The sequence below is a fragment of the Salmo salar genome, chromosome ssa07, assembly GCF_905237065.1.
Source record: "Salmo salar chromosome ssa07, Ssal_v3.1, whole genome shotgun sequence".
Classification (NCBI taxonomy): Eukaryota; Metazoa; Chordata; class Actinopteri; order Salmoniformes; family Salmonidae; genus Salmo; species Salmo salar.
The window spans coordinates 1,911,947-1,984,035 of record NC_059448.1 but is presented as its reverse complement, the minus strand read 5'-3'; the positions used below and the strand labels follow the sequence as shown (position 1 = coordinate 1,984,035).

Here is a 72,089-nt window from a genome sequence, read left to right as displayed (position 1 = left end):
ACCATGCTGCCATGTTCTAACCAATTGCAAAAATATCATAAGTCCTTTTTGGCACCTACCTGAAAAGTAGTGCAGGTGCGGCAAAACCTAGGTTCTGCTGTTAAGAAGGTAGAACGAGCTTTGTTGTGGACATACAGTTGAAGTCGGGAAGTTTACATACACAGCCAAATACATAAGCTCAGTTTTTCTGAATTCCTACTTTTAATCGAGGTAAAAAATTCCCATTTTAGGTCAGTTAGGATTACCACTTTATTTTAAGGAATGTGAAATGTCAGGAATAGTAGAGAGAATGATTTATTTAAGATTTTATTTCTTTCATCACATTCCAAGTGGGTCAGAGTTTTTACATACACTCAATTTGTATTTGGTAGCATTGCCTTCAAGTCATTTGCCACAACTTTGAAAGTATGCTTGGGGTCACTATCCATTGGAAGACCATTTTGCGACCAAGCTTTAACTTCTACTGATGTCTTGAGATGCTGCTTCAATATTTCCACATAATTTTCCCTCCCTCTAGCAGTGCCATCTATTTTGTGAAGTGCACCAGTCCTCCTGCAGCAAAAGCACCAACATGATGCTGCCACCCCGTGATTCACGGTTGGATGTACTATTCCTTACCAAGCCTCCCCTTTTTCCTCAATCATAACGTGGTCATTATGGCCAAACAGTTCTATTTTAGTTTCATCAGACCAAACATTTTCTCCAAAAAAGTATGATATTTTTTCCCCATGTGCAGTTGCAAACTGTAGTCTGTCTTTATGGCTGTTTTGGAGCAGTGGCTTCTTCCCCTGCTAGTGGCCTTTCAGGTTATGTCTCTGATATAGAAGTACTTTTGTACCTGTTTCATCCAGCATCTTCACAAACTTTACTCTTGTTGAGATAATTTGCACTTTTGCAGGAAGGGAGCATCATGCGTCTCCTTCCTGATGTATGGCGGCTGCGTGGTCCCATGGTGTTTATGTGCGTACTATAGTTGACACAGATAACTGGTACCTTCAGGCATTTGGAAATTGCTCCCAAGGATGAACCAGACTTGTGGAGGTCTATATTTTGTTTCTGAGGTCTTGGCTGATTTCTTTTGATTTTCCCATGATGTCAAGCAAGAGGCACTGAGTTTGAAGGTAGGCTTTGAAATACATGCACAGGTACCCCTCCAATTACTCCAAATTGATGTCAATTACCTATCAAACTTCTAAAGCCATGACATAATATTCTGGAATTTTCAAGCTGTTTTAAAGGGACAGTCAACTTAGTGTATGCAAACTTCTGACCCCCTGGAATTGTGATAAAGTAATTATAAGTAATATCTTCTGTAAACAATTGTTGGAAAAATTATTTTTGTAGCGAGGCGCGGAGAGGGACGGAAGATATACTGTTACATCATGCACAAAGCACGGATGTCCTAAGCGACTTGCCAAAACTGTAGTTTGTTAACAAGAAGTTTGTGGAGTGAGATGAAAATGAGTTTTAATACTCCTTCCTAAGTGTATGTAAACTTCAACTGTACTTCTTCCCATTTTAGCTACTGTTGTATCAATATGTTTTGACCATGAGAGTTTACAATCGGAAACTCCAAGCAGTTTAGTCACCTCAACTTTCTCAATTTTCACATTATTTTGCCAGCAGCAGACTATGATTGATAATGTCAAAGCCACTCTGAAGTCTAACAGACCCCCCCCACAATCTTTTTATCATCAATTTCTCTCAGCCAATCATCAGTCATTTAGTAGGTGCTGTTCTTGTTGAATGTCCTTCTCTATAATAATGCTGAAATACCCCTTGTCAATTTCTTGTCAATTTCTTTACAGTAAATAGCATTGTATCTGTCAAACACCATTTTTCCAAAAGTTTTCCTAAGGGTTGGTAACAGGCTGATTGAGTGACTATTTGAGCCCAGTAAAGGGTAATACTATTATGTAGCGAATACTTTGCTTCCCTCCAAGCCTGGGGGCACACACATTCTAGTAGGCTAAAATTGAAAATATTGCAAATAGGACTGGCAATATCACCGCTATTATCCTCAGTATTTTTTCCATCCAGTAGTGACGCCTCTGGTACTGAGATGCAGTGCCTTCAGACCCATAGCCACTCAGGAGAATAGTTACATTTCTTCTGGTTTTCTTCCTTAGTGCCAACTTTACTGTTTTTCCTTTGGGTGTTGTGCGCACCCTGTGCCTTTTGACCACCGATTGTTTTGGTGTGAATAAAACTTAGTTACTAACCTCATATCCTGCTCTTACTCTGCCCCATCCTCCTGCCGTTAACCTCTTACATCTAGACGTTCCCTAAGCGGCCTGCTCTAATATCCAATGATAGGCGTGGCGCGAAATAAATTCCTCAAAAATACAACGCTTTTCACATTAGCATGTGACTTTCCAGAACTAGCATACCCATACGCAAACTTCGGGAATTTGTAACAATTACTAAATTACTTCACGATAGCGTTCACAAAAAGCATAACAATTATTTTAGAATTATAGATACAGAACTCCTCTATGCATCATATGTCGATTTTAAAAATAGCGTTTTGGTGAAAGCACATTTGCAATATTCTAAGTACATAGCCCAGCCATCACGGCTACTATTTTAACACCGCATTTAGCCTTCACCAAAATCAGATTTACTATTATAAAAAGTTTGATTACCTTTTATTGTCTTCGTCAGAATGCACTCCCAAGTTTGCTACTTCAATAACAAATGTTGGTTTGGTCCAAAATAATCCATCGTTATATCAATAAGCGGCGTTTTTGATCGTGCGTCCCAACACTATCCGAAATGGTAAATCAGGTCGCGCTAGGCGCAATTAAGTGACAAAACATTTTCTAAATATTCCATTACCTACTTGAAGCATGTCAACCGCTGTTTTTAAAATCAATTTTTGTAATTTATCTGCGTAAGCGATAATATTCCGACCGGGAATCTCCTTTCGCAAACAGAGGAAAAATTCACAAGAGCCAGGCGGCCCAGGGCACGCGCCTAAGCCTACAGTCCCTTGATGAAGCCACTTGAAAAGGCGATAATGTGTTTCCAGCCTGGGGCTGGGATACACTTCAGAGTTTTCGGGCTCTGCATGGAAGGCGTAAGTGTCACGTTAGAAGCAAATCCTTTGTAAAAGATAGGGATGGCAAAGTTTCGAAATAGGTCAGACGGGCCACTTCCTGTAAAGGAATCTCGGAGTTTTACCTGCCATTTGAGTTCTATTATGCTCGACACCATTCAAACAGTTTTAGAAACTTTGGAGTGTTTCTATCCAAAGCCAATAATTATATGCATATTCTAGTTACTGGGCAGGAGTAGTAACCAGATTAAATCGGGTCGTTTTTATCCAGCCCGTGAAAATACTGCCCCCTAGCCATAACAGGTTAAGGAAACCGTAACACCCACAGTTGACAGTTCATGTCAGGCCTGAAGCAAGACAGGAAGGTTGTCCGTGAGCTCCTAGACAGGATTGTGTTGAGCACCGATCTGGGGAAGGAGTAACAAAACACTTTCTGCAGCATTGGAGGACTCAAAACACAGTGGCGTCCATCATTCTTAAATCGAAGAAGTTTGGAGACCACAAAGACTCTTCCTAGAGCTGGCCTTGGTAAACTGAGCAATCGAATTTGAAGGGACGCTTGAGTGTCAGGTGGCCAGACCGATGGTCACTCTGAGAGAGCCCAGAGTTCCTCTGTGAGATTGGAGAACCTTCCAGAATTTAAATATCTCTGCAGCACTCCAACAATCAGGCCTTTGTTGTAGAGTGGCCAACTGAAATTACGCCACAGTAGAAGGCCATAACAGCAGAGATTGCCCCAAAACGCACCTAATGGACTCCAGACCCATAAGAAACAAGATTCTCTGGTCTGATTAAACCAACATTGAACTCGTTGGCCTGAATGCCAAGCGTCGCATTTGGAGAAACCTGGCACCATCCCGATGGTGAAGCATGGTGGTGGCAGCATCCTTGATGTCAGGATGTTTTTCAGTGGAAGGGACTGAGAGACTAGTCAGGATATAGGGAAAGATGAACAGAGCAAAGTACAGAGTATCCTTGATCTCAATCACGGACTACAAAAAAAAAACCACCCCGTCGCGACCCCGATGTCTTGCTCCCAACCAACTAACAACTTCTTTGCTCGCTTTGAGGACAATACGTGCCACTACGCAGCCCCTACCCCCCGTCTCCTTCCACTACTACCCTAATAAAACATTTAAGCGATGTTAACCTCCGCAAGGCTGCAGGCCCAGGCAGCATCCCAACCGCATCCTCAAACGCATGCGCAGACCCAGCTAGCTGCGCAGACCAGCTGGCTGGTGTGTTTACGGTTTATATTCAATCAATCCTAATCCCAGTTTGCTGTTCCCACATGCTTTAAGAGAGGCCACCATTGTTCCTGTTCCCAAAGCTAAGGTAGCAGGCTAGAGTGACTACCGCCCGTAGCACTCACTTCACGTCATCATGAAGTGCTTTGAGAGACTAGTCACATATCCTCCACCCTACCTAGCATCCTAGTCTCACTCCAATTTACTTTAGCCCCAATAGGTCCACAGGCAGAGTGCAATCACAATCACAATGCACACTGCCCTAACCCCATCTGACAAGATAATACCTATGTAAGAATGCTGTTCATCACTACAGCTCATTAATAACATAGTACCCTCCAAACTTGTCATTAAGCTCGAGACCCTAGGTCTCAACCCCCCTAATGCAACTTGGGTCCTGGACTTCCTGACAGACGCACACAGGTAGTGGGGACCAACATCTCCACCCGCTGATCCTCAACACTGGGGCCCCACAGAAATGCGTTCTTAGCCCTCTCCTGTGCTTCCCTGTTCACCACTGCGTGGCCATGCATGCCTCAACTCAATCATCATGCAGACGACACTACAGTGGTAGGCTTGATTACCAACACACAACAAGGCCGGCCTACAGGGAGGAGGTGAGGCCCACCGGAGTGTGGTGTCAGGAAAATAAACTCACACTCCAATGTCCAACAAATCAAAGGAGATATCGTACTTCAAAACACGAGCAGCACCCTTATCCACATTGAAGGGACAGTAGTGGAGAGGGTGTAAAGTTTTTAACCTGTTGGGGCTGAGAGGCAATATTTTGCGGCCGGGATAACTACCCGATTTAATATGGTTACTACTCCTGCTTATTAACTAGAATATGCATGTAATTATTGGCTTTGGATAAAACACCCTAAAGAAGTTTCTAAAACCATTTTGAATGGTGTCTGTGGTATAACAGCACTCATTTGGCAGAGCCAAAACCCTGAGAAAGATTCCTTACAGGAAGTGGCCTGTCTACCATTTCTTACATAACAATAATCTCTAACAAGCAGGGAATCTCTGGCATACGTTAACACTTCTCACGGCTTCGCAGGCTCTCAGAACCCTGGAAAAAGCTGAATACGTAATTCAGGCCCTACTGGCCGGGTTTTGGCAAGTGCTCTATCAGAGAAACATTAGACTGAAGCTTGTGCATGAGATAGCATGCTTTTACTTTCCTCTCTTTGTAATAACGATTTCCAGTCGAATATTATAAAACTTTTAACGAGAAAAATGGCATAAAATTGATTTTAAACAGCGGTTTGACATAGCCGTAATGAATATTTAGAATTTCTTTGTCACGAAATGCGTCGTGCCTAACCCTTATTTACTTTGGATGTTCTTGAACTCACAACAAAACGGCGCTATTTGGATATTACAATGGATTATTTGAAGCCAAACCAACATTTATTAGTAGAAGTCCTAGAATTGCATTCTAGCGAAGACAGCAAAGAGTAATAACATTTTTCTTATAGTAAATCTGACTTTGGTCAGGGCTAAACTTGCTGAGTGTCTAAATAGCTAGCCCTGTGATGCGGGCTATCTACTTAGGAAAATATTGCAAAATGTGCTTTCACCACTATTTTGTCGGACATATCAGTGCATAGAAAGTTCTGTATCTAATTCTTAAAATAATTGTTATATTTTTGTGAGCGTTTATCGTGAGTAATTTAGTAAATTCACGGAAGTGCCCAGGTGGGAATGCTGATCACATGCTAATCACCTCTAATGTAAGCTGTTTTTGATATAAATTTTTTTGAACTTGGTTGAACAGCACATGCATGTATTTATAACAATATTTCCTAAATTTTCATCTAGTAGAAGTCCCATCATAAGACAGTACTGCATTTAGCTGTGGTTTGGGTTTATGTGACATTATTTGCCTAACCAGAAAAATGGGTGTCTGATTTTTTTCTGTTTAGTACTCTCTACATAATCTATTTTTTCTTTACGTTTATAAAGCCTTTTGAAATCGGGTGTTGTGATTAAGATTAACAAGAGTCTTGTCTTTTTAAAATGCTGTAAAATGATCATATGTTTGAGAAATTGAGTAATAGCATTTCTAAGGTATTTGAATAACGCCCACGAGATTCAACTTGGCTGTGTTGAATGAAGAGGTTAAGTTCCTCGTTACACATCACGGACAAACTGAAATGGTCACACCCACACGAGCCAAGCGTGGTGAAGAAGGCGCAGCAAGCGCTATCTTCAATCTCCAGCAGGCTGGTCGACTTGTCACCAAAACCATAGCTTTTACAGATGCACAATCAAACCTCCTGTTGGGCTGTTTTCACATGCTCTGCCTTCTCCGCCCATAACTGGAAGGCTCTCCATAGGGTAGTGAGGTCTGCACAGCATCACGGGGCAAACTACCTGCCTCAGAAACCTACACCACACGTGCGAGGCCGGGTCTCGAACCGCCCCCTCTGTCCGCTATCATCCAGAGGCGAGGTCAGTACAGGAGCATCAAGCGGGACCGAGAGACTGAAAAACAGCTTCTATCTCAAGGCCATCAGACTGTTAAACAGCCATCTACTAACATTGAGTGAAAAACACTGCCCCAGCATACTACTCAACTCTAACCACTTTAATAATGGAAAAATGTATGCTGACAAGAAGTAATATCACTAGCCCGTTAAACAATGCCATTTTATATAATGTTTACATACCCTACATTACTCATCTCATGTGTATATACTGTACTCTATACCATCTGCTGCATCTTGCCATCTTGATGTAATACATTTATCACTACCACTTTAAACAATACACTTTATATAATGTTTACATACCCCTACATTACTCATCTCATGTTATATATATCTATACCATCTACTGCATCTTGCCATCTTGATTAATAAATGTATCACTAGCCACTTTAAGCAATGCCACTTTATATAATGTTTACATACCCTACATTACTCATCTCATATGTAAATACTGTACTCTATACCATGCATCTTGCCTATGCAGATTAAGCCATCACTCATTAATACATTTTTGTACATATTCTTACCTCTATTCTTCCACTTGTGTGTATAGGTAGTTGTTTGTAAATTGTTAGGTTAGATTACTTGTTAGATTTTACTGCATGGTCGAAATAGAACACAGCATTTTAGCTTTTTCGCATTAACATCTGCTGTCATGTGTATGTGGCAAATACATTTCTTGATTTGATTTGATTTGAAATAGACAGAAGCGTGCTATATGGCAGATATGTCACATCTCTCGGCATGTCCAGCCCACTCATTGTCTCAGCCAATCATGGCTAGCAGGAAGGTTGTGGACTTTTCTGTGGCTAAACCAACTAGGCTCCCTAATTGAACAATATTATTAGTAATTACAGATGACATACAGGTCTGTTAATAAGGCACATGAAAGTTCCCATTGTTTGAGAGCATTTTGGTAGAAAAAGTTTACGTTCAAACGGCTCTCCTGTGTACTGACCCGCGACATCCCCTAGTTTCTGGAAACATGTCACATATATTAACTCCAAATGTAGTCTAACATTTGTAATATGGCATAGCTGGTATGACTCTCTTCTGACATTAGTTAACTGCCTGGTAGAGTTCGGTTATTTCCAAAAATAAGTGGAATAAAAAAAATACTTTTGGAAATTCATTTTTGGGTTGTAAGTAATAGGAATTTAAGATGAAATCATTTTTTCAACATGTTTTTCAAGAAGAGACATTAAAGGTGTAAGAGACCATGATGTTTAAGGTTCCTAATTGAAACCTTTCATGGTGCCATAAAGAACCCTTTCATAAGGTTCTATGTTCTGGAACTGGTGACAGGTTGCCCTTATCAAACGCAACCTTTTTTGCATAGGTGGAGCTCCAAACAGAGGTTTTGTTTCTGAATGTTCAGCATCAAGCTAGGTATCACAAGATAAGAAACTAATGTGAGTCTTATATTGCAAGCCCTGCCACTCAAACACAAACTCTCCTACTGAAGTTCTTTAGACTTCCAATAGTCAAGACAACGAAATGACATTTGGAAGGATGAAAAGCTTGTGAAACTACATCACGGCATATGTCCTTTTGCCAGTGCATATGAAAATTGACAGTTGGGCAGTTGATAAGATGGTATATCTTCTAATGCAGTATGCGCTAATGGCATACCATAAACATTCCATAACTTGTACAAATGTCCATCTGAACTGAATTATGAAATAATTATTCAAGTTGAGGGAACCAGTTACATCATTGGGACCACATGTTGCCAACATCACCTTGCAGTATTCTGACCCAATCACTATTGCTGTATAGTTTGTTATTGTCTCAGATTCCAGAGAGACCTGTGGCACTCTTGTTGCAAGGCTCTGTAATAATAACCACGTCCTCCTAACATTAAAGGTATCAAACGGAGATCACACACACACACACACACACGCACACACACACACACACACACACACACACACACACACACGCACACACACCACACACACACACACACACACACACACACACACACACATACACACACACACACACACACACACACACACACACAATCACACACACACACAATCACACACACACACACACACACAGACACACACACACACACATCTAGTATACTGTGATTTCATATTACATCAGCAAACTCAACCTGTGCTCTGTGAATGGCGTTCTAAACTCTAAATTCTACCAATTTAAGGTGTTGGAGACACACAAATGCTTTACTCCAGGGACCTTAGGCCCTAAAACAGCATAAACATTCAAAGTGAACCTGAAATTACAGCTCTATTGTTATTTGCATGAGTACAACTTCCATTCTGGCCTCAGCCACATACAACCCTCACCCTAGTCTTCCTGCACAGGTCAAGAATCATGGCTCTGTCACAGGTGGGATCTAACCGTGGTTTCCTGAGTAAAACCAACATCTTAACCAATAGTCCTAGAGGAAAGTCCTCTTGGACTGAGGGTGTTCTGATTTAGAAATACCTCTGTATACATTTTTAGAATTCCTCTGCTACACATTTTCCATTTAAGTCTTGATGGGCGGTGCATTAATTATTAAAAGTCTCAGCCTTTGGGGTTGGGGGGAGTTGTTTAAGATAAACAATTTTGAAGTCAGTTCCAAAAGATATTTGATTTGGCCTTTACTACTATAGCCCATAGAAACACATTGAATAACACATTCATAAATGGCAAAGACAGTCAAATAAAATCATAAGGAATACGTTTTTTGAAGTCTGTCCTATATAAGAAAGCTCGGAAATATATATAGATAATTTATTTACACTTTTATTGGGGTGACACAAAACCTCCATACTTTCATCCATTTTTAAACCGGTTACCTTTAGATGAGTCCCACGTGACACTTGTGGGGGTTGTAGTAGTAAAGCGGAAAACGCCATGGTGTTCATGAAAATCCTCCTTTTCACAACAGTTTGTAGCCAACTGGTTTTCACTGTCATTTACAGTTTTTTTATTTTGTATTTCCTTATCTATTTGTTTCCCCTAATAACTATTTTTTACTTAAAAATTGCCACTGTCGTTGCTATAGTAGCATTCAAGGTCCTGTTGTATTGGTTATACGTGACAAATGTGACCCGATTCAAGGAAACTAGGCGTATGTTGCAAGTCACGACTTCACAGGAGAGCCTTATGAGCGTACATGCAGCTTATGAAAATGCAATTTTTATAAATTTTTGCTGAAATTCCTTCTCGAACATGTGAACTTTCATGTGCCTTTATATCAAACTTATGCATCATGTATCTGAATAAAATGGATTAAATTACAAGCCTAGTTGGTTTTAACACAAAAAAGTCAACCCAACCTTCCATAAGCCATGATTGGCTGAAGGATAATGAAGTGGGCTGACATGCAGAACGAGTTTGGATTGGTCTGCAGTCTATAAAATGAGCTACTTTGTATTTTGATCTTTTATATAACTTTGTGGAGAACTGCAAATATATTGAATTTATCAGGTGCTATTATTGGTCGAACAGGAAAAAGTTGGTTGAGGACTACTTTCTAGATGACTATAGTGCCGCCTGTTAGCTCTCTCCTCTGAAAATAACACGTTTTAAAAATCAGTGAAACACTACCTACATTCAAGCTATTGCAAACTAAGCGGAAACAACACAGGAGGTCTATAAAAGGGTTGCGTCTCATACTGTTATACAGTAAAATCTAGCTATGATTCAGATATTAAACATTTCTATTTTGTCAAAGTTGTTTTCATTGCAAGCTAAAGCTTGTTATACAGCTAACAAAGCACAGGATTTGATGTTTGACTTTGCCTAACTATCAATGGGCTAACATCTTTGGTTTATGCTTGCTATGACAATTGGTTTGTATTGCTGTGTTATTATCACGACTTCTGCAGTGGGTCCTCTCCTTGTTCGGTGGCTGGCGTCGGCGTCGCGGGTCTTCTAGCCATGCGTGGAGTCATTCAAATTTTTCCTTTGTTTGTCTCGTTTTCCCACACACCTGGTTTCAATTCCTGTTTACTTGTTGTTCCCCCTCTGTTCCCCCATGTCTTTGTGGCCAGGATTATTTGTTGTAAGTGCTTGTGCCCCATGTTTGCTGGTTAGCATGAGGTTTTACCCATGTTGATTATTTTCTTGATGCCGTTGGTTTTGATATTAACCTGTTAGTGCTAGGGGCAGTATTGACACGGCTGATAAAAAACATACCCGATTTAATCTGATTACTACTCCTGCTTGTTAACTAGAATATGCATACTCAAACAGTGGCTTTGGATGAAAACACTCCAAGGTTTCTAAAACTGTTTGAATGGTGTCTGTGGATATAACAAACTCAAATTGGCAGGTCAAAACCTGAGAAGATTCTTACGGATTACCCTGTCTGACCATTTCCTTGGCCTTCTTTGCCATCTCTATCCATTTAAAGGGATCTCTGCTGTTACGTGACACTTCTACGGCTGCCATAGGCTCTCAGAAGGTGGCAAAGAAAGCTGAATCGTGGCTTTGCAGGCTCTGGCTGAAAAAGTAGCCCAGTTTGGGTAGTTGCTGGTTACAGTACTGTGAGACTCAGGCTCGTGCCCGTGTCGACCGAATGCTTTGTTTTCTTTCTTCTGTTTACCTAAGCGGAGATTCCCGGTCGGAATATTATCGGCTTTACGAGGAAAATGGCATAAAAATGGATTTTAAACAGCGGTTGAATAATGAATATTTAATTTTTTCCGCAGTGCGCCATACTCATAACCTGATTTACCATTTCGGATGTGTCACCAACATACAACAAAACATCATCAACTATTTGTATAACTTGATATCTATTTGACTAACCATTTGCATTTGTTAGTCCGTTCAACTGGGATTGCATTCTCAACAAATAATCAAACTTTTGTAACTTGTAATCTGACTTTGGTCATTTAAACTTGGTGGGAATGTCTAAATGGCTTTACTGACTGGGCTATCGAATATTGCCCAATGTGCGCCATTTCACCGAAAACGCTATTTAAACATCTTGGACCCTCCACAATTCTATATTATCTATAATTCTTAAAGTAATTGTTATACTTTTTTGCTTTGTGTAATTTAATAAATTTTTAATTAAATTCTGCTTAACCCGGAATTTTTTTGGGGGTATAGCTGTTCTGACTCGCGATCTAATTAAAAACTTTTTTGATTAAACATGTTTAACCAAAACCCGATGTATTTATTATCCTCGTTGTGTCACTCTGTTCTCAAAGGTTATTGCTTTCTGTCTGCATGTTTTAACATTTTACTGGCAAAAATGGGTGACATCTGATTCGCTGGTACTCTCTACCTAATGTGTTACTTTCGTTTAAACCTCCGTACGGATTAAATCGCACAATTTATCTAACGAGAGTCTTTTCTTTAAAACGTGCTTAAGAAGAGTCATATGTTTGAGAAATTGGTAATAGCATTTCTAAGGTATTTGGAAAATGGATTACACGGGGATTCAAACTGGCCTGTTGCCATGTAGGTGGGACAAATTGGCTAAGCCCAGAGAGCTAGCTAACTTCACTTATGTGTATGAAGTGTTGTAATATTAGTGTATCAGAATGGCATTTTGCATTGCTAGTTATAGCCTAATGTTTAGCTAGCTAACATTGAACCATTGAACCTTCACTGTTAGTGGCTACTTGACAATCGGTGCAATTGTATTGCTAAAGTTAAAGCTTGCTGTTAGCTAGCCATCATGATGGCTGGTTAGCTGTGGCAGCAACTATATTCTCTGTATGAACTGTGTGGTGATCTCAGAACTAATTTTTTGATTATACCTTTATTAACTTGGCAAAGTCAGTTAAGGATAAATTCTTATTTTCAATGACGACCTAGGAACAGTGCCTGTTCAGGGGCAAACGACAGATTTGTAACTTGTCATCTCGGGATTCGAACTTGCAATCTTTCGGTTATTCTATACCCTCTAACCACTAGGCTACCCTGCCTTTTCGCAGCACTATTGTATAATAATGCTAAAATATTTTGTGGTCTGGAATTTGTCTTGTAAATTATGTCTGAGTGTTGGATGGTCCTGGCTTATCGTCAATAAAAAATAATTGTGTCGTCTGGTTTAATATAAGAATTTGAAATTATTATACTTTTTACTCTATGACAATTTAGTACCTTCCAACACTGGATGTTATAGCATGATTGTTTAACATGTACCCATCAATTCTAAAGAAGTGTGTCTGTGTAAGTGTGTAATATTTATTAAAAAAATATCTAACACCACACTATGTTTTACCTAATTGTTCCTTGTAGGCTACTACCACTTTTAGTCTTAATCTTTACTATACTACTCACTGTTTGCACATGACCTCCGAATTGAAGAGATGGTGGGGCTGGCTTAAGAGGTTGTCAATGCTGAATTATAGACAAAAGATACACCCCAGTAGGTACCTTTCAAACCCTTTTCTCAAAAATGAGTATGCCAAGTTGACTCAACTTTCAAGGCAGAATTACTTTCCTATTCTTCCTCAATTCGCGATGTATGATATACCATTTTCTAGAGTCGCTCCTTTTATCCAATGTAAAAAAATATATTTCAAATGTTGCAATCTTAAGACCCGATTTGAGCTGGTCAATCACAAGCAATAAACGTTGATTTGATGCCATTTTAGGCGGAAATTTAAGGGTCTGATCCTTAAGAGAGGTAAATAAATATGTGAATGACCACCTTACTTAGTTATAACTTATTACATACATGTGTGAATAACAGCTTCATAACAACGCAGATGTGGGAGTAATGATACATTTATGATGAATAAACAACTTATACAATCCATTACAAATGCTTTATTACATGGTGTTATTTTGTGCTACTACCGATCTCTATATGTGACTCATTTCAGGAAACTGGGCATATGTCGATTGCGTCGATTTCCCAGAAGAGGCATTTGGACCGTAAACATTTATTTTAAATCATGCTCATTTTTTTGGGTTGCTGTCAAAATCTTCTAACATATGTGCAACTTTTGCAACTTTCATGTAACAAAAGTGTATGCTTTATCTGTAAATACGAAAGTACAAAAAATTACGAGCTTAGTTGCTTTAGTCACGGAGAATACAGGAACCTTGGCCGCTAGCCATGACTTGGCTGAGGATAATGGATTGGCTGGACATGTCGAGAGATGAGTTTGGATTGATTTTAGCGGCAGTGCATGCTTCTGACTATAACATGAGCTGCTCAGTATGTACAGATAATCCTTTCTGACCCTGCTTTTTTGAAAGATATCATGAAGAATTGCAAGTGTTACTACTGCTCACCAGTTTCTGGACGATCATGCCGACGTTGACTCTCTCTGATTCTGAAAATTAATCAGACTATGAGAAATCCATGATTTATGTAAAAACATTTTTGCCATTGAACCACGCATGTAGAGTCTTCTGATGACAATGATGGGGAAGAAACGACAATCTAACAGTGTTGTCATGGAAGAAATTGACCGAGATGCCCGGTGAAGGCACAAAAAGAGTATGATAGCTGAGGGAGATGGAGAAAAATTCTGGCTTTGATTGCAAATATGTGGAGGGAATCGGAAAAAGAGAGCAGAGAAGATGTCGTGGGCTATAAAACACCTATCTCCCGATTACAACGATAGTTTCCATGAGTGTATGCTATCTGCACTCAGTCCATGTGCTATAAATGGTTGCAAGAGTCTAGCAAGTAAAATTTACGATAGTATACATTTCTAATTTTGTCAAAAGGTAGTCACATTGCTGGCTTGCTAGATAACATTACATCCATGATCTTTGTAGTTATATTACTCGTATCTCAGAAAGTCATTTGCATTGCTAGTTATAGCCTGTTATTAGCTGAACTAATATTTTAGCAACTCGGAAATCTCTGCCTTACAACTTCAGTCAAAGAATGATAGGCCCAGGACTGATAAAGAAAACTAAAGCATCTAAGTACCAGTGACAGCCTAAGGAAGTGGTCAGATTCGCGATTAGCTCACGCTACGGAGGGAACTGTTTTTGCTAACACAGACTGGAATATGTACCGTCATTCATCCAAAGGATTGAGGGAGGGTCACCTCATCATCGGCTTATTGCATGCGATCGAAGACGTCGTCCCCACAATGACCCGTGCGTACATATCCCAACCAGAAGCCATGGGATTACAGGCAATATCCGCATCAATGCTAAAGCTAGACTGCCCTTTAAGGGCGCATGCGATCTGAGCTGGACAGGAGACTTCAGACATGGCACTAACTTATGGGCCTAGCATGGCAGGATACACTAGACCTACTTGAGGGTCAGAACATACTTGGCTTCTAGGAAGGCAGGGGACTATAAAACCCTGACCCTACCAGGAAGGAAGGAACCTCTCCCTCAAGAAAGGAAGGGAACTCTGACACCAGGAAGGAGGGGAACTCTGACCCAACAGGGAAGAGAACTTTCACCCACTACAAGGAAGGAAGGAACTCTACCTTACCAGGACGGAGGGGTATGACAAAGATCTGTTGAACAGGTAGCTGTTGTCCCATTCAGGACAGGGAGGTATTCTCTAGTGTCTTTCAGGGGAGTAGACTGGCGACATTTGGGGAGTCCCGGCTGTGATGACGCTCCAGTGGCGGAGAGAGGCTAGCCGGCGAGGCCTGGAGGTTGGTCATTATCTCTGGTTAGAAGGACAACGTGAAAAGGTTGGCTGGTATGCCCTCACCCATCTGAGCGGTCGGCTGTGAATTCCCTCCCTACACGCCTATATACTTATAACTGATTGGTCTGGTTCTGTCCTCTATGGTGCTCTGTTTAAGAACATGATGTTTAGGCCCATCACTGTGTACTCTTGGGGCACCACCACACAGACAAACACGATGTTTCCATTTGAGGATGTTTGTATGATTTGGCATGTCCGAATGACCCAGAATCATATTGTTGTGGTTCTGTAAAGGCACAAATATACACACATGTAAACAGTATTAGTTCAATCAACATGGCGAATACGTCCAACACTTACTTCCAAGCCCCATAACCTGTTGGGTCTAGGGGCAGCATTTGCACGTCTGGATAAAAAATGTACCCGATTTAATCTGGTTACTAATCCTACCCAGTAACTAGAATATGCATATACTTATTATATATGGATAGAAAACACCTAAAGTTTCTAAAACTGTTTGAATGGTGTCTGTGAGTATAACAGAACTCATTTGGCAGGGCAAAACCCTGAGACATTTTCTGACAGGAAGTGGATACCTGATGTGTTGTATTGACTTTAAACCTATCCCATTGACAACTACAGGGGCTTAGGAATATTTTGGCACTTCCTATTGCTTCCACTAGATGTCACCAGCCTTTACGAAGTGTTTTGAGTCTTCTGGAGGGAGATCTGACCGAACAAGAGCCATGGAACGATGATGTCCCATTAGACACCTGGCGCAGAGTTCATGTTGGGTACCCTCGTTCCAATACGTTATAAAGAGTATGCATTCGTCCACCTTGAATATTATTCATGTTCTGGTTAAAAAAAGGCCCTAATGATTTATGCTGTACAACGTTTGACATGTTTGAACGAACGGGAATATATTTTTTCCCTCGTTTCATGACGAAGTCCGGGCTGGCCCACACTCATGTCAACAAGACGGGAGATTTTTGGACACAAATGATGAGCTTTTTTTGAACAAAACTACATTCGTTATGGACCTGTGATACCTGGAAGTGACATCTGATGAAGAGAGAATCAAGGTGGATTATTTACATAGTATTTTCGATTTTTAGATCTCCAACATGACGTCTAGTCTGTATCGCAGCGTATTTTTTCTGGGCGCAGTGCTCAGATTATTGCAAAGTGTGATTTCCCAGTAAGGTTATTTTTAAATCTGGCAAGTTGATTGCGTTCAAGAGATGTAAATCTATAATTCTTTAAATGACAATATAATATTTTACCAATGTTTTCTAATTTTAATTTATTTAATTTGTGACGCTTGACTTGACTGCCGGTTATTGGAGGGAAAACGATTTTCCCCAACCACAATGCCATAAAAAACGCTGTTTTTGGATATAAGCATGAACTTGATAGAACTAAAAATGCATGCATTGTCTAACATAATGTCCTAGGAGTGTCATCTGGAGGAGATTGTAAAAGGTTAGTGCATCATTGTTAGCTGGTTTTATGGTTTTGGTGACCCTGTCTTTGACTTGACAAAACATTACACACAACTCTTGTAAATGTACTGTCCACATACTCTAAATTTATGCTTTCAGCCGTAAAACCTTTTTGAAAATCGTAAAACGTGGTTAGATTTTAAGGAGATGTTTATCTTTCAAATGGTGTAAAATAGTTGTATTTTGAAAATTTGAATTTTGACTTATTATTTGGATTCAAATTTGCCGCTCTTGAAATGCACCTGCTGTTGATGGAGTGCACTCACGGGTGGCACGCTAACGTCCCCACCTACAGCCCCAAGAGGTTAACCAACAATGCGGTTCAGAAATAGATTTTAAGCAGTTGCAGTTTGCCTTACCAGGTGATGATATAAGGGTTATGACTATGCAATATACATATATGTACATGAATAATTGGGAAATAGAATTACACTTACAACATGACTATGAAGGGCTATAAACACAGCATCATATATAAACATAAACTTAAAAATTCACCTCTTAGGAGAGAGAAACGAATTACTTGGATTGACAAAGGGTCAAGATTCATGGCACCCTCTCTCTCCAGCCTTGTGTCCAGAATCTGCCCAGGCTGAGATTCTTATCAGGATCTGCCCTGGCACCACGGGGTCATAAATTACTCTTGCACATCGCTAAGCTCCAAGAACCGTCTGGGGTGACTCTGTGATACTCCTGAAGCTCGCCCATGGCAGCGAGAAATAAAAACACCTTAATAAAGGCCACTATGAAAACGCTTGTGGTAGTTTGTAGCATGCAAAAATACTATGTTGACCATTACAACAAGATGGGAAAAGCAGCCAACAAGTTCTCAGCTTGTGGGAATTAAGAGAACTTTGGCAGTATGTCCAAGTTGGACGTACTGCCAAATTCTCTAAAAATGACATGCGGGAGGCAGCTTATGGTAGAGAAATTAACATTACATTCTCCAACAACACTCTGGGGTACATACTGTAACAGTTTTACTTCCGTCCTCTCCTCGCCCATACCTGGGCTCAATCCAGGGACCCTCTGCACACATCAACAATTGTCACCCACGAAGCACCTTTACCCATCGCTCCACAAAAGCCGGGTCTCAGAGAGTGACATCACCGATTTAAATGCTGTTAGCGCCCACCCCGGGCTAACTATCTAGGCATTCCTCACCGGTTTAATACATACTTGCGGAAAGCATGCCAGCATTCCAATTCTCATGCTCCCTTAAAACTTCTGAGACATCTGTTGTGTTTTTGTAAACAGTGACAACACTGCATATTTTAGGAGCGGCGATGGAAGCCACACCACAAAGTAAAAAGAGCACATAATGGCCTTCGGAGTTTGTCAGAAGGCACCTAAAGGACACTCAGACCATTCAAGAAACAAGATTCTCTGGTCTCGATGGAAATCCGATTGAACTCTTTGGCCAGAATGCCAAAACCATGCCTTTCTGGAGGGAAACCTGGCACTCCCTACAGGGAAGTATGGTGGTGCGGCATCGTGCTAAGGGGATATTAGTGGCAGGGACTGAGAGACAAGTCACGATTAAGGGAAAGATGAACGGAGCAAAGTACAGAGAGACACTTGATGAAACCTGTTTTCCAGAGAGAGCTCAGGATCTCAAACTCAGGTCGAAGGTTCACCCACCCAAGAGAACAAACGACCCTAAGCACACAGCCAAGACAATGCATGATTGGCTTCAGGACCAGTCTCTGAATGTGCTTGGAGTGGCTCCAGCCAGAGCCTGGACTGGAACCCTAATCGAACATCTGTGGAGAGACCTGAAAATAGCTGCAGCAACACTTCCGCATCCAACCTGACAGAGCTTGAGAGGATCTGCAGAGAAGAATGGGAGAAACTCCCCAACAGGTCTGCCAAGCTTAGTAGCATCATACCCTGCAATCCCGGCAAAGATTCTTCAACAAGGTACTGAGAGTGCAGGTCAAAATACTTAGGGCTCTCCAGAGGGTGGAGTGCCGGTCTGCCCAACGCGATCTCCGGGGGCACATTTCCTGCCTTCCAGACACCTGGCAGTACTTAATTGCATGTGGAATAACCAAACATCAGCGACATCAACCACCCGGAGCCACGGTCCTGTTCACCCCGCCTTACCATCCATAAGGCGGGGTCAGTACAGGTCTCAACGTAGTGACCGAGAGCCAAAAACAGCTTCTATCTCAAAGCTATCAGACGTTAGATCCAATAGCCACTCCAGGCCGAGCTACCACCGGCGGTTACTCAACCCTGCCCTTAGAGGATACGCTGCCCTATGTACATATACACGGAATTACTGGTGACTTTAAATTGAACACTAATCACTCTAATAATGTTTACATACTATTTTACCCGTATTTCATGTGTATATACTGTATTCTACTTGTTTACTTGTCACGCTTACCACGACATTGCGTTTTGTCCTAATATTTATATATTTCTTAATTGTGTGTATTATTGTGAATTGTTAAGATACTTACTGCACTATTAGATACTGTAGGAACCAAAGCATCTCGCTTCCACCCTAGTAACATCTGACAAATATGTGTATGTGACCAATAACATTTTGATTTTAATTTGATTTTTAGTATTAATAAAACAGTTCAGTTGGACATTTTAATGTCTATGGAATGTTCCTATGAAATGTCACAATTTTGATAGCATTTGCCCGTACACAGTAAGCAATTTAAACTTATGGCTTATCACACTTCCCTACTGTCCCAACTTTCCTTACACACTGCCACTCATGTGACGTGAGTCGTCATGTCCTAGGAGGTTGTGGATTTTGGGTCAAACTGAGCTTGCATCCCATGTAAAATAGCCTTTGAGTGACAAAAACATCACCCATGTTTTATTTTCCCCATTAAAATGCTCAATTGGGTAAATGTACCTTTTCTCTCACGCTCATCAAGTACTGAAGGACACTAGGTAAGGGCACAGCAACATCCAATCCTGTCATACATTACACTCATGCTTTCACAAAAATGTGTTTAACAAACCGTTTGTTTCAATTCTGCTCACTTGTGTATGTTTTGTTGGTGGTGGTGTGTGTGTGTGTGTGTGTGTGTGTGTGTGTGTGTATGTGTGTGTGTGTTTTTGTGTGTGTGTGTGTGTGTGTGTAAAGGTGTGTGTGCGTGTGTCGATGTGTGTGTATGCATGTATGCGTGCGTGCGCTGCATGCAAGGTGCGTGCGTGCGTGTCGTAACGTATTATGTGTTGCAGAGGATCCTGGGGAGGGGAGTTTCTGTCAGTAACTCAGGGATAAATAGAGAGGCAGAACTCAGAGTTTCAGACGGTGGAACTGACAGGGGTCACACACAGGACCAAGCAGGAGAAAAGGACCTCTCCATTTTTACCTTTTTATTACAAAATGGATGAAAACAAAGATGATCAGTACTGTTTTCAAGACGGAAACTCTTCTTGCAGAAAGGCTTTGCTAAGATTCTACCAACATACACACTGTACATCTTCTTCTCATTGATTTCACAGTTACAGTGTTTTTGAATCCTACTGGTGACACTCATCTCCATCTCTCGCTTCAAGCCAGCTCCACACTCCAACCAACCTGCTCCATCCTTTCTCTGGCTGCGTCAGATCTCCTGGTGGGACTGATTAGTGATGCCATAGTGACTGTGGCAGTAATGGAATCTGCTGGGGTTTTTGGAATCTTCTGTGTTTCAGATCACAGTACTTTCTTATGTACGTACTTTATCTCTGGGTAATTTGGTCTTGATATCTATTGACCCGCTATGTTGCTGTGTGTGTGACCTTAATGTACCACTCTAAAATAACAACAATACAAGAATGATGTGTTGTATATCCGTTACCTGGTGTTTGTTCTATCATATCGATGCTGCAATTATAAAAACTTTGTAAAATGTACAGGTCCAATGCGCAGGTGTTTTGACAGAATGTTTAATTGTTACAAGGGGTCAATCTGGGGGTAATATCCATTGACCGCAATTACAAATAATGGTTGTCCCGTGCTCTATTATTATAACACTCTATGTGAAAATCTTTGTGGTGTAGCCAGATCACAGCCAGAAAGGTGTTTTCTAGAGGCTGCCAGTGTGTCTGGTGTTAAAACTGTACAGGCTAATAAGTCTGAGACAAAAGCAGCAAAACTCTTTCTATTGTTGTTTTCAACTATTTAATTTGTTGGATTCCAACTCTATTTATGAACTTTTTTATTTTATTTTTTAATTGACCATTTTTTTATCATATTTCATCATTTTTCTGCCACTTGTTAATTCCTTGAATCCAATAATTTATGCTTTCTTTTATCCATGGTTCAGGAAGCAGCTAAACTTTTATTAACTTTGAAGATAAGACGTTCATAGTTCCTAAAATTTTATTCCCTCAGCTGTTGGAATGAACTAGAGAAGGCTCCTTGTTTTATAAGATACTGGAATATTATGTGATTGTGTACTCCAAATACCGGCTGTGGTTGTTCCGTGTTACTTTAATGACAAATAGTAGCCTTCTAATATAACACATTTTGAGGACGTCATGAGTCTATTCTATATGTTGTTTAAACATCTCCCTCTAGTGGCTCAATTGTGACACAACGTCTTCATCAAGTTTATTAAAGTTGAAATGTGCAACACTGCATGATATCAGATGACGTCCAGATCTAACTAAATTGTGTGTATTGTGTAAGTAGTTATTGGTAAAATGTAAGAATATGCAATTATGGGTAACACTTTAGGTATAACATTCAGTAATAAACCATCTGTAAGTGCATTTACAGTTTGCTCACCATTTAATATTAAGGCCACATTTGTGAAATGTTACTCAACTAGGTATTCTGACATTTATGAGTAACTACTACAGTGTATACATTAATTATTCAACACAACAGTTAAGAGACCCTGTAGACGCTTCAACCTCAACATACTGTTTATGGTGGAACACTAGCACTACTCTCACTGCATCAATGCTGCCAGGTCAGGGCTTCCACACCAGATACAGCTCTCTCAGAAGCTGTTTAGTGTGGGTATGAATATGGAGATTGGGCAACACACTAAATAAGTTTATAATGGATTAGTAAATAGTATTAATCATTTGATTTGTAGTGTACTCTCATATTTATTTTTGTAAGGGCAAGTTATTCACACATTTATACATTTTTTTGTAGTATGTGATATTCTGAAGATCATTCATCAGATGTCGAAATAAATATCCTTATAAACCATTTACTGATCATTAGTAAGTTGTGTTTGAAGTCCCTAATATAAAGTGAGACTATTCTCTTCTTAATACCTTTCTCGTTTTGAACAGTGACCAGTGTAATTCATCACAAAAAGATGGACATGCTATTGGTAGACATTCCAGCAGTACCTGGATGCTCTTTAAGGTCTCCCAAATGACCTACAGTCATCAATGGTTAAACAATGCACAACTTCAGCGAATATGAAAAAAGATATATTGATTATTTATTTGAAAACAGTCACACTTGTTGTAATAGTGTGCTGAAGGAAGTAACGTGTTTGTCTGCAAAATATAGCATTCTTGTTTCTAGGAAGTGACTGATTCAAAACATTAGTATCAAATCAAATCACATTTTATTGGTCAAAACATGTGTTTAGGAGATGTTAATGCGGGTGTTGCAGGGTGCTATGCATCTAGTTCTGACAGTGCAGCAAATCTAACAAAGTAATATTCTAACAATTTCGCAACAAATACCTAATACACACAAATCTAAGTAAAGGAATGGAATTAAGAATAATATGAATATATGGATGAGCAATGTCTGAGTGGCATAGACTAAGAACAGTTCATAGACTGCTTACAGGGAAAGAACCAATATATAAATACATACTTAACTGAACATTACCTTTAAAGGATTCAAACCTTTAATGCACAACAAAATCAAATCAAAATCACATTTTATAGTTCACGTACAAACATATTTAGATGTTGATTCGGGTGTAGTGAAATGCTTTTCTTCCTAGCTCCAACAGTGCAGTAGTGTCTTACAATTCACAAGAATACACACAAATCTGGGGAAGTAAAAATGGAATTAGGAAATATATAAATATTAGGACAAGTATTGTCTAAGTGGTATTGACAAAAAACAGTAGAATACGTATACATATGGGATGAGTAAACGGTATGTAAACAATATAAAAGTGACCAGTGGTCCATTATTAAAATACCATGGGGATTCCATGTCTATGTACATACTGCAGTAGCCTTTTAGGTGCAGAGTTGGAGTAACTGGAAGGAGTCGGGCTAGTGATGGGTATTTAACAGAAATCTGATGGCTTTGAGATAGAAGCTGTTTTACAGTCTCTCGGTCCCAGCTTTGATGCATCTGTACTGATCTCTCCTTCCGGATGATAGCCCGGGGTAAACAGGCCGTGTGGCTCGGGTTGTTGATGTCCTTGATGATCTTTTTGGCCTTCCTGTGACACCGGGTACTGTAGATGTCCTGGAGGGGCAGGCAGAAGTCTCGGTGATGTGTTGGTCAGAGCGCACTACCTTCTGGACATCCCTTCAAGTTTTCTGGACTCTTTACTCAGTACCTTGTTGAAGCATCTTTGCCAGCCGGAATACAGGGTATGTGGCGCTACAAGCTTAAGTCAGACCTGTATTTGGGGAGTTTCTCCCATTCTTCTCTGCAGATCCTCTCAAGCTCTGTCAGGTTGGATGGGAGCGTCGCTGCACAGCTATTTTCAGGTCTCTCCACAGACGTTCGGGTCAGGTTCTAGTCCAGTCTCTGGCTGATCCTATTCAAGCACATTCAGAGACTTTTCCCGAAGCCACTCCTGCATTGCCTTGAATATGTGCTTAGGGTCGTTGTTCTGTTGGAAGGTGAACCTTTGACCCCGTCTCCGAGATCCTGAGAGCACTGGAGCAGGTCTTTCATCAAATCATCAAATCAAATGAAATTTTATTTGCCACATACACATGGTTAGCAGATGTTAATGCGGATATAGCGAAATGCTTGTGCTTCTATTCCGACCGTGCAGTAATATCTAACAAGTAATCTAACCTAACAATTTCACAACAACTACCTTTATACACACAAAGTAAAGGAATGAGTAAGAATATGTACATAAAAATGTATGAATGAGTGATGGCAATAACGGCATGGGCAAGATGCAGTAGATGTAGTATAGAGTACAAAGTATTTACACATGAGATGAGTATTGTAGGATATGTAAACATTATATAATGTGGCATTGTTTAAAGTGGCTAGTGATACATTTATGCTCCATCTCCTGCATCTTTGCCATACCTTGATGTAACTCAAATGTATCACTAGCCACGTTATCGCAACAATGCCATATTTTATATAATAAGTTTACATCCCTACATTACTCACTCATGTGTGAGCATATGCTGTACTCTATACCATCTACTGCATCTTGCCATCTTGATGTAATAGAGTACAGTATATACACTGAGATGAGTAACGAAGGGTATATAACATGATATAAAATGGCATTGTTTAAAAGTGGCTATGAATCATTTATTACATACATTTTTCCATTATTAAAGTGGTTAGGGGTTGAGTCAGTATGTTTGCCAGCTAAGCCACTCAATGTAAGTAGTGATGGCTAAGTTTAACAGTCTGATGGCCTTGAGATAGGCTGTTTTTCAGTCTCCCTCGGTCCCAGCATTGATGCCCCTGTACTGACCTCGCCTTCTGGATGATAAAGCGGGAGTAACAGGCAGGTGGCTCGGGTGGTTGTTGTCCTTGATGATCTTTCTGGCCTTCCTGTGACGTCACGAGTGGTGTAGGTTTCCTGGAGGTGGTGGTTGCCCCGGTGATGCGTTGTGCAGACCTCACTACCCTATGGAGAGCCTTTCAGTTATGGGGCGGAGCAGTTGCCATACCAGGCGGTGAAACGTGGCTCAACAGGATGCTCTCGGAATTGTGCATCTGTAAAAGTTTGTGGAGTGTTTTTAAGTGACAAGTCCAATTCCTTCAGCCTGCTGAGATTGAACAGCATGCCATGCATAGCCTTCTTCACTCCTGCTGTCTGTGTGGGTGGGACCATTTCAGTTTGTCCGTGATGTGTACGCCCGAGGAACTTAACCTCTCTTAACCTCTACTCACAAAACACCAGTGAATCCCGTGTGCCGTTATCTCAAATACCTTAGAAATGCTATTACTTCAATTTCTCAAACATATGACTATTTTACACATTTTAAAGACAAGACTCTCGTTAATCTAACCACCTGTCCGACATTTCAAAAAGGCTTTACAACGTAAAGAAAAACATTAGATTATGTCAGAACAGAGTACAACCAGCCAGAAATAATCAGACACCCATTTTTCAGCTAGCATATAATGTCCACATAAACCCAAACCACAGCTAAATGCAGCACTAACCTTTGATGATTCTTCTCAGATGACAATCTTAGACATTATGTTTATATAATTGTACATGTCTGTTCAATCAAGATTCATATTTATATCAAAAAACAGCTTTTTACATTAGGGTGACTAGCATGTGACTAGCATTCCCACCCAACACTTCGGTGAATTTACTTCAAATTACTCCGATAAACGTTCACAAAAACATAACAATTATTTTAAGAATTATAGATACAGAACTTCTCTAAGCACTCGATATGTCCGATTTTCATAATAGCTTTTCGGGTGAAAGCACATTTTGCACATATTCTAAGTGAGATAGCGCGGCATCACAGGGGCTAGCTATTTAGACACCCAGCAAGTTTAGCCCTGACCAAAGTCAGATTTACTATAAGAAAAATGTTATTACCTTTGCTGTCTTCGTCAGGAATGCACTCCCAGGACTTCTTCAAACAAATGTTGGTTTGGTCGCAAAATAATCCATTGTAATATCCAAATAAGCCGTTTTGTTTGTGCGTTCAAGACACATCCGAAAGGGTAAATAAGGGTTCCGAGCAACCACGTTTTTCGTGACAAAGAAATTCTAAATATTCCATTACCGTACCGAAGCACATGTCAACCGCATGTTTAAAATAAATTTTTATGCCATTTTCCTCAAGTTAAAAGGCATATTCCGACCGGGAAATGGTTTTTTATTACAAAGAAGAGTGAAAGAAATAAAGCATGCTATCCCCCCATGCACGAGCCTTCAGTCTAATGGCCCTCTGATAGAAAAGCACTTGGCAAACGCCAATAGTGTGTTTCAGTTCCGAGGCCTTGAATTACGTCATTCAGCTTTTTTCCCGGGTTCTGGTGAGCCTATGGGAGCCGTAGGAAGTGTCACGTCTGCGAGATCCCCTGTTTTTGTTAGAGATTATCAAGGAGGGAAAGAAATGGTCAGACAGGCCACTTCCTTAAGGAATCTTCTCAGCTTTTGTGCCAAAATTATTCTGTTATACTCACAGACACCATTCAAACAGTTTCAGGAAACTTTAGGGTTTTTCTATCCAAAGCCAATAATTATATGCATATTCTAGTTACTTCGGGCAGGAGTATAACCAGATTAAATCGGGTACGTTTTTATCTCGGCAGTGCCCTCTCCCTACTGTCCGAATTGGATAGGAGAGGCTGCTCCCTGTGCCTGTTTCCTGAAGTCCACGATCATCTCCTTTGTTTTGTTGACATTGGAGTGTGAGGTTATTTTCCTGACACCACACTCCGTGGGCCCTCACTCCACCTCCCTGTAGGCCGTCTCGTCATTGTTGAAGTTATCAAGCCTACCACTGTAGTGTCGTCTGCAAATTCTTGATGATTCTAGTTGGAGGCGTGCAAAGGCGCCAAGCGTGCGTGGGTGAACAGGCAGTACAGGAGAGGGTTGAGAAAGCACCCTTGTGGGGCCACAGTGTTGAGGATCTGCAGGGTGGAGATGTTGTTACCTACCACACCTCACCACCTGGGGGCAGCCCGTCCGAAGTCCAGGACTTAGTTGTACAGGGCGGGGTCGAGACCCAGGGTTTTGAGCTTAATGACGAGTTTGGAGGGTACTATGGTGTTAAGTGCTGAGCTGTAGTCGATGAACAGCATTATTACATAGGTTATTCCTCTTGTCCAGATGGGTTAGGGCAGTGTGCAGTGTAATTGAGATTGCAGTCGTCTGGGACCTATTGGGCGGTAAGCAAATTGGAGTGGGTCTAGGGTGTCAGGTAGGTTGGAGAGTGATATATTCTTGACTGTCTCTCAAAGCACTTCATGGATGATGAAGTGAGTGCTACGAGGCGGTAGTCATTTAGCTCAGTTACCCTTAGCTTTCTTAAGGGCAACAGAGCCAGTGGTGGCCCTCTTGGAAGCATGTGGGAACAGCAGACTGGGATAAGGATTGATTGAATATGTCTGTAAACGCACCAGCCAGCTGGTCTGCGCAAGCTCTAGGATGCGGCTGGGGATGCCATCTCGGCCTGCAGCCTTGTATGGTTAACACGTTTAAATATTTTACTCACGTTGGCTGCAGTGAAGGAGAGAGCCCGCAGGTTTTGGTAGCGGCCGTGTCAGTGGCACTGTATTGTCCTCAAAGCGAGCAAAGTGAAGTTATTAGTCTGTCTGGGAGCAAGACATTTGGTCCACGATGGGGATGGTTTTCTTTTTGTAGTCCGTGATTGAGATCTGGGATCTCTCTGTACTTAGCTCCGTTCATCTTTCCTTTATCCTGACCTAGTCTCGCAGTCCCTTCCACTGAAAAACATCCGGCCAACATGCGCTACCACCGCCATGCTTCACCGTGGGGATGGTGCCAGGGCCCCTACTCAGATGCGACGCTTGCATTCAGGCCAAAGAGTTTAATTTTGATTTCATCACCAGAATCTTGTTTCTCATGGGTCTGATAGTCCTTTCGCAACTCCAAGGCTGTTATGTGCCTTTTACTGGTGGCGATGGTCTGGCCACTCTACAATAAGGTTACCCTATTGTTTGGAGTGCTGCAGAGATATTTGTTATTCTGGGTTCTCCCTTCTCCACAGAGGAACACTGGAGCTCTCTCAGAGTTACCATCTGGTTCTTGGTCACCTCCCTGACCAAGGCCCTTCTCCCGATTGCTCAGTTTGGCTGGGCGGCCAGCTCTAGGAAGATTCTTTGTGGTTCAAACTTCTTCCATTTAAGAATGATGGACGCCATTGTGTTCTTGGGGTCAGCCTAATGCTGCAAAATGTTTTGTTACCCTTCCCCAGATGGGTGCCTCGACACAATCCTGCTCTAGGAGCTCTACAGACAATTCCTTCCTGTCTTGGTTCAGGCTCTGACATGAACTGTCAAATGTGGGACCTTATATAGACAGGTGTGCTGACTTTCAAATCATTCACACTGGAAACAGGATGCTCCTTAGCTCAATTTGGAGTCATGCAAAGGGTCTGAATACTTATGTAAATGAGGTATTTCTGTTTTTATTTGCAAAATACAATTGCACCAGAAATTCTAAAAAAAACAGTTTATGGGGTATTGTGTGTGGACCGATGGCAGAAAAAAATATGTTAATCAATTTTAGAATAGTGCTGTAACGTAGCAAAATGTGTGGAAGTCAAGATAACATCTTTCTGAATGTGCACTGTATGTATGAAAATACCCTCAAATAAAAGGTGACATTCTATCATGTCGCCTCATATTCATTTTGATCTCATATCCAATGTGCTTTAGATAAAGACAAAAAATGTAATTGTTTTCTGGATTGGAAACAAAGGGCCAGGGATTATTTTCAGTATGTACAGTGACCAGAGGAAGTCACTATCAATCACAATCTGTGACAGAGGGATAACTTGACTTATTCTATACTGAACAAAAATATAAATGCAAGATTTTGCTGAGTTACAGTCATATAAGGGATTCAGTCAAATTTCTACTTAGCCCCTGTTAACGAGCTGTCCCCGGTCAACTGTAAGCACTGTGAAGTAGAAACATCTAGGTTGCCCGCACAAGCTCACAGAACTGGAAGGCTGAGTTCTGCAGCGACAATCCGAAAGTAAAAAATCCTCTGTCCTTGGTTTCACATCTCACTACCGAGATCCAAACTGCCTCTGGAAGCAAACATCAGCACAATATCTTGTTGGTCGGGAGCTTCATGAAATGTGTTTCCATGGCCAAGCAGCCGAACACAAGCCTAAGATCACCATGCTCAATGCCAAGTGGCGTGCTCGAGTGGTTAAAGCACACCGCCATTGGACTCTGGAGCAGTGGAAACTCGGTTCTCTGGAGTGATGAATCACGCTTTCACTATCCTGGCAGTCTGACAGACCGAATCTGGGTTACGGATGCCATTGGAACTCTACCTGCCCCAATGCATAGTGCCAATTGTAAAGTTTCCAGTAAGTTACTGAACATTTTACAGGAAATGTTTTACGTTGTGGTTCCAGTTGCACCTACAGGGACAGCACCAGTCTGCAGTTTGCCTCGTGGCACTATATATACAAGGGAATGTGAGGGCCTGTGGGACCAGGAGGAATCTTTGGTTCCCACTGGATTTTTCATTTCCAACTGAAAGAGAAGCTGCTCCACTGGCTGCAGGACGTGACACGTTGAAGAACAGATGTTTCTCTACACAGCCACAGCGGCCGACGTCGGATTGACCAAACCAGACATATTAGCTTCACACCTCCTGTTAGGAACCTAGGTTTCAATTTCAATGTTATTTGGAATGTCAAAGTCAATATAGACCTCGATCCATAAACAAACCAAATGTTGTCTGACTTTGTCCCCTCTAGCTTTCTATTTTATTGGTCAATTTTGGCCCCAAAATCAATGGGAGTGAAGGAACTCAAAAGATGCAACTAGTTTTCAAAATAGTATCTCTTAAATATCAAACATGTTCAAATATGGATTGTGTAAGGCCCATGTAGCTCAATAATACTTTGTCTCAAATTGTAATTCAAGAAAACATTAAAAAAACATATTCCTCTATCATTCCCCCGCTTCAGCCTAAAGGGGCAATCTGCAGTTCAAACAGCAACAAAGTGGCCACCCCACCACCTTTTAGGTAAACATTTTAGGGATGGACTGGAAGAAATGTAACTCGTTCCTTCCTGAGTGGCGCAGTGGTCTAAGGCACTGCATCTCAGTACTAGAGTAAAGCGTCACTACTGGATGGAAAAATACTGAGGATAATACGCGAGTCGATATTTCCACTCCTATTTGCAATATTTTCCATTTAAGCCTACTCGAAGTCATGTGTGCCCCCAGGCTTGGAGGGAAGCATAAGTCATTCCGCTTACCTAAGAATAGTAAAGCCCCCTTTACTAGCTCAAATAGCCGACCAATCAGCCTGTTACCAACCCTTAGTAAACCTTTGGAAAAAAATTGTGTTTTTGGACCAAATACAATGCTATTTTACAGTAAAGAAATTGACAAGAAACTTTCAGCATGCTTATAGAGAAGGACTATCTCAACAAGCAAAGCACCTACTCAAATGACTGATGATTGGCTGAGAGAAATTGATGATAAAAAGATAGTGGGGTCTGTCTTGTTAGACTTCAGAGTGGCTTTTGACATTACTCGGTCACAGTAGTCTGCTGCTGCCCAACGTTATGTGTTGGCGGCTTCACACCCCCTGCTATATTGTGGTTTAAGCGTTATCTGCCTAACAGAACACAGAGGGTGTTCCTTGGTGAAGCCTCTCCAACACAATTCAGATAGTCCAGGAATTCCCCAAGGCAGCTGTCTAGGCCCATTACTTTTCAATCTTTACTAATGAGCCACTGGCTTTGAGAAAAGCCCAGAATGTCTATGTGCTATGCGGATGACTCAACACTACATGTCAGCTACTGCAGTGGACTTAAATGTGACTGCAAACACTTAAGATAGAGTTGTGGTCGAGTTTTCGGAAGTGGGTGGCAAGGAATAAGTTAGTCCTAAATATTTCGTGCGAAAAGCATTGTATTTGGGACAACATCTTCACTAAACCCTAAACCTCAACTAAATCTTGTAATAAATAATGTGAAAATGAAAGTTGAGTAGGACTAAACTGTTGGAGTTACCTTGAATTTAAACTGTCATGGTCAAAACATATTTATACAACAGTAGCTAAGATGGGAAGAAAGTACAGTTAGAAGTCGGAAGTTTACACACTTAGGTTGGGAGTCATTAAAACTAGCGTTTTTAACCAATCCACAAACTTCTTGTTAACAAACTATAGTTTTGGCAAAGTCCCAAGTTAGGACATCTATTTTCTTGTGCATGACACAAGTAATTTTTCCAACAATTGTTTCACAGACACATTATTTCACTTATAATTCACTGTATCCACAATTCCAGTAGGTCAGAAGTTTTACATACACTAAGTTGACTGTGCTATTGGGAACGCTTGGAAAATTCCAGAAAATTATGTCATGGCTTTAGAAGCTTCTGATAGGCTAATTGACATCATTTTTGTCAATTGGAGGTGTACCTGTGCATGTATTTCGTGCCCCTACTTCAAACTCAGTTTTTCTTACACGACATCATGGGAAAATCAAAAGATATCATCCAAGACCTCAGAAAAAAGAAAAATTGGTGACCTCCACAAGTCTGGTTCACTCCTTGAGAGCAATTTCCAAACCCTAAGCAGTACCATGTTCATCTGTGTCAAACTATAGTAGACAAGCATAAACGCCATGGGACCACTTTGGAGCCATCATATCGCTCTAGAAGGAGACAGCGTTCTGTCTCCTTCTTGCAAAAAGTGCAAAATCAATCTCAGAACAAGAGCAAAAGACCTTGTGAAGATGCTGGAGGAAACTGTAACGGTTTGTCTTCGTAAATGGACCAAGGCGCAGCAGGTATGTGAATACTCATGGTTATTTATTACCAAAAAGAGTAAAGCATCCACTTGAAAAAACAATGAGGTGACAACAGTAACAGTTTTACAGGCTATAAACGCAGTGTGAAAACAACCACCCACAAACCCCAGTGACAAACATACTCCTACATATATGACTCCCAATCAGCAACAACGATCCCCAGCTGTTTCCTGATCAGGAGTCACAAGACACAGGAACATTCAAACACACACACAAGAGACTGCCACGTCCTCCCCAAACTACTACACACAGCTCCAGTCTGACTGGTCAATATGTGACGTGACAGGAACAGGTACAAAAGTATCTGTATCCACAGACATAACCTGAAAGGCCACTCAGCAGGGAAGAAGCCACTGCTCCAAAACCGCCAAGAAAAAGCCAGACTACGGTTTTACAACATGGGGACAAAAATCGTACATTTTTGAGAAATGTCCTCTGGTCTGATGAAACAAAATAGAACTGTTTTGCCGCAATTGTTGTTATTTAGAGGGGGGGAGACTTTCGAATGCCGAAAAACACCATCCCAACCGTGGAAGCTGCCAGGGGTGGCAGCTTCATGTTGTGGGGGTCTTTGCTGCAGGAGGGACTGGTGCACTTCACAAAAAGATGGCATCATAGCGAAGGATGGGAAATTGTGTAGGATATCTTGAAGCAACATCTCAAGACATCAGTCAGGAAGTTAAAGCTTGGTCGCAAATGGGTCTTCCAAATGGACAATGACCCCAAGCTACTTCAAAGTTGTGGCAAAATGGCTTGGGCACAACAAGGTCAAGGTATTGGAGATAGCCATCACAAAGTCCCTGCCCTCAATCCTATCGAAAATTTGTGCTTGGGAACTGAAAAATTGTTAGCGAACAAGGAGGCCTAAGCAAACCTGTCTTAGTTACACCAGCTCTGTTCGGAGGAATGGGCCAAAATGCACCCAACTTATTGTGGGAAGCTTTTGGAACAGCTACCCAAACTTATTTAACCCATAAACAATTTAGCACGCACTCTTAATGGCTTTTGAGTGTATGTAAACTTCTGACCCACTGGGAATGTGATAGAAGAGATTAAAGCTGAAAATAAATCATTCTCTACTATTATTCTGATATTTCACGTTCTTAAAATAAAGTGGTAATCCAAACTGACCTAAGAAAGGGATTTTTTCCGGTTAAATGTCAGGAATTGTGAAAAACCGAGTTTAAAATGTATTTGACTAAGGTTATGTAAACTTCTGATTTCAACTGTCGTTTATAATAAAGCACTGCTCTACCTTCTTAACACAAAACCTAGTTTTTGTCGCACCTGTGACGCTACTTTTCAGTCGTGTGGTCAGGTGCCACAAAAAACTACTTAGGAAATGTGTACTTGGTTCAGAACATAGCAGCACGGCTGGCTCTTGAATGTACACTAGAGAGCTAATATTAACAATATTCATGTCAGTCTCTTCCTGGCTCCAAGTGGAGGAGATTGACGTCTCACTACCAGCACTTGTATTTATGAGAGGTGATTAGACTATGTTGAATGCACCCGAGCTAAGTCTGTTTGGTCTACTGGTGCACAGCTCTAACACACCATGGCTATGACCCACAAATGCCACACGAGGTCTCTTCACTTGCTCCCAAGTCCCCTGATTGAACGTACATATAAAAAAAAAAAGGGGAGTGTGATCCTTCCACCGCCTCTCTCTCTGACTGACGTCCCTCTCCCGGAGGCCCCCGGCCCGAGCACAGGCGTCGGGATCACTTCTGTTCCCCAGATCAATCCGAACTCCCAAAGTAGGTGAAATCAAGAGTGCACATTCCACAACACCATGGTCTGCACACCCTCCTCAGCATCACTCTTACTAGCCGAGTCAAGGGACTCCTCAGTCGTGTGAACCACGCTAGCCTCTGTCGAAGGGCCTGTTCTCGTTGGTCGCAGTTGTCTTTTTCCTCCCTGTGTGTGGCTGATTTAGTCGGGTCCGAGTTCGTTATGTCTCTGAAACTTCAGCCACAAAGACTAACCACCTCTCTCCCTCAGGTCCCCTCCTGCTCCTGGCCCAACTGGTCAAGCCCCACTTGAAGTCTTTACCTGCTCCTTTGTTGGAGCTCCCTCAGCTACACCAGAATAAAGCACCGGGGGTCTCAGCGCCTGATTGTGACCTGGCCAGTCCCCAGGCCTCGGAGTCCTCCTGGCCAAACCCTAGGACTTGATGTTCCGCCTCCGGAGGGTTCTGAGCCCATGTGCTGGGTCATCAGGCTCTTGCCCAGCTAGTTAGATGCCAGTTCCTCCACAAGTAGGGCCAGCGCTCTACTATTCCTCCAAGTCCAGCGACAGTTAATCGTAGGTTTCTCTCATTCCAAAGGTCCAAGAGTCCATTCTCCCTATGGTTCAAGTCTAATGTCACTATCAGGTTCAGAGTTATTCTCACTGTCAGGTTTAGGTTGTTCTCCTGTCGGGTTCAGAGTGGATTCTCCTTGTCAGGTTCAGAGTCATTCTCCCTGTCAGTTTCGAGATTCATACTCCCTTCATTACCAGAGTCGTTCTCCCTAGCATCTATGCCGTCGTTCTCCCTATCAAATTCATAGCATTTTTCCCTATCGATTCGATTGTTCACACTGTCTCCAGCTCCAGTCGGCCCTTACCATCCAAACACTCTGCCAGGCTTTGGGTTATCTGTCCCCACTGGTTTGCAGCATCTGCCCTCTTTTGTTCGTTGAAACACACAGCCTCTAGTCAGCAAGCAGTCAGCTTTACCTCTGTGTTACATGCCAAACCACCTGCTCTAGTTCTAGCCCTGTCTCCCGTCCCTTTATGACCCAGATTATCCACTGATGTGCAGTTAGACAGTTCACAGCCCTCAGCCTGCACCCAGTCACCTATACCTACACTAGCTGGCATACGTTCCCAGCTGGCTACGGATTTGCGGCCTCCCACTATACCTGGCCAGTCCTCAGATTTAGTAGTGTGTTCCAAGTCCTCTGTCCCTGCTGAAACCCTCAGCTCCCTGACTATACATGGGGACCTCCACGAAGGTGCCAAGCCGTATGGTTCAGTAAAGAAAGTCCATATTGCATATCTCGCTCCTTAGCTAGACGTCCGACTCGTCCGGATAAATCCCGCCGGACCGTCGGCACAAGCCGGATCTTCCAGGAAGTCATCGAACGGAGTCTCTCGGACCTTCCATTTCCGTTTAACCTCTATGGGCTATGTGGGACGCTGATGCGTCCCACCCTGGCTCATACACCCTATCAACACACAGTGAAATATCCAAGAAGCGTAAATTTGGAAAACAATTAAATGTCATAATTCAAATTTCTCAAACATACAACTATCTTACACCCTTTGAAAGATAAACATCACCGATTAATCTAACCACGTTGTCCGATTTCAAAAAGGCTTTCATGAAGCATAAAGTTGATTATGTTTTAGACAAATTACATTGAAAAATAGCTGTGTGTAATGTTTTGTCTATTCAAAGACACGCTGTCACAAAAAGCAGAAAACCAGCTAAAATTATGCACTTTAACCTTTTGACAATCTCCATCAGAAAGACACTCCTGGGACATTGTGATTAGAACAATACATGCATTTTTGTTCTATCAAGTTCATATTTATATCCAAAAACAGCGTTATTACTATAGTGCGTTGATGTTGAGAAATTCCTTTCCTCAATAACTTGCGAGTCAATCAGCACAACAAATTAACACGTAATTACTATTCGAAAACACTGGTAAAATATTATATTGTCATTCAAGAATTATAGATTTACATCTCTTGAACGCAACCGGATTGCCAGATTTAAAAATAACCTTACTGGGAAATCACACTTTGCAATAATCGAGCACTGCGCCCAAGAAAAATCTTTCGCATACAGACTAACCGCCAAGTGTTGGAGAGATCTAAAATCGGGAGAAAATACTATGTAAATAATCCATTACCTTTGATTCTCTTCATCAGATGTCACTTCCAGGAATCCCAGGTCTAACTAGATGTAGTTTTGTTCGAAAAAAGCTCATTATTTATGTCCAAAAAAGCTCCGTGTCGTTTGCACTAAGAACAAGCCCGCCCGGACTTGTCTTCAAGAAAGACGGGAAAAAAATATTTCACGTCTCGTTCAAACATGTCAAACGTTTATATAAATCATTAGTGCCTTTTTCAACCATTTGAACATGATATTCAAAGGCGGACGATTGCATTCTCTTTTAAATGTTGGAACGAGAGTACCCAACAAGAACTCGCGCGCCAGGAAGTCTTATCGTCACCACCGTTCCAAAGGCTCTTGTTGTCAGATCTCACAGTAGCAGATTCAAACCACTTTGTAAAGATTGGGTGACATCTAGTGGAAGCCATAGGAAGTGCTCAACAATTAATAAGCCCCTGCATGTTTCAACGCCATGGCTTAAAGGTAATTCAACACATCAGGTATCTAGCTGTCAGAATTTGTCTCAGGGTTTGACAGCAGCGTTTTACTTACATACCCATTCAAACAGTTTAGAAAATTCAAGTGTTTTCTATCCAAACCTGATAATATGGCATATTCTAGCTTCTGAGTTGGTGTAGGGAGGCAGTTAAAAATGGGCACATCTTTTTTCAAAATTCTCAATACTGCCCCTCTAGCCCCAACAGGTTAATAAAATGTTCCAAATTTTGGTCATTTTCTCTGCAGTTCAGGATTATTCCACAAGAGGCGAATGGAATCATATTGCAAATGCCGCATATATCACCAATCACAAGAACGCTATTTTTTCTCCTAAATGGAAAATAATTTGAAGACGAAACTTCGGTCTGCGTGGGTTTGGCATAATGGGCAGTTGGCCCCGAACAGGATGGATCGAGGCCTCAACGCTTTCGAGTTAAGGCTATTTTTCTGGGATTGAAAGTCAAACAGGAAAATAGAGTGCTGATTTGACCGGGCTTCACATCAAAATACTACAATGAGCCTCACGGTGTCAGGAGAAAAGGAACCATGCATTTACCAATGTTCATTTCAGAGAAATTGTACATGACACATTGGTGATATTCAACAACAGGAGGTTTTCTTTCCCTAAAAAGTTACATATCCAGTTGCAGCGTGTTCAGATGAGTGCGTTAAGGCAGGTTTCGGAGCTCTCCGAGATTCCTGTGATTTTCTGTGATTTTCTGAAACAACACACACTTGTTCAACCCCTCTGTAAATAAGTCAGTTCTACCAGAAAGACTTAAAAACTCAATATTCTATAAGAGCCTAACGTTCTGATTCCTGCTGTCAACCAGAAGTGCCTTAAAATGGTGTCATAGGGGCTGTTTTAGAAGGGTTAAAAAGGTCAGATCTCTTTCCCACAACTTTATATGTGTGACTAGGCAACCCTCATGAACTGTAAATCAGTCATTTAACCTATCAGATGTCAAAGAAAAGCTCTCTCACACACACAGCAAGGACGGAGGACACAGTGCGGTGCTTAAAGACACAAAGAGCCTGCAATGGCATTACCATTATCTCTAGGCTGAGACGAGTTCAACGAGATGCCCCGCTTGGACCGTAGCTCCGCTCGGTCTGAGCGCAGCGACGGTGAGAAAACTAGGCCCAAAATGATGCCTGCACCAATATGTCAAGTGCTTTTGGGGTTGACAGTGAGAGAACCGGTTAGGGTTAGAAGCACAATTCAACCTCAGGAGTTTCTGAGTCCTCCCGATCTGTGCAAGCATAACCTTTGACCCTGTGGCATTAACCCTTCACAGTGAAAAGAAGGTGTTTAGATCAAAACGTGTGCAATGACTTCTCCCCATAGGAATACATTGACTATTCTGCTAAATTCAACCTGAAGTCTATGTGGGTTATGGAATGCCTTATGAACCTGTCTTCTATAACAATCCATCAGGCTAATGTGTAGGTCTACCTGTGTCGATTCTAAGGTTCCTGGAGCAACCGGAAGTTGTTAAAATCACCCCAGAGCTATTGTCATATAACCTGCACATAGTGAAAATCACGCCCAACTCAACCATCTGTCATTCAGTCAATTCTTAAGGTAGAGACTCATATTCAGGATTCTGTTTATGTGTACCCCAAAGACAACGTGTGTGGAGCAAGAGCTTCCTGTGACAACCGGAAGTGGTTAAAAACAGCCTAGAGCTATTGTCATATAACCTGCACATAGTGAAAATCACGCCCAACTCAACCATCTGTCATTCAGTCAATTCTTGTAGAGACTTCATATTCAGGATTCTGTTTATGTGTACCCCAAAGACAACGTGGCGGAGCAAGAGCTTCCTGTGACAACCGGAAGTGTTAAAAACAGCCTAGAGCTATTGTCATATAACCTGCACATAGTGAAAATCACGCAACTCAACCATCTGTCATTCAGTCAATTCTTAAGGTAGAGACTTCATATTCAGGATTCTGTTTATGCTTACCCCAAAGACAATGTGTGTTAGAGTATGAACTTCCTGTGACAACCGGAAGTGGTTAAAAACACCCTAGAGCTATTGTCATATAACCTGCACATAGTGAAAATCATGCAACTCAACCCTGTGTGTCATTCAGTCAATTCTTAAGGTAGAGACTTCATATTCAGGATTCTGTTTATCCTTACCCCAAAGACAACGTGTGTCTATTCTTTTGCAAAAAACTAAAACACACACACAGCTTGGCCATAGGGACATAGTGTGGGGCTTAGAGGGGCTTATACCGCCTTCAATAGTTACTTTCGTTCAAACGATTCAAGAACCGTCAGACCTAGAGCTCCGAAATTTTAGAAACCTGTTCTAGAGCTCAAGTCGATAGTGCACGGTGATTTATGTGGCTCTGAGGTTCTCAAGACTGAGAAACCGCCTCCATTGCAATATGTTCAATTCATTTTGAATATCACGGACATGGCGACATGTAGAAATGTCCCAGAGCCCGCAAGACTAGGTGCATTGAAACCGCCTCGGCCCATAGAGACGGACCCCAATGTCTCTGTCCGATAGCTCATTCAGGGACCCCGTAGTAACGCCCTGAAAGTGGATTTTCAGCACCAATTAAGGCCATTGCTCGGGCACGGAAGACGCTACGAGACGAAACTTGGGATTCGGGTCGCCTCACATAGGCCTACACATATTGTCAGAGCTGGACCCGCAGCTATAAACGTAACTCATGTGTTTTATGTTTTTTATGGTTAAAATTGAAAGCACTGTGAATTATGGGCCTTCTCTGACATATGTCTCTTGATAGTTGGCTTCTATACGAGTTGGTAAAAGGGATTTGGTGTCAGATGGTATCAGTTTGTGTCAAAATGACATCTAATTGACTGATGGACGCCCCGACTGCTGGGTGACGAGCAATGGAGAGGAACCACAGTCACTGCCCGCCATCCGAGATTCATCGGGCCAGTCAATTATGCATTTCTGCAGTTTTGAGCATGCCCTAAACGTCGATGCTAAATGCCCATTGAATCATATTGCACACGTAGACCCGGCAATATTGCAAATGTAACGCGCGCAATATGATTCAACAGCAAAAAATATCACCAAAGTTGACATGATGAAATCAACACAACTTTGTGATCGTTGGAGAGGAACCACAGTCACTGCACGGCCATCCTGAGATCCTTCGGGCCAGTCAATTATGCATTCTGAGCATGTCAAATTGTTAAAAATGTTAAAAAGCAACAGAGTCCCACTTCTCCCTCATCATACATGACAAGTAGACCGTCTGCGTTTGATTAATGGCTTAACATAGGGCTATATATCATTTGAGCAGTATAAATGCCATTTGGACCATGGTTCACTGACTTTTGGGTTTGGAAACTGACTTCCTATGATCGTACATGGCAAACGGACAAACATCCTGATTTGGCACATCCAATACTTTCTATGTATAATTGACAAAAAAATAATTGGACATTTCATTTGCAGCCATTTCTAATGGCATTTGGCAAAAAAAGAAAAAAAAATGCTCACTTTTGACTTCCATGAAATCATATTCCAAATGCACAAATCATATGCCTTATGCACAAAGGCAAATATAGTCACTTTTGACTTCCTAGAAATCATAATTCCAAATGCACAAAACATATGCCTTATGCACAAGCAAATATGTCACTTTTAACTTCCTATGAAATCATCTTCCAAAATGCACAAAACATATGCCTTATGCACAAGCAAAAACAACCTAAACAATTATGTCAATGAAATATGTCAAAAGTATGTCCATACAGCTCTTATACATGTGTGAATTGACATAAAAACGGTCCAGAAACCACTTTTTAAGGGGTTGAAAAGTTTTCCAAAAAATGTCATTTTTTCAAAATTTGACTCTTGGGTCTTGAATTGTGTTACATTTGCAATATGAAAATTCACTGCGGAGAGCTCTAGCTATCTATCTGGATATTTGCTGTGATTTGGCACATGCAATACTTTCACAATTGACAAAAAAAGCATTGGACAATGCATTGGACAATGTCACTTTTTTCCTATGAAATCATTTCTCAAAATGCACAAAACATATGCCTTGTTGCACAAGCAAAAGCAACCCAAAAAACGATGTCAATAAAAAACGTCATAAGCACATGTTCATACAGCTCTTATACATGTGTAATTGACAAACAATCGGAAAAAAATCGAAAAACGGTCCAGAAACCACTTTTTTAAGAGGTGATAAGTTTTCAAAAAAATCATTTTACAAAATCTGACCCTTGGGTGTAGACTTGGGTATCATTTGCTGTATGACAATCCACGGTGGAGAGCGCGCTCGTCATCTAAAGGAAATTTGGGTGTTAACAATTGGCAATTGCCATCGTAAAATTGCCATATGATTGGCCCGGAAATGGGCCGCTCGGTGGTATTACAATCGTGTGAGATTCGTTGCTATGACAATATGTTCCCATGTTATTTTGTCCAAATCAGGGGTTTTCCCTTACATAGGCTTCCAGGGCTAGCACACGTCAATATGCCTGAAAAGAGGCACTCTGATACGGATTCAGAGATTAGTGTACTGCCCTTGAAGGCCTAAACCCATAGGCCCTAATCGCCCTACGGCCCAAAGCCAGATCCAGCCATGCCCCTGGTACTTTCATAGGCTTCCCCAGGGCTATATACACTCCTGTCAATATGCCTGAAAAAGAGGCACTCATACGGATTCAGAGATTAGTGTACTGCCCTTGAAGGCATTTGGTTAAGTAACCACCAATCGGGCGCCGAAGGATATGGACCAAAGGAACCATGGTTCTGAGGCAACAACCCTCAAAAGTGTCCATAAAAAAGCACCCCTATTCGGCCTGAGTAAAGTAACGACCAATCAGGCGCACCGGGGGAATGGACCAAAGGAACCATGGTTCTGAGGGGCAAGCAACCCTCAAAAAATGTCCATAAAGCACTCCTATTTCGGCCTGAGTAGCAACCACCTATCGGTCACCGACGGAATGTGGTTCTCCAGTTGTTCAAAAAACCAGGTTTCTGAATCGCGACCGGTACTACTGTCACTCCACACCGTTTCAAGGCTTTTCCGATGTCACGGTAGGACACTTTAAACTTGAATAAATCAAGTACAACTCCAATCAGGATGGGGGTTTTTGCACGAAAGGGCACACACAGACGAACATTTCCATCTAATTTAAACCGTTTTTCCATAACAATTTATAATAGAAAATCGAGTTTTAAGTTTGCGAAAAAAAGTTCCTTACAGAAGGTTAGATAATGGGCTAATTGTTGCCCATCACGAGAGAGGGTATGAGCCAAAATTTGGGGACCTCTAGCCCCGGGGAAGTATTTTTTAATCATTATTTGAAATTTTGACAAATTGGTCAAAAAAATGACAGTGCCCACTTTTCATTTCGCTACAGAGACAAAGTCCGAACTGTGGGCCTGTATTATTTTTGGGTTACCAGGACTCATTTTTTAAAATCGGTTTTAAAGACATATAGTGTGTATACAGATGTCCACGCCCGGTATAGGATGGCACCAGTAAAGGAAAAAGTCACCATGAGGCGCCATATGGACAACTTATGGAGCTTTCAAAAACGATCAGAAATGACTATGTTTAAACTGGTAGAAAATCGGCTATGTTTTTCTTTAGAAATGCACTATGTTCCTCTTTTTGTTAATTTTTAAAAGGGTCTTAAATACTTTTAAAGGGTATAGGACCTACATACCCACCCTTAGAGCACCATCCTAAGGGCCCAACTCAATGGGATACAGCAAGAGGGAATTATAAGCTTTTCAAAAAATTGCGTTACCAGGTGTGACATTTTTTAAAGGGTATACAGACCTACATGCCCACTCTGAGACCACCATAGGGGGTTAGGGAGACCCCATAGGGGGCCCCCACACCCCCACCAAGGTCACCTGGTAACCCAATATAATTCAAGTACAGAGTCATACTTCTCTCTCATTGCACTAAGTCCAGCATGTACCTGGTGATTGAACTGGTTACCAAGGGAGCTCCATATCTCCATTCCTCTGGGCTTACTCTCTCTACCCTGCCTGCCCACCTGCATGCCCTCTATCTCGGCCTGTCTCTTCAGCTCAGTGCACCTGCGTACCCCATAACACCCTGGGTATTTCAGACCCTCAGGCCTCCATACATTCTCAACCGGACCAAATGACACACAAAGACATGGGTGAATTTCAAATAAATGTTCTTTATTTATCAGTGAATCATGGGTTGATTTGTCCCCTCAATTAGTGACCGCGCTCGGCTGGCGTTACGTAGGCAAATCATGGTACCGGTAGTACCGTGCCATGCGTTTCCAGAAAATGACACATGGTCAGCCACAGTTCCCCGGTCTGTAACCGAGCCTTGATTAAAGTTCAATGTAACTGCAACGCCGACCCGGAATTGTACCGAAGGTGACTTTACTTCCAATGCCAAACTCTGCAAATATCTGGCCCACATACTCACAGAGATTGCCGTCCGTTGACCGAGAGACGTGAAAAAGAAGAGTGTTGTGTCTGAGGTGATTCCACCAGATAGGCCTGATCTGATGGAATCGTTTTAAGCCAAGTGTATTCCTGCTCAGATAGAACAACTCTGCACTCACCGCTATAGTTCGTTTTGTGGCTTGAAATGCACATCTGATAACCCCACTTTCCGGGTTACTTCAGTAAATTCCCTCTCACTGAAGGTGGTGACTGGGGATCGTCGAGTGCCATTAAAGATGGCCAACCGGCTGGACATGAGAGCCGCAAACCTCACGTCTATCAGCGCAGGTGGCTCGGACCTCCAGCCTACTGAGAACCCGAAGGAATAGCTGATTACTTAGCTCAACAAACCCTTAACTCTCGCAGCGCTGAGCACCTCGTCCCTGCACCGTTTGCAGGAATTTTTGCCCTGTGTGTTGCCTGGCTCTGCCACGAATCCCTGTCCATCTTTGCCAAGCAGAGTAACACCTTTCGAATTCCACTGGCTTTAGCCTGCAGACCTTTTGGTCGGAACTGAATAAGATAATTCAGGAAACTTCGAACATCAGCTCGGTACATTTTTAATGTGGATGGTGCCAAACAACGGTCTTCACATTCACACCATACCACTCAGACACGTCTGTAGTTATCCAGAGAACACAGTCCTTCATCGGCCTTGCCCTCTGACATATAAGCGGAGGAATTGTCGTCTCTGGATAGACTGGTTCACCTATTGGTCAATTTGTTTAACTGAAGGGTTTTTACCCATAGCAAAGTGTTCATATTCAGTCAAAATTCCATTCCTCCAACCTTCAATTCTGGAGGACACACCGCCTTCATCACTCGCTCTCCCGTGGAAGTCACCATGACGCAGACTTGCTCCCTCGGTTCCGAGCATGGTTCACCACCGATCTGACTGGTTGACTGCACCGAGCAGTCGCTCGCCGCCTGCTCACTCGCGTCCCACAGCTGCTGATCCACCACCGCGGACTGCTCACCCTTGTCTACCAGCTGCTGCTTTACGGACAACTCACTTTCAACACACGGAAATACCCAGGGTTCTCCCAGGGCTCCTGCGGTGCAACACCGTTGTTAGGCTGCATACACTGCCATGATTCGGGCTGCTGTCTCTCAGTTGAACGCCGGCTAGATTGCATAGCACGCTTCCATTCTGTATGGTAGCAGCTTAAGTGCATGGACAGACTTGAAATGTCGGTCTATCCGCACAATATTCCGCTTGGAACAAAGCCCACAATCACGTTTTAGTCTGCTGTTCATAGCTTCTCCCTCCTGCCTTCCTGCGTGCGTGTATGTCTCTTTGTTTGCTCCGCCAAACAACAACCTAACCCTAACCCCTAACCTCTAACCCTAACCCTAACCCCAACCCCAACCCCCAACCCCTAACCCTAACCTCAACCCCTAACCCCTAAACCCCTAACCCTAACCCTCTAACCCTAACCCTAACCCTCCAAACCTAACCCTCTAACCCTAACCCCTAACCTAACCCTAACCTAACCCAAACCCTAACCTAACCTAACCTTAACCCCTAACCCTAACCCCCCCTAACCCTAACCCCTACCCTAACCCTAACCCTACCCTAACCCTAACCCTAACCCCTAACCCCAACCCCAAACCCTAAACCTAACTCTTAACCCTAACCCTATCCCCAAGAGGTAAAATATATAGTGAAGACAATAGTGGTCCTAAAACGGAACCTTGAGGAACACTGAAATTTACAATTGATTTGTCAGAGGACAAACCATTCACAGAGACAAACTGATATCTTTCCGACAGATAAGATCTAAACCAGGGCCAGAACTTGTCCATGTAGACCAATTTGGGTTTCCAATCTCTCCAAAAAGAATGTGGTGATCTAGCGGTATCAAAAGCGGCACTAAGATCTAGGAGCACGAGGACAGATGCAGGCCTCGGTCTGACCGTCATTGACAAACGGTCATTCACCACCTTCACAAGTGCAGTCTCAGTGCGCTATGAGGGGTCTAAAAACCAGACTGAAGCGTTCGTATACATTGTTTGTCTTCGGGAAGAAAGTGAGTTGCTGTGCAACAGCTTTTTCTAAAATTTTTGAGAGGAATGGAAGATTATATAGGCCGATAGTTTTTTTATAATTTCTGGATCAAGATTCGGCTTTTTTCAAGAGGCTTTATACTGCCACTTTTAGTGAGCTTGGTACACATCCGTGATAGAGAGCCATTTATTATGTTCAACATAGGAGGGCCAACACAGGAAGCAGCTCTTTCAGTAGTTTAGTTGGAATAGGGGTCCAGTATGCAGCTTGAGGGTTTGGAGGCCATGATTATTTTCATCATTGTGTCTCAAGAGATATAGTACTAAAACACTTTAGTATCTCCCTTGATCCTAGGTCCTGGCAGAGTTGTGCAGACTCAGGACAATGGAGCTTTGGAGGAATTACCCAGATTTAAAGAGGAGTCTGTAATTTGCTTTCTAGATCATGCGATCTTTTTCCTCAAAGAAGTTCATAAATTTATTACTGCTGAAGTGAAAGCCATCCTCCATTTGCGAAGGCACTTTTTAGTTAGCTTTGCGACATATCAAAGAAATTTGGATTGTTCTTATTTTCCTCAATTAAGTTGGAAAAATAGGATATCGAGCAGTGAGGGGCTCTTCGATACCCGGACTGTCTTTCAAGCTAGTTCGGAAACTTCCAGTTTTGTGTGGCGCCATTTCCGTTCCAATTTTTCTGGAAGCTTGCTTCAGAGCTCGTGTATTTTCTGTATACCAGGAGCTAGTTTCTTATGACAGATGTTTTAATTTTAGTGCAACTGCATCTGTATGCATTAAATTGAGTTCCTCGGTTAGGTGGTTAACTGATTTTTGTCTCTGACGTCCTTGGGTAGGCAGAGGCAGTCTGAAGGGCAAGTCAAGGAATCTTTGGGTTGTCTGAGAATTTATAGCACGACTTTTAATGCTCCTTGGTTGGGGTCTGAGCAGATTATTTGTTGCAATTGCAAACATAATAAAATGGTGGTCCGATAGTCCAGGATTATGAGGAGAAAAACATTAAGATCCACAACATTTATTCCATGGGACAAAACTAGGTCCAGAGTATGACTGTGGCAGTGAGTAGGTCCAGAGACATGTTGGATAAAACCCACTGAGTCAATGATGGCTCGAAAGCCTTTTGGAGTGGGTCTGTGGACTTTTCCATGTAAATGTTAAAGTCACCAAAAATTAGAATATTATCTGCTACTGACTACAAGATCCGATAGGAATTCAGGGAACTCAGTGAGGAACACTGCATATGGCCCAGGAGGCCTGTAAACAGTAGCTATAAAAAGTGAGTGAGTAGGCTGCATAGATTTCATGACTAGAAGCTCAAAAGACGAAAAAGTCATTGTTTATTTTTTTTTTGTAAATTGAAATTTGCTATCGTAAATGTTAGCAACACCTCCGCCTTTGCGGATGCTACGGGGTATAGTCACTAGTGTAACCAGGGGTGAGCCTCATTTAACACAGGAAACAACGCTCATTGACACATTCAAGAAGTACCATAGTGTTAACAAAGAATTTCATTAATCCCTTATTTTGGAAATTCGGATACGTGCCATGAATATTTTTTAAATTTGGTTTACTCCCGCAGCCAATTGTAGCAGTAGTTTCTGTGGTGTAGTGGTTATCACCTTCGCTTCACACGCGAAAGGTCCCTGTTTCGAAACCGAGGCGGAAACAACGCTCATTGACACATTCTGGAGTACCATAGTGGTAACAGAACATTTCTTGAATTGTTTATTTTGGAAATTCGGTAATCGTTCCATGAATATTTTTAAAATTCGGTTTACTCCTTGCAGAAAAAACAAGCAGCAGTTTCTGGAGTGTAGTGGTTATCATGTTCGCTTACACGCCGAAAGGTCCTCGGTTCAAAACCGAATGAAACAGTGCTCTTTGACACGTGCAGTAGGTACTGTACATTCAACAAAGAATTGTTATTTTCATAAATTCTGTATTTTGGAAATTGAATACGTTCCCTGAATATCTGTAAAATTCGGTTTACTTCTTGCAGGAAAATCAAGCAGCAGTTTCTGTAGTGTAGTGGTTATCACGTTAGCTTCACACGCCCCTTTTTGGAGTTTCAGGAAGGGAAGAGAAGCAGGTGTCTGAGTAAAATTCGGTTTACTCCTTGCAGATAAGTATTACAGCAGTTTCTGAGTGTAGTGGTTATCACATTTGCATCACACGTGAAAAGGCCCATGGTTCGAAACCAGAGAGAAACAATGCTCATTGACACATTCAAGAAGTACCATAGTGTTAACAAAGAATTTCACTAATCCCTTTTTTGGAAATTCGAACACGTGCCATGAATATTTTTAAAATGTTGTTTTCTCCTTGCAGCAAATTTTAGCAGTAGTTTCTGTGGTGTAGTGGTTATCACGTTCCGCTACACGCGAAAGGTCCTCAGTTTGAAACCGGAGGAAAACAGTGCTCTTTGACATGTGCAGTGGGTACTGTACTATTAACAGAGAATAGTTATTTTCATAAATGCCTAATTTTGGAAATTTGAACACGTGCAGCAGAATATCTGTAAAATTCGGTTTACTCCTTGCAGATAAGTGTTACAGCAGTTTCTGTACTGTAGTGGTTATCACGTTCGCTTTATACGACACGAAAGGTCCCTGGTTCGAAACCAGGCGGAAACAGTGGTCTTTGACACGTGCAGTAGGTACAGTACTTTTAACAGAGAATAGTTATTTTCATAAATGCCTAATTTTGGAAATTTGAACACGTGCGATGAATATCAGTAAAGTTCGGTTTCCTCCTTGCAGATAAAGTGTGTTTACAGCAGTTTCTGTAGTGTAGTGGTTATCACGTTTGCTTCACATGCAAAAGGTCCCTGGTTCGAAACCAGGCGGAAACAACGCTCATTGGCACATTCTGAAGTACCATAGTGGTAACCGAAATTTCATGAATTCTATATTTTGGAAATTCGAATACGTTCCATGAATATTTTTAAAATTCGGTTTACTCCTCGCAGAAAACTCAAGCAGCAGTTTCTGTAGTGTAGTGGTTATCACACGTTCTTCACACGCCCACTTTTTGGAGTTTCAGGAAGTGGAAGAGAAGCAGGTGTCTGAGTGCTTGAGAGAGAATATCGGTTTTTTTTGGAGGTCTAGTTGACTTATAAGTTTGAAAGTTTGTGAGTGACTGTAGTGAAGTTTCTGTGAAACGTTTTTGCTATTGTCCCCATCAGCGGCTGTTTGGGGATATTGTAAAATAACCGGACGGACAACATGGCTCGACATCAAGAATACAAACGACGACGAGAAAGGACAACAGTGAAATCAGAATGTTAACGAAGAACTGAAAAAGAACATATGAGAAGGAACTGACGGTGAACGTGGAAATAAGTGGAGAAGGGAAAATAACAACGATGGAATTGCTGAGAGGAATAAAGGAAGTTTGGCGGAACAATACTGGGATGTCGAATGAAAGACGGAAATAAGTATGAAGTAACAATGTCTCATGTAAATGGAAAAGAAAGACTAATAGACCGGGCTAAAGATAAAAGAACTGTCAAATCATGGCTAAAGAACTAGGAACGATGAGCTGGTGGTGTCCTTTTTGAACTTGCCCGCATACATTACGGATGAGGAGATAGAAGAGAAACTAAAAGGCTGGAAGGTGAAGGCGACCACGCTAATCAAGAGGAGGATGTGGCCAGGAACGGACATTGTAGATGGGACAAGATTTTGTAAGGTAAAGTTTACAGACAATGTGCAATCCTTGCCATATTCTACTAAATTTAACACTGTCGAGGGATTTGAATATTTTCGTAATCCACGACAATCAAGTGAAGGTATGTAGATTATGTATTCAGCCGCACATACTTAAGGAATGTCCGGAATTCACATGCCACAAAATGTAGTGAACAAGGGCATTATGCCAGAGAATGTCGGAACATAGGAAATGTGTGCAAAATGTGTGACAGACCTAAAAAGTTAGATGTAGCTGTAATAAGGGAGAAAATCACTTACTTTTGCAAACAATGGACCTCACGTCTGAGGAAGAGGGGAGTGTGCCTATGGAGAGGGAGGATGAGAGTGACATGGAGAGTGTGACTCCAGAGACAGTGGCAGATAAGCTTGAAGAGCCTGTAATGTCTCCTGGCAAAGCACCGAGACGCCGTTTAAGTCTCTGCTGCTGACAAGGTGGAACAGCAGCACATGATGGGTGAAAGACATACACAGGTAGAGATGGTGCAAGGTGCTTCTCAGGTGCCTGAGCCAGCTTTAAGCCTGTGTAAAAATTACACCAAAGAGTGGGCTGGGTCCACTGAAATCACGGGCACTGTTGAAAGCGCCAACTTTTCAAAGGCTTCCCCGCCGCTCCCCCCAAAAATCCAAATAAAGAGACGGATGATGAAATAGATAGTGAGGATCTTCAGTTGTTTGTAAAAAATAAGAGGTCATTGTCGAAAACCAGGGGAGATGATGGGTTTTGGAAAAAGAAAAAGTAGGATTTTAAGGACTTGTTTGGCTCTGATTATACTTCTGCACACATTCATAATGATTACAGTCGCATCCCTAAATGGTAACAGTTTGAGAAACATGAGCAAATTTGAGCGAGGTATTAGTGTCTGTTAAGGCAGACATGTTGTGTTTTCAAGAGACCAATTGGACAGACTCCAAAATGCAGGAGATTAAGAGTAAATGGTCAGATTTAATTTTTCACCACCGATCTGACTGGTTGACTGCACCGCGCAGTCGCCGCCGCGCTGCTCTACTCTCGTCCCACAGCTGCTGATCCACCACCGCGGACTGCTCACCCTTGTCTACCAGCTGCTGCTCCACGGACAACCCACTTTCAACACACTGGAAATACCCAGGGTTCTCCCAGGGCTCCAGCTGCGGTGCAACACCGTTGTTAGGCTGCATACACTGCCATGATTCGGGCTGCTGTCTCTCAGTTGAACGCCGGCCAACGATTGCATAGCACGCTTCCATTCTGTAGTAGCAGGCTTAAGTGCATGGACAGACTTGAAGTCGGTCTATCCGACGATATTCCGCTTGAACAAAGCCCCCACAATCACGTTTTAGTCTACTGTTCAGCTTCTCTCGCGTGTGCGTGTATGTCTCTTGTTTGCTCCACTAAACAACAACCTAACCCTTCAACCCTAACCCCCTAACCCTAACCCTACCCTAACCCTACCCTAACCCTAACCCTAACCTAACCCTAACCTAACCCTAACCCTAACCCTACCCCTAACCTAACCCTACCTAACCCACCCCTAACCCTCAACCCTAACCCTAACCCTCTAACCCTAACCTAACCCTAACCTAACCCTAACCTAAACTAACCAACCTCTAACCTCTAACCCTAACCTAACCCTAACCTATCCCTACCTAACCCTAACCCTACCTAACCCTAACCCTAACCCTAACCTACCCTAACCAACCTAACCCAACCCAACCTAACCCTAACCCTAACCCTAACCTCCTAACCTCCTAACCTAACCCTACCTCTAACCCTAACCTCCTACCCTAAAACCTAACCTAACCTCTAACCCTCCACCCTAACCTAACCCTACCTAACCCTAACCCTACCCTAACCCTAAACCTAACCTAACCCTATCCCTAACCCCTAACCTAACCCCTAACCCTGCAACCTAACCCTAACCTCTAACCTCTAACCAAATAACCCTAACCTAACCCTAACCCCTTACCCCTAACCTCTAACCTAACCTCTAACCTAACCTCACCCCCCTAACCCCTAACCCTAACCCTAACCTACCCTACCTAACCTCTAACCCTAACCTAACACACCCTAACCCTAACCCTAACCTTCCCCCCACCCACCTAACCCTAACCTAACCCCTAACCCCAAACCCTAACCCCTAACCCTAACCTCTAACCCTAAACCCTAACCCTAACCCTAACCCTACCAATAACCTAACCTAACCTAACTCTCAACCCCAACCCCAACCCCCAACCCAACCCCTAACTCTAACACTAACCCTACCTCTAACCCTAACCTAACCCTAACCCCAAACCAACCCTAACCACCCCTAACCCAACCCTAACCTAACCCTACCCTAACACCTAACCCAACCTAACCCTAACCCCAACCCCAACACTAACCCAACCCACCTAACCCAACCCACCCCACCACCAACCTACCCCAACCCAACCCTAACCACCTAACCCAACCCTAACCCTAACCCACTAACCCTAACCCTAACCTAACCCTAACCCCCTACCCCTAACCCTACCCCTAACCCTAACCTTGATACCCCTTACCTACCCAAACCTTTACATCCCCTTATCTAACCCTCAGTTTACCCTTATATTTCTTTATTAAACCTTTACATCCCCTTAGTTCTAACCTTAACCCTTCACTACCCTTTTATCTAACCTTAACCTTTATACCTTCTTATCTAACCCTAACCCTTACCCCTTATCTAACTTTCACTACCCCCCCTCATCTAATTCTAACCCTTATACCCTCTTGACCCTTATATCACCCCGTTTGGCCCTAACTCTTGGAGCTGGTGTGCCGAACTTCAACCCCTGTATGTCTATGACCATCCTAATTTCAGGCTGGTGGTCTTGACCTTGGGTTTTGGCTTCTATCCCTTAGGGATTGCATCTTGGGTTGCAAACCTAGGTTTATCTTCCGGGTAATCTGTTTGTAAATATATTTTTATTTTTCCTTCTTTCCCCCCCTCTTTTTTCTTTTTTCCCTCCCCTGTTCTTAATTAAGGTATTTTATACTAGGTTTTACCATTTATTTAAAGTTTGCCTGTGCCAGTGCATATCAGATTCGTCTGTTTTTTTCAAACCTAACCTAGCCCGCGCCTGGCATTTTATACATTATTTTGGTATTTAAAAACTTTTAGACCTGATTATTTCAGTGTGTTTGTTGTCTTAATTCGTTTGGAGTAGCCCACACCGATTGAACACTTACCCCAATTGGGACTGTTGATTGGAGGAGAATGAGCAGATTGATGGAGGACCAAGTAATTGACATGTTTTGGGAAGGATGGTCCCGCCCCCTTAAAGCTTCCCAGACTAACACAGGTGTCAGTGACTGCTCATTAACTGGTTTGTTGAGCAGGGCACAATGATGGAACATTAACCCTGATTAGGACTGTGGATTGGAGGAGAATGGGAAGATTGACGGGACTGGGCAAAACACATGTCTTGGGAGGTATGGATCCGCCCTCTCAGCTCCCCCTATATCAACACAGATGTAGGTTTACTCATTACCTCTGATGAAAGCGATCTAGCTGAAACGTCAGGTCTTTGTTTGTTTCTTGTTTTTAACTTTTTTGAGGGTTCCCTTATTGGGTTCTTAAAGCCGCTTTTAATTCCTTTTTGGACTGAAGGATTCTTTTAGAATTGTTTTGGAACCCTTTTAAACCCCCTTTTTTGGTTGACTGACTGTTTGAATGCAATTTTAACTCCATTGATTTTACATACGAAAGCATCTTGGACTAAACTCACTCAAGAGGAAGCTCCAACGAACAGGAGGCTTGGAAAGAGACTAAGGTGAAAGAGTTTTTTTCTACCTCTAAATATGGCTGCTTTAAATGGAGAGAATCGTTCCGGTCAGTGAACCATTACCAAAGAATTCCTTTGGTAGGAAAATATTGAGGGACCTTCATGATTTTAAAATGTTTTTATGTTTTGTCTTTTAAAATGTTGTGATTTGTATTTTTTTCCCCCCCTTTTCTTCCCCCTTTTTTTTTTTTATTTTTTTGCTTTTGCTTTGCTTTTAACCTTTAAAAACGATTGTGGTATGGTAGAGACTTATTTGGGGGAATATAGTGTATTATAGTTTTTTCCCCTCCCCTTCCCTTTCTTGGTAGGAGAAAACGATGTTTCCCAGGAGAAATCGGTCCGAGCCTCTTGGTAAAGCCGATGGCCCTGGGGGGGAATATACCTACTTTAGGCTCAGATGGCCCCAAAACCTCCCTGGATCTTAAACTAACGAAACAGTATTTCAAATTGTTGCAGGCCATTCACCATGCAGAGATTCCTAGCAGAATTACAGATTAAAAGGTCTTTCCCGCCTGGCATGATGAAGCAGGTGGTGAGACTTACGGCTTTTATCAAACCTTCCTCACCCAATCCCACCGTTTTGGAGCTGGTAAGAGAGAATACGGACCACTGGATGGACACTAATATGTGCATCTTAGTGGACCACTATGATTCAGTTCTGGCAGCAGGGCTACAGGAGGTAGGAGATTTGATATTAACTGCTTTGATCGAGCTGTTGCTTGGGCAAGGGTAAGATATAGACGTAAGTTTACCGAGTCCTCAGTGGCAACATTACAGGCTATGCTCCCAAAGGCAAATGCTAGCGAGGTAGTAGGCCCAGGCAAATTGACTATGGAGGCCTTTCCGCCCTTGTCGGGTGTCCTGTCTCCAGCCCCCAGTAATGTGGTAGGAGTGGGAAATGGTAGTGGAGCAAGTGGCTTAGTTAAGGGTGGGGTAAAAATAGACTAAAGAGGAGAAACTCTAGGATGCCCCCAAGTATACCAGCCTTAGAGCTGGATTTAGGTCCCCGGGGGAAAACCATCTCGGTTATGGCTGAAACATATTCCCCTAAACCCCAAGTATTGGCGGGAGATCAATTGACAATAGGGCTGGCTCCAGGGGGGTGGAGATTGGGAAACACACACAGGTGAGGCAGGCTCTTGTTAATGGCCCTGAGAGGGTATTATATAGCAATGTTGTGGTAAAATGTAGTAATACTATTGCCTCTTTGTCTGACTCTGGCCAGGAGGGACCTGGAGTTGGAAGGGAGCGGGACCCATATGAGGTTGCGATTGGGAACCGAGAGGGGGGAGGAACAGATGATGATAAGTGACGACAAAACGGAATTTTCCTGAATACGCTCCTTGTCTGAGCCCCCAGGGCGGTCCCAATTACCCGCTCCGGTTTCCCCGCTGCCACTCTCCTCGGGGACTTCTCCTCTTGGCCGAGGTAAGAGTAAAATAGTGGCACTCATATCGGCCGCAGCCTACCCAGGGGTTTCTTCCTCTTCCTCCTCCATCCCAGTGATTAATTTACCTGTTAGGAGGCCGGGATCAATTAGCCTTGAGCCAGTTAGACACCCAAATTCTACCAGGAAAATTTTGGAATGGGAACTTACAATTAGAAAACCAATTGTTATAATTGGAGACTCCAATATTTCACGGATACCTGGGTTTACCGATTCTAGAGTGCAAGCAGATAGCTTCCCTGGCGCCACGTTCCACCATCTAAAAGGAGTAGTAGAAAAACTAGAACAACATCCAACAGTGGAGAAGGTGGTGTTATCAGGAGGGCTAAACAACTGCCTGTTGAAACAGCTGGCGTTGACCTCCTGGAAGCAACTACAACAACTGCTGAAAGTGGCAGAAAGTAAATTTCCTAATGCTACACTCTATGTGCCTATTATTAACTACTCAGATAGATTGGAAAAACAGCAACAGTCATTCTTGGATCAACTTAATCGAAAGATTTTAGAGCAATGTAATTACTTACCTGAGATCAGTAAACTTAGGTTTCACACATTGCCACGGGACCCAGTACATTGACACCGGAAACAGGAAATACCATCTTAAACTTTTGGTTGGATAATTTAAACATGTAAGGGGAGAACAGTGCTTTGATACAGCTCCATATTCAAATATTACTAATCTCTCACACTCATATATGCTTTCTGAGATAGAAAGAAATGTATTGGAACGGGGATTGTCTTTTATCCCCCACTCCCGGAATTTTAGACCGGATGGAGCTTCGTAGGGACCTACACACATATCATAGAAGGCTGAAATTGTTGGATCATTTTAATTATGATACTGACATTCCTTTTGTACCGTTTACAGATCCCTCAGTTTGGGAACCCAGAATACAATCAATATCTCAATCCATCCAAACATTGATTAGGAAGGATCTCGAGGCATTTAGGTGCTTCCGACCTGGGCAGGTAACTGGGGGAATATGACGGTATTGGAGTCAGAAACCATCAAATTGTTGGGGTCAAACCGGAATATAGTTATTAAGCCGGCAGATAAAGGATCACAGATTGTAATCATGGATAGAGTACAGTACTTATTGGAGGCTAATAGACAACTGAATAACCCCAAAAATTATGTCGCATTAGATCACTCTATTCAATCTGAGACCAAAAACATGATTAAGATGATATTGTTGGAATTGCTTGAAAAAAAGTTTATTATTCCAAAGCAATATACCTATCTTCTGGGCCCAGATGTACCAAGACCGCGACAATTCTATCTCCTCCCAAAAATCCATAAACCTTTGGAAGAGTGGTCGGGTGCCATTTCAGATCCCGAGTGGACGCCCAATTGTTAGTGACTGTGGATCGGAATCATACCGAATTGCTGAATATATTGATTATTTCATCAATCCACTATCACAGAAGCATGCTTCCTATGTAAAAGACACATATGATTTTGTTGGTAAACTTAAAGGTCTTGAACTACCATTGGGGGCGTTCTTATTTTCAATAGACATCAACTCACTATATACAAATATTGATACCCCTTTGGGACTGCGGGCAGTTAAACGGGCCTTTGATAGGTTTCCTGACCCTCAGCGCCCGGATAAAGAAATCTTAGAGTTGCTGGAGTTGAGTTTATTGAGGAATGATTTTAATTTTAATGATAAGTTTTACCTTCAGATCCATGGAACGGCCATGGGGAAGAAGTTTGCTCCAGCCTTTGCCAACCTATATATGTGTTTTTGGGAAGAGACAGTGTTTGTGAAGTGTCAGACCCTTCCCCTCTTTGTATCTTAGGTATTTGGATGACATCTTTGGGATTTGGGTGAATTCTGAGGGAGTTTGAGTGTTTCTTGGAATCCCTAAATACACATCATCCTGCAATTACAATATCCCACAATATACAAAGAGAAAAACTAGAGTTTTTAGACACTCAGGTTTTCTTTGTACCTTCGGAGGGGCAGACTAAATCATTGGCTACTAAAGTCTTCTTTAAGGAGACAGATAGGCATGCTTTGCTACATAAGGCAAGTTATCATCCAAAACATACCTTTAGAGGGATAATTAAATCCCAGTTGATCCGGTTCAACAGAATTTGTACATTGGGTGAGCATGTGGAGGAGGCAACAACCATTCTCTTTGGAGCTTTGGGGCCACGGGGGATATTCAAAACATTTCCTTAGGGAGATAAAAGCAGAGGTAGGAAAATTATTTGGAAGGGAAGAGGGTTACAACAAAACAGCAGAAACACATAATCTGATACCATTTGTTGCTACATACTCTGGGAGTCTGGGTGGACTTAGCAGGACGTTGAGGTCTAACTTCCGGGAAGCGCAACAAGCGGTGGAGGGGCTGTTGAATTGTAGAATAATCTCAGCATATAGGAAAATAAAAACCTTGGGGATAAATTAGTCCACTCTGCCTTCCGGCAGAAAGAGGTACCTAATAAATTGGAAAAATACCTGGAGAGACCAAAATATATTACTAATGCCTTCTCGGGTTTGGGGTTTCCTATAAGACAGAGAATCGAATTGTCAACGACAAACTTGATTTATGTAATCAAGTGCAAATTGTGCCAAAAAAATGTATATAGGAGAAACCAAGAATGCACTACAGGCTAGACTAAAACAACACCTATACAATATGGCAAAAGGTAATAAGAGCACGGGGTTGTATTTACATTTTAGCCTTCATGCCAGTGATAATTTGAAAATCTTTGGTCTGGAGACAAACGGGGGCTGGTCTAGGAAACAACGACAGGGGATGGAAAGAATTTGGATTGGGCGCCTCCAAACAATAGATCCCAAGGGCCTGAATGAAAAATATTAAATTTATTCTGGCTTACTTACCTGATGAGAGGTGCCATCTCCAGTGGGATTGGATGAGTGGGGTTTCGCTTAGGGATAGGATGGTGGGGGGGCTGTGGGAGAACCGCCCAAGATAAATGTTCGTTTATCAAATAATTTTATAATTTATTTATTTTTACATATATTTTCTAGCACTTATGATCAATATTATGGCACTTATTTTATTCATAGGATTATATTTATGTTATTATTATTTATTTAGTGTGGTGTGGTTTTATCTTTCTATATATACCCCCATAGCACTTATTTTGAGTTTAAAGCACTTGCATATTTAGTGGGGTATGTTTGTTTATCTTATTTATTTATTTATTTATTTATCAAAGCACTTATTTTTATATGTACGTCTTTTTTTAATTGTTTATTTATGATTTACGTTTATTTTTATATGTTTTTTTAACATTTATGATGATATTTATTTTATGTACATTAATTTTCTGCATCTTTTAGTGTGGTGTGGTTTTATTTGACTTTCTTTGGCATATATTTTTTGAGCACTTATCTTAATTCAATAGCACTTATTTTTACACTCAGTGTGGGACGTTGATCCGTCTATTGTGGTCTTGCCTTTGTGTAGTAGCACTTATTATTGCCCTGTATCGGTACTTTTTATTTGTGTGTTTGTCGGGCGGTTCCCCACTCCTGAAATTCTACTCCTCGAAATCCTGATCCCCTATCCTAGACCCTTATATTCAACCCCTAATTCTAAAATCCTAATTATCTACCCTAATTTATAGATCCTCATGCCTAACCTTAACCCCTAGACCCTAGATCTAAACCTGATTCTTGGATTGATCCTAACTTTAACCCCAACCCCTGGTTATTAGGTCCCAACCCTTATTTTTCCATTTTCACCTCAATCTCTGCACCTTTCTTACCTAACCCCTACCCGAACCCCTCATATCCCTTTATCTAATCCTCATACCCCTCTAGTTCTGATCTTAACCTTTATATCCCCTTATCTAACCCTAACCTTTACACCTGCTTACCTAATCCTAACCTTGATACCCCGTTATCTAACCCTAACTCTTATACTCCCTTATAATCCTAACCTTAACCTTTTGTATCCCTTTATGTAACCTTTATATCCCCTTAGCTCTAACCTTAACCTTATACCCCTTATCTAACCCTAACCCTTATACCTGCTTATCTAACCCTAACCTTGATACCCCTTACCTACCCAAACCTTTTACATCCCCTTATCTAACCCTCAGTTTACCCTTTATATTTCTTTATTAAACCTTTACATCCCCTTAGTTCTAACCTTAACCCTTATACCCTTTTATCTAACCTTAACCTTTATACCTTCTTATCTAACCCTAACCCTTATACCCCCTTATCTAACTTTCATACCCCCTCATCTAATTCTAACCCTTATACCCTCTTGACCCTTATATCACCCCCGTTTGGCCCTAACTCTTGGAGCTGGTGTGCCGAACTTCAACCCCCTGTATGTCTATGACCATCCTAATTTCAGGCTGGTGGTCTTGACCTTGGGTTTTGGCTTCTATCCCTTAGGGATTGCATCTTGGGTTGCAAACCTAGGTTTATCTTCCGGGTAATCTGTTTGTAAATATATTTTTATTTTTCCTTCTTTCCCCCCCCCTCTTTTTTCTTTTTTCCCTCCCCTGTTCTTAATTGAGGTATTTTATACTAGGTTTTTACCATTTGTTTAAAGTTTTGCCTGTGCCAGTGCATATCAGATTCGTCAGTTTTTTTTTTCAACCCTAACCCTAACCCATACCCCCTCTCACACACCCCCCCACCCGGGATGTTCCACAAGAGGGCGCCACTGGACATTTTAAACATCACTGTAAGTTAGTGACAGAGCTTTCTTGAAAAATGACTAAGTCCAAAAATTCTCAGAAATTGCACTATGTCCAGCTGTGGGCCTGGTATTATTTTGGGTTACCAGGTAGTGATAGCCTTCACCCACTCTCCGGGGAACACCCTCTCTATGGGCATGACCTCCAGTGGGGGATATCCCCCACCACAAGCTCTTACACCATCCGGAACCAGGGCACCCACCACCATCCGAACCAGGGCACCCACCACCATCCGAACCAGGGCATTTCATTAATTCTTTATTTTGGAAATTCGAACACGTGCCATGAATATCGGTAAAATTCGGTTTACTCCTTGCAGCTAAATGTAGCAGCAGTTTCTGTAGTGTAGTGGTTATCACGTTCGCTTCACACGCAAAAGGTCCCTGGTTTGAAACCAGGCGGAAACAACGCTCATTGACACATTCAAGAAGTTACATATTTGTAACAGAAAATTTCATTAATTGTTCATTTTGGAAATTCGAATACGTGCCATGAATATCGGTAAAATTCGGTTTACTCTTTGCAGAAAAATCAAGCAGCAGTTTCTGTAGTGTAGTGGTTATCACGTTGGCTTTACACGTGAAAGGTCCTCACTTTGAAACCGGGAGGAAACAGTGCTCTTTGACATGTGCAGTAGGTACAGTACTTTTAAAAGGGAATAGTTATTTTCATAAATGCCTAATTTTGGATATCAGTAAAATTCGGTTTACTCCTTGCAGCTAAATGTAGCAGCAGTTTCTGTAGTGTAGTGGTTATCACGTTCGCTTTACATGCGAAAGGTCTTCGAAACGGGCGGAACCAGTGCTCTTTGACACATGCAGTAGGTACTGTACTTTCAACAAAGAACAGTTATTTTCATAAATTCTGTATTTTGGAAATTCGAATACGTGCCATGAATATCTGTAAAATTTGGTTTACTCCTTGCAGAAAAATCAAGCAGCTGTTTCTGTAGTGTAGTGGTTATCACGTTCGCTTCACACGCCCCTTTTTGGAGTTTCAGGAAGTGGAAGAGAAGCAGGTGTCTGAGTGCTTGAGAGAGAATATCGTTTTTTTTGGAGGTCTAGTTGACTTATAAGTTTGAAAGTTTGTGAGTGACTGTAGTGAAGTTTCTGTGAAACGTTTTTGCTATTGTCCCCCATCAGCGTGAGCTGTTTGGGGATATTGCTTAAAATAACCGGACGGACAACATGGCTTCGACATCAAGAATACAAACGACGACGAAAGGACAACAGTGAAATCAGAATGTTAAACGAAGAACTGAAAAAAGAACATATGAGAAGGAACTGACGGTGAACGTGGGAAATAAGTGGAGAAGGGAAAATAACAACGATGGAATTGCTGAGAGGAATAAAGGAAGTTTGCGGAACAATACTGGGATGTATTAGTGTCTGTTAAGGCAGACATGTTGTGTTTTCAAGAGACCAATTGGACAGACTCCAAAATGCAGGAGATTAAGAGTAAATGGTCAGATTTAATTTTTTGTAGTCATGGAGGGGATAAAACATGTGGTGTGGCTATTTTGATAAAAAATGATGTGGTGCAAAATGTAAAAGAAATATATGCTGACAATGATGGCAGACTTATTGTAATTGAATTTGAAGTTCAAAATGTAGTTTTTCGTTTAATTAATGTTTATGCTTCAAACATTGAATCTGAAAGGAGAGAAATGTTTCACAAATTAAAAACACTGTGCTCAGAAAACTGTATACTGATAGGAGATTTTAATGTGAGGTGTAGTAGAATGGATGCCTCTAGTTGTGCTAAATTCAGATATGACTCTTCTAGAAATGCATTATGGAAACTTATGAATGAGGAGAATCTAGTAGATATATGGAGGGCTGAAAATCCAAACAGAAGAGTATTCTCTAGAAGGCAGGTGGTTCTAAAGGAATTAAAACAAAGCAGAATTGATTTATGTCTAGCAAAACAAGAATTGGTGCAGAATGTTAAGAAGGTGTCATATACCTTTACAGCATATAGTGATCATGCAGTAATGTCATTTCAAATGGGTTTTGGTGTGGAGAGGAGAGGGGGAGGTGTCTGGTGTTTAAATGCCAGTCTGTTAAAGGAGGAAGGATATAGAAATGAAATTGTTGAATGTATTAATGATGAAATGTCTAATGTACTGTTAAAAGAGAATGTGTGTTTATGGTGGGAGGAAGTGAAAGTAAAAGTAAAAAAATAGGAGTATTAGGTACGCAAAAAATCATAACCGTTTAGATAAGCAGAAAGAAATAATGCTTAGGAATAGGATGTTGCATGAACTTGAAAAGGCTGATACGGATCCAGACTATGATGTTGTGAATTATTTGAAAATCCATGCAGAGCTGGGTCGTTATGAAAAAATAAATGTTTGGGTGCTATTGTTAGGAGCAGGGCACAGTACGCTTTGGAGGGAGAGAAATGTACATCCTTTTTTTGGGGTCTGGAAAAAGAAAACAAACTAAGAGTTACATTGTAGAGTTGGAAGATGAAAGAGGTGTAAAGGTAAACGATTTTGTTGGGATCTTAGAGACAGTTGAAACCTTTTACAGAAATCTTTACAAAAAGAATGATGTAGATAAAGTGTGTGTTGTAAAAGTGTTGGATACAATTAGTGCCAAAGTATCGCAGGCAGATAGAATGATGTGTGATGAAGAGATTTCGATTATGGAAATCAAGGAAGCAATTGTTAGCACGCAAGGTAATAAAAGTCCGGGTTTGGATGGTTTAACAAATGAGTTCTATAAAGTCTTTGTAGATATTTTGGCACCCATTTTAGTGAGGGTGTTTCATTATATGGAAGAGAATAAGGAAATCCCTGAGTCTATGTCAACTGGAATGTTAACGATCTTATTCAAAAATAGGGGCAGTAGATTAAAGTTAGAAAATTATAGGCCTATTAGCCTTCTAAATTCGGATTATAAGATACTGACTAAAGTGTTAGCGAATAGGATGAAAAAGGTGATTGGGAGTATTATTGAATCAACACAAGCCTACGGCATACCTGGAAGAGATATTGCAGATGTCATTTGTACAATTAGGGATGTTGTTAATCAAATGAAAAATGAAGGTGGTATAGTTTTAAGTTTGGACTTTAACAAAGCTTTCGATAGAGTGGAGCACAGCTTTTTATTACAGACTTTGGAGAGGTTTGGGTTTGGGCCAAAGTTTGTATCTTGGATCAACCTGTTGTATAGTGGGGGCTAAAAGTTGTGTTAAATGTAACGGAGTGTTAACAGATACTTTCCCTGTGGAGAGGTCAGTAAGGCAGGGCTGTCCTTTGTCAGCTCTGCTGTACAGTGTTTCTACAGAACCGTTAGCTACATTGATAAATAGTAATAAAGAAGTAAGGGGTGTTGGAATCCCAGGTGGTGGTGTCAGTGTTGTACATCAGTACGCTGATGACACTACTTGTACTGTGAAGGATATAGAAAGTATTGGAAGCATTATGGGGATCATAGATATATATGGCAAGGCATCGGGTGCTAAAGTTAATATAGAGAAGACTGAAATAATGTTTGTTGGGGATATCAATGTAAACGGGTGTGAGATTCCATTCAAGAGCGCAACGGATTTTATTAAAGTGCTGGGAGTAAACATTGGTGTAAAGGAGAAAGAGGCAAAAGATATAACTTGGACTGGGATCCTTAATAAAGTCAAGCTAACGTTGAATTTCTGGAAAAATAGAAAACTAAAGTTACAAGGGAAAGTAATTGTTGCAAATGCTTTGGTATTATCCAAATTTGTGTATGTTTTGGGAGTCCTGGACATGCCGGAGTGGGTCCTAAATGAATTGAATAATGTGGTGTCAAATTTTATATGGGATGGTAAAGGAGTGAGAATATCTCAGAAAACATTGATTGCTGACTATGTGGATGGAGGTTTAAAACTTGTAGATTTAGGTGTCAAAAGAAAAGCTATTAGGATAAAAACAGTAAAGAAATATTTGTATGACAGTGAAGATTATGGCTGGAAACACTTCTTTAGAGTCTACTTAGAGGAGAGTGGTGGTTGTGAGGATAATGGTTTATTGATGGGGCTTAAAAGGGCAATGTTTGAAAAGGTACCAGATTTTTATAAAGAGGTGCTAAATGCATGGGCAGAGTTGTTGCCTAATGTATATTATGAATGTGGACATATTGACCTGATTATGAATCAACCTATATTTCTGAATGAGAAAATCAAGAACAAAGAAAAAGTTTTGTATAATAAAGTATTTATGAGTGCAGGTCTACGGCAAATAAAAGATTATACATATGAGGTAATTCCAGGATTTTTACCTGGGGAAGCTATTTTTGACATAATCAATGAATGGGATGAAGAGGTGGGAAGGGGAACAGTGAATAATATGTATGACAAGATAAAGAATAGTATACCAAGAGCATGGGTTGATTTAATAAATAGTGAAGTTGAAAGAGAAGATTTATTTGTATTTCCTAATTTGTTCATTGGTAGCAGTAAGAAGAAAGTACATTTATCTAGTATACCAGTGAAAAGATTGTATAGAATAATGGTAGGAAAAGTGTGTAGAAGGCTGAGAAATTTTGGAAAGTAGTTTTTCCGGAATTGGATGAAAAAAAGATATGGGGAAATTTAAATGTAAAATATAATAGTAAGGAGTGTGAAAATAATGATTTCAAACTAAGACATAATAGAATATTTACAAAGGTGGTGCTAAAGAAAATTAATTGTGAGATAGAAAGGGAATGCGACGTATGTGGACGTTTTCCCGGAAACTCTTATGCATTTGTTTATAGAATGTGAGGATTTAAAATATTTTTTTTGTAAAGTTAAGGAAATGTTATGTAGAAACTGGGGGGAGATTTCGTGAAAAGTATGCGTGGGAGGAACTTTTGTTATTTGGAGTGTCTGGTAAATGTGAGGGGTGCTAATGTGTGTTTGTTGAATATGGTTTTGAGTTTTGTGAGGTATGCTATTTTTTGTAGGAGGAATTATGTTTCTTTTGACAGAAAGAGGGTTCAGGTGTGGAGTATCTTTATAGCACTGTTCAGTAAACACATAGATATGTTGTTTAATTATGGGATGGAACATTTTGATGAGTCTTTTGTTGAAGGGAGTGGGTTAATTTCACGAGAGGAGAGTGGAGGTATCACTTATAATTTTTGAAAGCACTGTTTTGATATTTTCTTTGTTGATAATTTGATAGGGGGTGAATTGTTCACCTGCCTCTGTTAGTCTAGTGTCTTCTGTATTGTTCTCTGTGGATTGTACTGTAAATATTGTAAACAAACATTTTTGATAATAAAAAAAAAAAAAAAAAAAAAAATCACGTTTGCTTCACACGCGAAAGGTCCCTGGTTCGAAACCGGGCGGAAACAACGCTCATTGACACATTCTGATTTACCGTAGTGGTAACAGAAAATTTCATGAATTCTTTATTTTGGAAATTCGAATACGTGCCCTGAATATCTGTAAAATTCGGTTTACTCCTTGCAGGATAATCGTTGAAGCAGTTTCTGTGGTCTAGCGGTTATCACGTTCGCTTCACACGCCCCTTTTTGGAGTTTCAGGAAGTGGAAGAGAAGCAGGCGTCTGAGTGCTTGAGAGAGAATATCGTTTTTTTTGGAGGTCTAGTTGACTTATAAGTTTGAAAGTTTGTGAGTGACTGTAGTGAAGTTTCTGTGAAACGTTTTTGCTATTGTCCCCCATCAGCGTGAGCTGTTTGGGGGATATTGCTTAAAATAACCGGACGGACAACATGGCTTCGACATCAAGAATACAAACAACGACGAGAAAGGACAACAGTGAAATCAGAATGTTAAACGAAGAACTGAAAAAAGAACATATGAGAAGGAACTGACGGTGAACGTGGAAATAAGTGGAGAAGGGAAAATAACAACGATGGAATTGCTGAGAGGAATAAAGGAAGTTTGCGGAACAATACTGGGATGTCGAATGAAAGACGGGAATAAGTATGAAGTAACAATGTCTCATGTAAATGGAAAAGAAAGACTAATAGACGGGCTAAAGATAAAGAACTGTCAAATCATGGCTAAAGAACTAGGGAACGATGAGCTGGTGGTGTCCTTTTTGAACTTGCCCGCATACATTACGGATGAGGAGATAGAAGAGAAACTAAAAGGCTGGAAGGTGAAGGCGACCACGCCAATCAAGAGGAGGATGTGGCCAGGAACGGACATTGTAGATGGGACAAGATTTTGCAAGGTAAAGTTTACAGACAATGTGCAATCCTTGCCATATTCTACAAAATTTAACACTGTCGAGGGATTTGAATATTTTCGTGTAATCCACGACAATCAAGTGAAGGTATGTAGATTATGTATTCAGCCGGGGCACATACTTAAGGAATGTCCGAATTCACATGCCACAAATGTAGTGAACAAGGGCATTATGCCAGAGAATGTCGGAACATAGGAAATGTGTGCAAAATGTGTGACAGACCTAAAGTTAGATGTAGCTGTAATAAGGGGAGAAAATCACTTACTTTTTGCAAACAATGGACCTCACGTCTGAGGAAGAGGGGAGTGTGCCTATGGAGAGGGAGGATGAGAGTGACATGGAGAGTGTGACTCCAGAGACAGTGGCAGATAAGCTTGAAGAGCCTGTAATGTCTCCTGGCAAAGCACGAGACGCCGTTTTAGTCTCTGCTGCTGACAAGGTGGAACAGCAGCACATGATGGGTGAAAGACATACACAGGTAGAGATGGTGCAAGGTGCTTCTCAGGTGCCTGAGCCAGCTTTAAGCCTGTGTAAAAATTACACCAAAGAGTGGGCTGGGTCCACTGAAGTCACGGGCACTGTTAAAGCGCACTTTTCAAAAAGGCTTCCCCCGCCGCTCCCCCAAAAAATCCAAATAAAGAGACGGATGATGAAATAGATAGTGAGGATCTTCAGTTGTTTGTAAAAATAAGAGGTCATTGTCGAAAACCAGGGAGATGATGGGTTTTGGAAAAAAGAAAAAGTAGGATTTTTAAGGACTTGTTTGGCTCTGATTATACTTCTGCACACATTCATAATGATTACAGTCGCATCCCTAAATGGTAACAGTTTGAGAAACATGAGCAAATTTGAGCAGGTATTAGTGTCTGTTAAGGCAGACATGTTGTGTTTTCAAGAGACCAATTGGACAGACTCCAAAATGCAGGAGATTAAGAGTAAATGGTCAGATTTAATTTTTGTAGTCATGGAGGGGATAAAACATGTGGTGTGGCTATTTTGATAAAAAAATGATGTGGTGCAAAATGTAAAAGAAATATATGCTGACAATGATGGCAGACTTATTGTAATTGAATTTGAAGTTCAAAATGTAGTTTTTCGTTTAATTAATGTTTATGCTTCAAACATTGAATCTGAAAGGAGAGAAATGTTTCACAAATTAAAAACACTGTGCTCAGAAAACTGTATACTGATAGGAGATTTTAATGTGAGGTGTAGTAGAATGGATGCCTCTAGTTGTGCTAAATTCAGATATGACTCTTCTAGAAATGCATTATGGAAACTTATGAATGAGGAGAATCTAGTAGATATATGGAGGGCTGAAAATCCAAACAGAAGAGTATTCTCTAGAAGGCAGGTGGTTCTAAAGGAATTAAAACAAAGCAGAATTGATTTATGTCTAGCAAAACAAGAATTGGTGCAGAATGTTAAGAAGGTGTCATATACCTTTACAGCATATAGTGATCATGCAGTAATGTCATTTCAAATGGGTTTTGGTGTGGAGAGGAGAGGGGAGGTGTCTGGTGTTTAAATGCCAGTCTGTTAAAGGAGGAAGGATATAGAAATGAAATTGTTGAATGTATTAATGATGAAATGTCTAATGTACTGTTAAAAGAGAATGTGTGTTTATGGTGGGAGGAAGTGAAAGTAAAAGTAAAAAATAGGAGTATTAGGTACGCAAAAAATCATAACCCGTTTAGATAAGCAGAAAGAAATAATGCTTAGGAATAGGATGTTGCATGAACTTGAAAAGGCTGATACGGATCCAGACTATGATGTTGTGAATTATTTGAAAATCCATGCAGAGCTGGGTCGTTATGAAAAAAATAAATGTTTGGGTGCTATTGTTAGGAGCAGGGCACAGTACGCTTTGGAGGGAGAGAAATGTACATCCTTTTTTTGGGGTCTGGAAAAAAGAAAACAAACTAAGAGTTACATTGTAGAGTTGGAAGATGAAAGAGGTGTAAAGGTAAACGATTTTGTTGGGATCTTAGAGACAGTTGAAACCTTTTACAGAAATCTTTACAAAAAGAATGATGTAGATAAAGTGTGTGTTGTAAAAAGTGTTGGATACAATTAGTGCCAAAGTATCGCAGGCAGATAGAATGATGTGTGATGAAGAGATTTCGATTATGGAAATCAAGGAAGCAATTGTTAGCACGCAAGGTAATAAAAGTCCGGGTTTGGATGGTTTAACAAATGAGTTCTATAAAGTCTTTGTAGATATTTTGGCACCCATTTTAGTGAGGGTGTTTCATTATATGGAAGAGAATAAGGAAATCCCTGAGTCTATGTCAACTGGAATGTTAACGATCTTATTCAAAAATAGGGGCAGTAGATTAAAGTTAGAAAATTATAGGCCTATTAGCCTTCTAAATTCGGATTATAAGATACTGACTAAAGTGTTAGCGAATAGGATGAAAAAGGTGATTGGGAGTATTATTGAATCAACACAAGCCTACGGCATACCTGGAAGAGATATTGCAGATGTCATTTGTACAATTAGGGATGTTGTTAATCAAATGAAAAATGAAGGTGGTATAGTTTTAAGTTTGGACTTTAACAAAGCTTTCGATAGAGTGGAGCACAGCTTTTTATTACAGACTTTGGAGAGGTTTGGGTTTGGGCCAAAGTTTGTATCTTGGATCAACCTGTTGTATAGTGGGGCTAAAAGTTGTGTTAAATGTAACGGAGTGTTAACAGATACTTTCCCTGTGGAGAGGTCAGTAAGGCAGGGCTGTCCTTTGTCAGCTCTGCTGTACAGTGTTTCTACAGAACCGTTAGCTACATTGATAAATAGTAATAAAGAAGTAAGGGGTGTTGGAATCCCAGGTGGTGGTGTCAGTGTTGTACATCAGTACGCTGATGACACTACTTGTACTGTGAAGGATATAGAAAGTATTGGAAGCATTATGGGGATCATAGATATATATGGCAAGGCATCGGGTGCTAAAGTTAATATAGAGAAGACTGAAATAATGTTTGTTGGGGATATCAATGTAAACGGGTGTGAGATTCCATTCAAGAGCGCAAAGGATTTTATTAAAGTGCTGGGAGTAAACATTGGTGTAAAGGAGAAAGAGGCAAAAGATATAACTTGGACTGGGATCCTTAATAAAGTCAAGCTAACGTTGAATTTCTGGAAAAATAGAAAACTAAAGTTACAAGGGAAAGTAATTGTTGCAAATGCTTTGGTATTATCCAAATTTGTGTATGTTTTGGGAGTCCTGGACATGCCGGAGTGGGTCCTAAATGAATTGAATAATGTGGTGTCAAATTTTATATGGGATGGTAAAGGAGTGAGAATATCTCAGAAAACATTGATTGCTGACTATGTGGATGGAGGTTTAAAACTTGTAGATTTAGGTGTCAAAAGAAAAGCTATTAGGATAAAAACAGTAAAGAAATATTTGTATGACAGTGAAGATTATGGCTGGAAACACTTCTTTAGAGTCTACTTAGAGGAGAGTGGTGGTTGTGAGGATAATGGTTTATTGATGGGGCTTAAAAGGGCAATGTTTGAAAAGGTACCAGATTTTTATAAAGAGGTGCTAAATGCATGGGCAGAGTTGTTGCCTAATGTATATTATGAATGTGGACATATTGACCTGATTATGAATCAACCTATATTTCTGAATGAGAAAATCAAGAACAAAGAAAAAGTTTTGTATAATAAAGTATTTATGAGTGCAGGTCTACGGCAAATAAAAGATTATACATATGAGGTAATTCCAGGGTTTTTACCTGGGGAAGCTATTTTTGACATAATCAATGAATGGGATGAAGAGGTGGGAAGGGGAACAGTGAATAATATGTATGACAAGATAAAGAATAGTATACCAAGAGCATGGGTTGATTTAATAAATAGTGAAGTTGAAAGAGAAGATTTATTTGTATTTCCTAATTTGTTCATTGGTAGCAGTAAGAAGAAAGTACATTTATCTAGTATACCAGTGAAAAGATTGTATAGAATAATGGTAGGAAAAGTGTGTAGAAGGCCGGCTGCTGAGAAATTTTGGAAAGTAGTTTTTCCGGAATTGGATGAAAAAAGATATGGGGAAATTTTAATGTAAAATATAATAGTAAGGAGTGTGAAAATAATGATTTCAAACTAAGACATAATAGAATATTTACAAAGGTGGTGCTAAAGAAAATTAATTGTGAGATAGAAAGGGAATGCGACGTATGTGGACGTTTCCCGGAAACTCTTATGCATTTGTTTATAGAATGTGAGGATTTAAAATATTTTTTTTTGTAAAGTTAAGGAAATGTTATGTAGAAACTGGGGGGGAGATTTCGTGAAAAAGTATGCGTGGGAGGAACTTTTGTTATTTGGAGTGTCTGGTAAATGTGAGGGTGCTAATGTGTGTTTGTTGAATATGGTTTTGAGTTTTGTGAGGTATGCTATTTTTTGTAGGAGGAATTATGTTTCTTTTGACAGAAAGAGGGTTCAGGTGTGGAGTATCTTTATAGCACTGTTCAGTAAACACATAGATATGTTGTTTAATTATGGGATGGAACATTTTGATGAGTCTTTTGTTGAAGGGAGTGGGTTAATTTCACGAGAGGAGAGTGGAGGTATCACTTATAATTTTTGAAAGCACTGTTTTGATATTTTCTTTGTTGATAATTTGATAGGGGTGAATTGTTCACCTGCCTCTGTTAGTCTAGTGTCTTCTGTATTGTTCTCTGTGGATTGTACTGTAAACAGTAGATTGTACTGTAAATATTGTAAACAAACATTTTTGATAATAAAAAAAAAAAAAAAAAAATCACGTTCGCTTCACACGCGAAAGGTCCCTGGTTCGAAACCGCGGCGGAAACAAAGCTCATTGACACATTCTGAAGTACCATAGTGGTAACAGAAAATTTCATGAATTCTTTATTTTGGAAATTCGAATACGTGCCATGAATATTTGTAAAATTCGGTTTACTCCTTGCAGATAATTGTGCAGAAGTTTCTGTAGTGTAGTGGTTATCACGTTCGCTTAACACGCGAAAGGTCCTCGGTTCGAAACCGGGCGGAAACAGTGCTCTTTGACACGTGCAGTAGGTACTGTACTTTTAACAAAGAATAGTTATTTTCATAAATGCCGTATTTTGGAAATTCGAACACGTGCCATGAATATCTGTAAAATTCGGTTTACTCCTCGCAGCTAAATGTAGCAGCAGTTTCTGTAGTGTAGTGGTTATCACGTTCGCTTTACACGCGAAAGGTCCCTGGTTCGAAACCGGGCGGAAACAACACTCATTGACACATTGTGATGTACCGTAGTGGTAACAGAAAATTTCATGAATTCTTTATTTTGGAAATTCGAACACGTGCCCTGAATATCTGTAAAATTCGGTTTACTTCTTGCAGGAAAATCAAGCAGCAGTTTCTGTAGTGTAGTGGTTATCGCGTTCGCTTTACACGCCGAAAGGTCCTCGGTTCGAAACCGGGCGGAAACAGTGCTCTTTGACACCTGCAGTAGGTACAGTACTTTTAAAAGAGAATAGTTATTTTCATAAATGCCTAAATTTGGAAATTTCAACACGTGCCATGAATATCTGTAAAATTCGGTTTACTCCTTGCAGCTGAATGTAGCAGCAGTTTCTGTAGTGTAGTGGTTATCACGTTCGCTTTACACGTGAAAGGTCCTCAGTTTGAAACCGGGAGGAAACAGTGCTCTTTGACACGTGCAGTAGGTACTGTACTATTAACAAAGAATAGTTATTTTCATAAATGCCTAATTTTGGAAATTCGAACACGTGCCATGAATATCTGTAAAATTCGGTTTACTTCTTGCAGATAATTGTTGAAGCAGTTTCTGTAGTGTAGCGGTTATCACGTTTGCTTAACACGCGAAAGGTCCTCGGTTTGAAACCGGGCGGAAACAGAGCTCTTTGACACGTGCAGTAGGTACTGTACTTTCAACAAAGAATTGTTATTTCATGAATTCTGTATTTTGGAAATTCGAATACGTGCCATGAATATCTGTAAAATTCGGTTTACTCCTTGCAGGTAATTGTAGCAGTAGTTTCTGTGGTCTAGTGGTTATCACGTTTGCTTCACACGCCCCTTTTTTGGAGTTTCAGGAAGTGGAAGAGAAGCAGGCGTCTGAGTGCTTGAGAGAGAATATCGTTTTTTTTGGAGGTCTAGTTGACTTATAAGTTTGAAAGTTTGTGAGTGACTGTAGTGAAGTTTCTGTGAAACGTTTTTGCTATTGTCCCCCATCAGCGTGAGCTGTTTGGGGGATATTGCTTAAAATAACCGGACGGACAACATGGCTTCGACATCAAGAATACAAACGACGACGAGAAAGGACAACAGTGAAATCAGAATGTTAAACGAAGAACTGAAAAAAAGAACATATGAGAAGGAACTGACGGTGAACGTGGAAATAAGTGGAGAAGGGAAAATAACAACGATGGAATTGCTGAGAGGAATAAAGGAAGTTTGCGGAACAATACTGGGATGTCGAATGAAAGACGGGAATAAGTATGAAGTAACAATGTCTCATGTAAATGGAAAAGAAAGACTAATAGACGGGCTAAAGATAAAGAACTGTCAAATCATGGCTAAAGAACTAGGGAACGATGAGCTGGTGGTGTCCTTTTTGAACTTGCCCGCATACATTACGGATGAGGAGATAGAAGAGAAACTAAAAGGCTGGAAGGTGAAGGCGACCACGCCAATCAAGAGGAGGATGTGGCCAGGAACGGACATTGTAGATGGGACAAGATTTTGCAAGGTAAAGTTTACAGACAATGTGCAATCCTTGCCATATTCTACAAAATTTAACACTGTCGAGGGATTTGAATATTTTCGTGTAATCCACGACAATCAAGTGAAGGTATGTAGATTATGTATTCAGCCGGGGCACATACTTAAGGAATGTCCGGAATTCACATGCCACAAATGTAGTGAACAAGGGCATTATGCCAGAGAATGTCGGAACATAGGAAATGTGTGCAAAATGTGTGACAGACCTAAAGTTAGATGTAGCTGTAATAAGGGAGAAAATCACTTACTTTTGCAAACAATGGACCTCACGTCTGAGGAAGAGGGGAGTGTGCCTATGGAGAGGAGGATGAGAGTGACATGGAGAGTGTGACTCCAGAGACAGTGGCAGATAAGCTTGAAGAGCCTGTAATGTCTCCTGGCAAAGCACGAGACGCCGTTTTAGTCTCTGCTGCTGACAAGGTGGAACAGCAGCACATGATGGGTGAAAGACATACACAGGTAGAGATGGTGCAAGGTGCTTCTCAGGTGCCTGAGCCAGCTTTAAGCCTGTGTAAAAATTACACCAAAGAGTGGGCTGGGTCCACTGAAGTCACGGGCACTGTTAAAGCGCACTTTTCAAAAGGCTTCCGCCGATCCCCCCAAAAATCCAAATAAAGAGACGGATGATGAAATAGATAGTGAGGATCTTTGGTTGTTTGTAAAAATAAGAGGTCATTGTCGAAAACCAGGGAGATGATGGGTTTTGGAAAAAAGAAAAAGTAGGATTTTTAAGGACTTGTTTGGCTCTGATTATACTCGCATACATTCATAATGATTACAGCGCATCCCTAAATGGTAACAGTTTGAGAAACATGAGCAAATTTGAGCAGGTATTAGTGTCTGCTAAGGCAGACATGTTGTGTTTTCAAGAGACCAATTGGACAGACCCAAAATGCAGGAGATTAAGAGTAAAATGGTCAGATTTAATTTTTGTAGTCATGGAGGGGATAAAACATGTGGTGTGGCTATTTGATAAAAAATGATGTGGTGCAAAATGTAAAAGAAATATATGCGACAATGATGGCAGACTTATTGTAATGAATTTGAAGTTCAAAATGTAGTTTCGTTTAATTAATGTTTATGCTTCAAACATTGAATCTGA

General features: G+C 41.1%; 1 protein-coding gene and 6 non-coding genes across 7 annotated transcripts; all 7 read left to right on the top strand.

The window, feature by feature from the left end:
- The first annotated feature begins 47,183 nt into the window (after positions 1-47,183).
- On the top strand, positions 47,184-47,256 carry trnav-cac (transfer RNA valine (anticodon CAC)). Its single transcript has one exon. It is a non-coding gene; the product is annotated as a tRNA-Val (tRNA).
- An 11,119-nt stretch (positions 47,257-58,375) lies between these two features.
- trnav-cac (transfer RNA valine (anticodon CAC)) lies at positions 58,376-58,448 on the top strand. The gene has a single exon. It is a non-coding gene; the product is annotated as a tRNA-Val (tRNA).
- A 2,778-nt stretch (positions 58,449-61,226) lies between these two features.
- LOC123743862 (uncharacterized) lies at positions 61,227-68,294 on the top strand. Its single transcript, XM_045722569.1, has 2 exons — positions 61,227-62,556; positions 68,219-68,294. The coding sequence occupies exons 1-2, from the start codon at positions 61,472-61,474 to the stop codon at positions 68,292-68,294; spliced, it is 1,161 nt and encodes a 386-aa protein (XP_045578525.1). The 5' UTR covers positions 61,227-61,471.
- Positions 68,295-69,178: 884 nt separating this feature from the next.
- On the top strand, positions 69,179-69,251 carry trnav-aac (transfer RNA valine (anticodon AAC)). Its single transcript has one exon. It is a non-coding gene; the product is annotated as a tRNA-Val (tRNA).
- A 141-nt stretch (positions 69,252-69,392) lies between these two features.
- trnav-uac (transfer RNA valine (anticodon UAC)) lies at positions 69,393-69,465 on the top strand. The gene has a single exon. It is a non-coding gene; the product is annotated as a tRNA-Val (tRNA).
- Positions 69,466-69,598: 133 nt separating this feature from the next.
- Positions 69,599-69,672, top strand: trnav-uac (transfer RNA valine (anticodon UAC)). The gene has a single exon. It is a non-coding gene; the product is annotated as a tRNA-Val (tRNA).
- A 355-nt stretch (positions 69,673-70,027) lies between these two features.
- trnav-aac (transfer RNA valine (anticodon AAC)) lies at positions 70,028-70,100 on the top strand. The gene has a single exon. It is a non-coding gene; the product is annotated as a tRNA-Val (tRNA).
- Positions 70,101-72,089: the final 1,989 nt, after the last annotated feature.

Bases quoted from the DNA above. Each gene is read 5' to 3' on its own strand.
- LOC123743862 (XM_045722569.1), top strand. From the start codon at position 61,472: ATGGGGATCATAGATATATATGGCAAGGCATCGGGTGCTAAAGTTAAT. The intron at 62,557-68,218 runs GCTGAGAAATTT...AGTGTGTAGAAG, and splicing joins GTAGGAAAAGTGTGTAGAAG to GCCGGCTGCTGAGAAATTTT.